We start from the raw sequence: 72,089 nt of genomic DNA, 5'->3' as shown, positions 1-72,089 counted from the left end.
TAAGGGAACATGAAGCCGTGTTTGTGGGCATGTCATAGGACTGAGCATTTTCTGAGTACCAGAATCAAAATTCTTACTGAGATGTTCAAGCATAAAATAAGTCAGGACTTTGAGAATTTTATAGGTTCTTGCTTTCTAATGCACAACACAAAGCATAGAATTATAAAACTACTGACCTTTACAAAAAGGAGATTTAAGTTCTGGAACCAGATTATTTTAAATTTTAACAAGAAACGTGGAATAATTTTTGGAAGTTTGTAGTAATGAACAGATCACAGAAACTTAAAACAGATACTAAAGCAGATATATTTTTATGAGTCTATATTAGAACACCGAACTTTCAAAATTTTGAGTGTTCTAATATCGACCTGTTTTCAGCAAATGCTGAAAATATCGAAGAAACAGAAAACCAAATTTTTTCTTAGGGAAAGAATTTGGTTGTCCATTTCTGCTGCTTCTGTATTTTCAGCGCTGTGGTGGAAAGTTACGGGTCGGGTTCAGGTAAGTGTGCAATTGTGTGGACATGAGGGTTAGGGCGGGTTAGGTGAGTTAGAGTTAGGGCGCAGGTCAGGTAATTGTGCGATTGTGTGGATTTGATGGTTAGGGTGGGGTAGGGGAGTTAGGGTTAGGGTGCGGGTGAGGTGACTGTGTGATATTGACGGACCTTAGGGTTAGGGTTTGGGTTAAGTTAAGTGGATAGTTAGTGGTGTATGTATAGTTTAGTGTAGGGTTAGGTGTAAGACTTTAGGTGTATGTGTGTCTATTGCTGTTTGGTGTACTTGTGTTGTGTGTATGTGTTTTGGAACAGCAAATTTTTTCCCTAGGAAAAAATTAGCTGTTCTGTATGTTTGATGTTTTAAATTTTCGATTAATAGGGTTCAATATTAGAACACTCGAAATTTTGAAAGTTCGGTGCTCTAATATAGACCCATTTTTTCTTCTATTCTCGGGGATAAATATGCTGTCTTACTATAAATCTTTAGGGCTGCTAATATATGTATCCATTTACAACTACAAAATATAATTTACAAAATACAAAATAATGACTTTCTGTACTAGTTTTCTACCCAATTCATTTGAGCAAATGACTATCATAAGTAAAACATAATGCACGTGTATACATGTATTAATTTCTTCAGAAAATTAAAAACATCCTACCAACCATTTGGTTTACTTTCTTTACTTCCATCATGCTACATAAAATTTACTGGGACACTATCACCCATCAAGTAAGCATTATCACTTAAGGGTTAGAAATAGGAATGCTACTTTACCTGTCAATGGAAAGTATATAATTTATACGCACAAGCACCCACCAACCCACCTAGGGTGCAGCAGGTGTTCTAGCCTCCTATAGAATTTTTTGTCCTTTAAAACATTAAAACAGGTGTAGAACTTCCTTTCAGAATCAGGATTTTAAATTTCATTCAAGCACTATCATCCAAATAATTAAGCTTAGAGTTTGGTGATTTGGATGAATTGCAGAGTCTTGTGTTGTATGAGCAAGTCCGTCCTATGAGGTACCTTGTGATGACAGCCCCTGCCCAGGTAGTCTATGGGTATATTCTTCCAAGGAAACAGCAACCTGTCAGCTACCAAAAACTCTCAGCCCCTCCCACACCTATAGCCTTAGCCATTTTGGAGATAACTATATAAAAAAACAGAATGATGAAAAACCCTCAGGACTTTCTTGTCCCTAAACAAAAAAGAATAAATTCATCTTGAATCTAACAAATATATAAAACAAAAATCCATACCTTATACCCCACACTAGAATTCTATACAATAAATGGGGATGGCGGGTAAGTACAGCTAGAGCAGCAGTCAAGAATTTGAACATCTACTGTTATGGGTAGGTGCAACTTGCACACTGCTGCAGTATCCTATGGTTAGAAAACCATAGCTTATCCAACATGGGGGAGGAATTATAAGGGTCCAAAAGTCCCCAAAAAATGGTCCTAGCAAAGCCTTCTCTGAACCTGGAAAAGGAATCCAGCTTGTAGTACTATGTAAATGGATGAATAGAGGAAAAAGTTGTTGCCAATAAAATCCTTGTAGAGTCCATCCATTTCCAGCAATCCACTGTAGAAGCTAAGGCTCTAGTAGAATGCAACTTAGCACTGTCTAGAAGCTTTGCCATGGTAAGAGTAACAAAACACAATGTCAGAGGACAACCACCTAGAAACAGTCTGTTTAGACAAGGCTTGACCTTTCTTAGCCCCAGAATATGAAATAAATAGCTGGTTAGCTTTCCATAAGGACTTAGTTCTGTCAAGATACTACCTGAATTGCCTATTCAAATCCATGTCATGAGGAATCATTTTCCTTCATTTTTAGGATCTAGATAGTAAACAGGGAAGCCAGTTATATGATTCAACATCAACTCTGAAAGAACTCAGGGCATGAATGAGGGGTTTGTGCACAGAGTGACCCTAGCCCTGTGGAATACCAGATAGGTTTCTCCCGCCATGAGAACCAGAAACTCAGATCCTCCTTTTGCATCTGTCAAAGCAATAACAGGAGCAATTTTCCAAGACAGGAACCTCAGATCAGCCAGACAGGCAAATTTAAAGGATGATATAGTCAGTTTCGCGAACACAAAATTGAGGTCCCAAGGAGGAAGAACTTGTTCAGAAGAGGTCTTGTTCAAAACTCCTTTTCAAAAACTGTTTCACTATAAGCAGAGGAAAGAAAGGGGACTCATTTGCAGACATGCTGAATGGCAGCGAGATGAGGCTTTACTGAAGAATATGAGTGACCAGAGGATAGTAACTCAAATAAATATTTGAGTGGCATAAAATCCCTGATGTGCTCCCAGATATTGTTGGCACCAACTAGAAAACCATTCTACTTTCCAATATAGGATTTTCTAGTAGCAGGCTTTCTTTCTTCCTTCATACAGTTTAATTAGGGTAAAGCACTGATCCAATTGGACCAATTTCAGTCTCAGCTCAGAGTTTCTTGCCTCCTTCAATACCTGCTGCATGCCCTCATGAAAAATGTGCCTAAGAGGTATAAAATTGAATCATCCAGGCAGTCATCTGACGTTGCTTGAGGTCAGGGTATATCAAATTCTCCTTGTCTTATGTAAGTAGATCCAGTCTGTGAGGACAATTGCGATAATTGCACTTAGCCAATTGCATAAGAAGGGAGGAAAAAGTTTACCTGAGCTAGAAGGGAGTCAACACAATGATTTGGGGAGAGTCTTTTAGAATCTTCAGAATTACCTGCAAAATCACTGAAAAGGGTGGAAATGCAAATAGGAACATCCCTAACTGCAGGAATGACAGACTATTTGTTCTCCAGACCTGCTTGCAGAGAGTCCTGGAAAATAATTTGCTTAGCTGTCTGTTTAAAAGGAGGTGAACAGAGCTACCCGAGGTATTCCCACATCTGGATCAGTCCCTGAGAGACCTCTTCATTGAGCTTCCACTCATGGAGGGTCTAATCCAGGACCTGCCTCAGCTTGTCTGCCACTGTATTTTGTTCTGATGAAATGAAAGATGCCTTGAGAGTCAACGAATTCTGAAGAGCTACCTCCCCATCTATCACTGCTAGTTGGCACCAAGAGTACAACTTCATTTCCAGCTGCTTGTTTATGGATCACATCACTGTGGCAATGTCTGTAATGATTTGTAGAGTTCCTGGGTCCCACAGATAATGCAGAGGCGTTATGGTATGAGACACAGCCAACGCTTGTTTCATACTGATGTGATTTCAGCTGTCTGAATTGTCCGACAGTCCTTGTACTTTTACTTCCTTTCAAAGTTGGTCCCGAAACAAAATCTGAGGAATCCATCATTACAGACTGTGTTGGGATGGTTGGAGGAAAAAAGGAAGATCTGGATTCTAATTCATTTGATGTCTCCATCAATGCAGTTATGACTTTATAAAGCCCAGCTGGAATCTGAAACGGCATAGGATGAGAAATATTGAGTTAACATTTTCTTTTGATACCACTGAAGATTTCCAGATACAAGTCCCAGTTCAGTTAAGGAAGGAAAGCCTTTTGCATCACAGTGTCTATCAGGCAGCCAAGAAACAGTCCTGGCTGATGCTGCGATTTTGCATATTTATATGGAATCAAGATGGCTTAGGAGAGAAGAAACCTTTGTTAATGACTCCTGACACTTCGTACAAACTATGCGCAGATAAGCAAGTTGTCTAAATAAGAACAAATAGGGATACCTTGCAATCTGTAATTGGCCACCACCTGGGCTAGGCACTTCATAAAACACTCTTGGTGCAATGGACATCCCAGTGGGTAATGTGGAGAACTGATAATGTGATCCAGACATACAAAATCTTAGAAGTCTCTTGAAATTGTTTGCTATTGGAATGCAACGGTAATACATCTTTGAGGTTGAAGGTTACCATAACACTCTGAGATGGTACAAGTGCTAACACTATTTGAAGGGTCAAGATCTTGAGTGTTGGTACTTTCACAAAAAGATTGAGGAAAGGCAGGCCTAATACTGGTCTCAAAGAGGGCATCTTCTTTAAAACCAGAAACATTTTGAAGTAAAAGCATTTACCTATTTATTTTACAGGAAGATGCTCTATTATTACTGCTATTAATGCACTGGAGGACTTAGGGAAATAACTGTTTGATTGGGAGGGTGGGAAGGGATCTTCCCAGAAAAGGATGGCAAATTTCTATCATTTGAAACTGTAACCCTCCTGGATCGCCTTTGAAACCCATTTGTTGGACATGATCCTCAGTGCTCCTTTGTGGCAACAGATTAAAATCTGAAAAAGGGAAAGAGATGATGGGGCATGTAAGGGATAGAATGTGACCAGATTGTTGGCAAAGTCAGAGACTGGTACCTGATCCTTTATCGGAGAAGCTCCTTGTTATGTGTATGTCCGTTTGTAGGTGGCACTATCTGCTTGTTTTGTCTTTTGAAGTGAGTAAAGGAAGCCCTGAAAGAACTTACCCTTCTCATCTATTGTTTGAGGACATGTATAGCAGAAGGCCCACATCAAAGACCTTTGTCAAGGGTGGACTTCAAAATTTCTAACTTTAAATCATGTGAAAACTTATGATAATAAACTGTCGCCTCACAGTAAGACATCCTGTTCAATTCTCAGCTAGAGCGTCTCCTGTCTGGAGACATGAGTGAATGGGCGTACCTTTGTTGAAGGTTGTGCATCAGGGCTGGCAACTCGGCATGTAAAAATCTACTGTCAAGTTCTGCTGTGGTGACCCCTAACCAGGAAAAGCCGAAAGACACAACAACAACAACTCAGACAGATCTTAGGACTGTAGCTGAAGCAGAATCCCTAAAAACAGTACCAGCATGATCATATACACTTTTAAGGCATGTTTAGATACTTGAAACAGGTTAAACATAATATGATTTAAATAAGTCCTTATTTTGGGATGTTGTTAAGCAGAAAACTCTCCTATTTGCACATTTCAACTTAAAATGTCCACATATAGGACATCAGGAATATGGAGCATTCTAAAGACTAAAGTAGAAAACAAAAGGGGTTTCGTACCGTCTCTCTAGAAGTTTACCCTCTATCTGCAGAAACTGGGTTAGGAGTGAAAATGAGCCTGTTTGCAGCAGGAGGAGTAGGAGAGATACCTGCAGGATCAGCTCTAAGATAAAAAAGACATCCATTAGTTTTGGAGACTTTATACAGTTCATCTGCCTTCTTAGGGCTGTTGGCTGGGACCAGGAGAATTGCAGGTAGCATTGAAACAATCCTCCAAGGTGGGCAAAATATGAGTATTGGGGTAAACTGAGGGGGTTCTTGCTCAAATAAATCACAGCATTTGCTCATTTCATTGGGTAACATCCACCTGTTTAAATGAAAAAACTTCTTTTAGCCTAGAGACAGTCTCACAGATGTAAAATCCTCTGCTTATTTTCAGGCTCACTCTCCAAAAAGTCAGAGTCCTGGGCTACACAGCCCTTATTTGATAAAACCCTACATCTGACCACATCAGAATTATCTGACACAGCATCCTCATAATTGGGAGTGGAAGAATAAGGTAGAGGAGGTGGCACTGAGTACCCAGTATTGACCACCTGCAACAAACAGATACCATTTCTCTGCTATCACAATCAATAACTTTCTGGGTTTTTCCCAGGAAAATCATTGGAGGAAGACAGACTAGGGGAAGGCATATCATCCCAAGAAAGAAGTCTCTTTCCATGACCACCATGAAAAGACCCTCCCAGAGTGTCTCCGTATCTAAGATGGATGGCTCTCCTATGCCTGCATTGGACATTGGAACAACTGAAAAGGACAGGTCTAACATTGGAACATAGTGGCTGTAAAGTGACAATACAGGGTTTTAAGGAAGCCAGTAATGGTCACTCCAGAGTCACCTATGCTGAAGGCAAGTGCTTTTGCCTTAACTGCCTTTTCTTTTAAGGTATGTTGGGGAAGAACCAGCAGGAATGCTGTAAGTATCCATGATGTAGCCAAGGAAGAAGCCTGATTTCTGGTAAGATGAGCTAGAGACAGTTGGTCAGAAGGTAAGTTGCGTCACTTAGTATACATAAGCAACACACACATAGTGAAAAAGCCCCAAATTTTCAGTAATAATAAAGTTCACATGCAACACACACACACACACACACACACACACACACACACACACACACACACACACACACACACACACACACACACACACACAACATCCTCTGTTAGAGATATTGTCCCCAAAGTGAACTGTTAAATAAAAACTCATGTCAGGAAAATTGTGGCACCGACACAACACTGAGAGTCTGCCCCTAAAATACACTTCCCAACTGCCCAAAATATAAGTAATTATAGTAAAAAATGACTAATAAAGGAAATAAGCCTACAATTTATAACCAGAATTGAAATAGCAGTCCTTCAATGAATAACTTCTGACATCATTACTAAAAAGACAGTATTCTTAAAGAACTATACCACAATTTTGTCAAAATTTAAATAAAACACTATTCAATAAAAATACAAATAAATGTGGAAGGGTTCCTCAAAGGAGACTTATCTGTCTAAAGGAATACTTAAGCCAATTGCTGTTCCTGAAAAGCCTCAGAGCTATATCTGCATGAGGTAACAAGAAAGTACTGAAGATTTTTAATCACCCTGGCTGCCTGTATAGTTCCCTCCAAAAGTGCTTAGCCTATACGCACCCAGAGTGACAATGTGGGAGAGCAGTTAAAGCTTCTGTAATCTGGCCGGTTGCTGTAACCTTGGCAGGACACATCCACAGACTACAGCAGCAGTGAGAATGATGAACATCCAGTGCTATCTGAGCCAAAATGGAGTCACCAGTAAGATTTTTGGCTTATCTTTCTTGATTTTGAGAAGGACTTTGAGAATCCGGGGAAGGAGGGAAAAGCAAAAAGAAACTTCTCCTTCCATGAGAAAGACATGTCTAGGAATCCAAGGCCCTGCTTCCATTATGTGGTATTTTGAAACTCAGAAAAATGTTAGTTGAGGTGAATAAATACCTCATTATTGGCAAATCTGCATGTCTCGGAGTCTTAGTCACTACTGCAACATGTGGATCATTGCTGATCTGCACATCGTAGTAGTAAAGTGTTGTGTGTGTAGGCATTGCCATTCTCACCCCAGTCACACAGGTACACATGCAAGCAAACACACATATACACACACACACCACAGTCCCCCATACCTGCCCTGAATTATCTGCCCTCCCGTGTTTCACTCCACCCCCAATCCTTGTAATAGTTGGAAGTGCCATAACAGCATGTGTCTAGTATTCCTAGTGGATAATGCTTCCCTCCACATCATGATCCCCATAACAGTTTAAGTGTCATTATGGCACAAAGGTAATTGTCCTGATGCCTAGTGTTTCACCCACCTGTGACCATGATCCCCATAACAGTGTAAGTGCTGATACATCACTGTTGTAGTTGCCCTGGTGCTAGTGCCCCATCCCCTGATCCCTGTACTGCTGCCATTGCCATTATGGCAGTTAGAGTAATACCTGGTGTCTAGTGTTTCTACCTCCAACCTTGATCTCCATACTGCCATCAGTGTCATTATGACACTTATGGTTAAAGTAATCTTGGTGTCTAGTATTTCATTCAACTCTAATCCCATACTGCTGTCTGTGCAATTATAGCACTCTGTTTGGAGTAAACCCTAGTGTCTAGTGGCGCCATCCACCTTGTATTTTGTTCAGTACATGACTACAAACTTCTTCTTCTTCTTTTCCTGGTTAGGGGTTGCCACAGCGGATCACCTCTCCGCTCATGATTGGCAGTGGAATTTTACGGTGTCAAGTTGCCAGCCCGGTGCCCAACCTTTCACAGAAGGCACACACACGCATACACTAGGGCCAGTTTAGAGTGTCTAATCCACCTACAGCATGTCTTTGGGATGTGGGAGGAAACCAGAGCACCTGGTGGAAACCCACATGACCACAGGGAGGACATGCAGACTCTGCACAGAAGGCACCCCAACCAAGGAACGAACCAGAGAACCTTTTGCTGTGAGGCAGCAATGCTAACCACTGCACCACTGTGGGCACCCTCAGTAGACCACTGGACTGTATTCACTACCATGATGTGGTGAGTTTGACCATGCTAATCTATACAGCTGAGCAATTTCTTGAATCATTCGGTGCGTAGATGCCTTCCTAGATGGGGTCCCGGGGGGGGTGAAGAGAGAGAGCACATGGCTAATTAGCATATGCCTGTCTCCTAGACTGCCTCATTAGCATTCAGCATAGTCATGGAGACAGCCCTATGAAATGCTGCATGTCTTCATACTACAGCACAGTGCAGCTCCATGTTAGGGCTGTTGCTGAATACCAAAACATTACCGTGACATGGGTAGAAAGGTGCATATGTTGTGGCATCTTTATAAATACCCCCAGTAGTGTCTATCTTCTGCACAGCTTGGCATGGTACTCTGGCACAAAGCAACCTGAGATGCCCATTCTACGTGGAGTCAAAAAGACCTACATGGGGAGTACTCAACTGATGGAGAATGTCCTGGAAGAATTTTCTGTTTAACCATTTGTGAGGGTCTGTTCTAAAGGGCTGCAATAGTGTTCATCTCTGAGGGGATGTACACTGTCTGAAGGAGGAGAATAAACTGCTTGGTAATGTCTAGAGCAATCATGGCTAGCCTGCAGAGGTAATAGGACTATCTGCCCCCTCTCCCCCGTTTGTTTATATACCACATAACTGTGGTGTTGTCTATAGACTAGAAGACCTGGAGTCCAAAGGTGGTTCAAGGACTGAAGCACTACTAAGAGAGCTGAACAAACACCCTGAACCTTTATATTCTTGGAACATGCACCTCATGCCTGGTTGGACACATTTGTGTATATCTCCTGGCAGGGGTAAGGGACCAAAACAAGCACTCCTGGATTGAGTGAAATCTGGTTGATTCAACATAAGAACTCTTTCCTGATGAAAGCCAAGATAGGCAGTGTGAAGTTCAGAAGATGGCAGTTCTGGGTCCCAAATGACTCGAGATACCACCGAATCTTCCTCATGTGGAGTCTGGCAAAAGGAGTCATGGGAATTGTTGATGTATTGTACCCTGCAGCCCTCAAAATCTTTCTTGCTGAGGTTGCATCCAAAAAAAGAAGGGACTGGAATTACTCTGACAGAAATTGGACATTTCCTGAAGAAAGGAAGGCCATCATAGAGTGAGTATTGAACCTATATCAAAGGAAATCAGATCCTGGGAGGGGGGGTAACAAAAACTTCTTAAGGATTAAAATGTAACCCCAGATGGTGCAGGAGGTCCAGCAGAGCCTCTTTTGAAGAAGTATCAATAAGAAGATCATCCAGATATGTACAGGCAACAGCCATTGACCTGGGGTCAAAGACAATAACTGTCACTGTGTGAGCTTACATTAAAATCAGGTTACTTTTATGTAAAGGAGATTAAAATGAATATGAATAGCAGTCAAAAACTTTTGAAATATCACCTACATTTGGGATGTTCCAGAGTCTCGATTGCAGCCTTCAAGGTGTAAGCAGTGGAAATCTTTGTCTATAAAGCCTTGTTCCTGGTGGGTTTTCCTAAAATCTTAGTTAAATCCAGTTATAGTAGGAGAAAAGCTCTCCTTTTACAGTATGTTACATTTTATCCACTCTGGAATAAACAAAAAAAAATGTAAATTAGACAAATCACCAATAGCCATGTGGTTACTTCTTCAACCAGGCAGATGAGAGCAGTGAGATTACTAAACTACTGTGCCAAGTTGGCTTACTTTTATGTACAAAAAAGTGGTCATGTTTGTGGGAGGATGTCCATCATGGGCTTTGTCAATGGTGATATGACAAACCCGGTAGGCAGATCCCTTAATTTTTCCCTGCCCATTAGAGGTAGAGTGACATTTGGGATTTATCCATACTTGTTTCAACATGATTGTGGTACAGTTCATGTTAGCCAATGTATATTTCACAAAGTTATATTATGATGCCTTAATAACTTTAATTTTAAGATCATTTTCATATCCTAAAACATTTCTTGTCCAAGGAAATACTCTAGCAAGTATGGGTACTTAAGCAGTAGGTTTATTTGTAAATATTAAATTATAGAAAGGTGTATCAGCGCTGTCGCTAAATTTCTGCTTCATCAGATCTGCCTAGAGGGAAAAAATCTGATGGGCTATTTTAGATCAAACATTTATAATGAAAATTAGTCAGGATTAAATGTTGAATTAATTCATCTTATAGAACCCTTACATGCTTTTTTAGTACAGTAGACTCTCTCTTATCCGGCCTGTCTTTAACCAATCTCATCTTTAACTGGCCATAAAATTTCTGCTGTAGCCCTAGCAAAAGGCAACAGAAAACAACAACACTTCTGCCTCCTCTGGGCTAAATAATAACAGACATTTGAGTTTTAGGCTTCATATTCATTAGAAAAAATGCATACTAACACAAATCCTGTTATTGTAGCTGATTTATAATCTATTAATGCTATTTTGTATGCATTTTCTGATTAACCAGTCATTTGTTTATCCAGCCTATGGTCTAGTCCCACTGAGACTGCATAAGAGGGAGTCTAGTAAATATGTTATATGCTAAACAGTATAAAATCATCTTTAAACATTTTTAAAAATGTTGGGGCCAATAAATGCTGGGGAAGAATGTTCGCCAGGAAAATATGAAAAATAGGAGGTGAAAAGTTAAATTATAGGAAAACCATATTGAAACTGTTGGTTATGTATTTGGAAACAGTGTCTGTGTGTCCTCTGATTTTTCTTTCAAGAAAAAACTTACAATAGTAGGGAGTGGGAAAGCCAGGAGGTGCAGGGTGTGCTGTAGAGAGGATTAGTTAATGATTTTAGAATTTAAATTTTAAAGGCGGTAGTTGATGGTTTACCATGAGGTTTAAAAAAGGTGGCACATTTGGCCAAGGGGAAAAACAACTGCTTTTGTAGAAAAAGAGACAAGTGAAATGGGAGCTAGGAGGGTACCTGTCAGAGATGAGGTGACTCAGACTGAGAATAATTGTGATTTTCTGTTAAATTATGGTTCTGATGTGTGTAGGTCAGCCATGGCATGGGATCGTGCTGCCACATAGGTGGGCAAGCATTCAATGGACTTAAGTGTTACCTTGGTTAATCTAGAGGAACAAAATGTTCTTTTGTGGTGGGGTTAAAAACCTCCATGTAGCTGTCCTGCCAGAGTGGAGGCCTGGGTATTAATCCCACAGATCAAGCCCAGGGGTTTATAAGTTCAGCTAATAACCAGCAGCAGCCCCTATGCTTTGAGCACAATTGTAGGACTAAATCCTTAAGGTGAAAAAAATCATACATAAACCATCCGTATAAGTGATTCAAGTCACCCGATGCAAATAACAACCAAACCACCCAATCCATAAAATGAAATGGTAAGATGCTTAGCCAGAGCATGCATACAGGGCCAAGGTGGGCAGGGAACAACCAGTTTTAACGGTACCCCCTAAGTCGATGCAATAAGCCCATTATTAACTGGCACCCAAAAAGGGTATCCAAGTAAAGTGAATTGTCTTCTTTTGATATTTTTGACTGCATCCTTCCTCCAACAAAAGGGCTGGTATTGTTTCACTTCTATACTCTCCTGCCTACCACTATCAAGCACCACAAAGAATTAATTCTTCCTGGATCAAAGATACTCCCTCTCCACCTAGCTTCACTAATGGACTCAGCATGGAGAATCTTGCAACAGAAACCCCAGCACCCACAGAACAATTCGAGACACACTTTATCACAACTCAAAGCCTCCAATGGGAGGAAGTCTACCTTCAAGCCTGCCTCAACCGACGACCAAGTCCCAAAGCCTTACACTATACAAAACAACTCAACTGCAGGGGGATCAATGATGAACTCAGCACAAAATGGGAGAACATTCTCTTCAAGGCAGGGCCGAACCTAATGAAAACCCTTCTTACCCACAACAGAGAATAACAAGCTAAGCACTGGGAGTTACTGTCAAACCTCAAGACTTTCATAACCCAATTCCATAGCAAAGAAAAAAAATAGACCCACCCTCAACAAAACCAAAGCAATGGACAACAAGGTGAGAGAAAAAAAAAGATCAAAAACTCCTAAGACACATGATTTGGGTTAGCAACCCACAAACTAGTTGAGCACAACCAAGAAGAAAAAAACAATTTGACAACAAGCAGTGCACTTCCCACCACAAACAGATAACCACCTCAATGACCACAACCCCATAACAATACTCCAGACCAGACCAGACCACAAAGAACTACAGCCCATCCCTCTGGCTCCACTCTAACCAGGAACTCCCACAAAGTAACTCCAATGATTTTTGAAGTGAGCCAGGATTCCCCAAGACTAGACCCTCACTACACAACACATCAGGTACCCCAGGACATATAACAACCACGGAAATACCCACAAAGACCCCACAACCTCCCCACTCAAAGGAAAGCTGGCAACCAAGACTAAACAGATCACCACAAATCAACCATCACCACAGGGATTGAACTTGGCATGGAGAGACCTGAAGCAGCTATTGTTACCACCCATGGATCCCCTAAACAGGAAGGAACAAAGGAACAAGAAAAATACCCTTTCATGAACAAGGTTTGGAACCATTCCACCACCCCCCCTTACTGAATCTGAATGGGACATTATGGCAAAAGGTTTTTACTTTATACCACAGTAGTGCAGTAACCTAGTGCAAACCATAATCAACTTAAAGATGTACACAGAAAAGATGAACCTCAAGATTTTTTCAACAATAAGGTGCCAAAAGACTCAAACATTACTAGTGTCAACAGAAAATGGAAGAAGCCCAGTAACTTTTGTACCCCACCCACCCAACCATCAGAGCTTTTGAAGCCAAATGCAAAGAGGATATGCAGATGATCCTTAAAGACACTCCCAAAGCATTATTATAACCTCAAACCACAAGAGATAAAAGCCCTCCACAAGCTCAGCAAAGACACAACAAGAAGAATAATGAAATTCAGCAAGGGAGGTGGTATTTTGGTCACTAATATCACCTCATGCAACAGAAAAATCACCAGCATGCATAACAACCCAGACTATTATGAAAAATGCAATATCAGAACCATCAAAACAACTTACGAAAAGATAATCACCAAACTCAATGATGAAGGACTGGTGAGCAATAACCTCTTTGAATTTCTTGTTATTTTACATCTTAAACTTCCTAACATCCCTTATTCACACCAAAGCATCACAGACCCACCATACTGACCAGTGATGTCTAGTGGGAGCAACATTACTGAACCCATCTCTATCTACCAAGAGGTTTACAGAAACCCCCTAGCCAAAAAGCACCCATCCTATATTTTTGATTCCTCTGAATTCCTAAGAAAAATAAAGCACATTCCATTAAATGAAAACTCCATCCTAATGACCATCGACATTGAGGTACTATACACGTTCCTACCCCATGACTACTGCATCAGATTCATAATTGAAGCTTACAAAAACATATGGTTGGCATTACCCAAAAAGGCTGAAACCCTCAGCAGGCTCCTCCATCTTTTACTGGGGAAAAACAACTTCAGATTTGGTGATGGCTCTACAGATGAAACCAAGGAATTGCTATAGGTGCAGCCATGGCACTTAACTTAGCAAATAGAGTCTTCGAGAAATGGGAAAATGAATATGTATACCAGTCAACACTTCCAACATATGAGCTGCTATCTAAGATTTATTGATGACATATTCATCATATGGAACAGAGATGAAGATAAACTTCTGGACTTTTACAACTACATAAACAATTCCAGAAAAAAATACTAATATTTACCACATCCCAAAGACGAGGATCAGTCAACTTTCTGGATCTCCTTATCAGCATGGCTGACTCAGGTAATCAACTGGCCAACGACCTTTACAGAAAACCCAATAGAGTCAAATTGTTCCTCTACCATTAAAGCATGCATCCTTTCATTACCAAAAAGAATGTCATCAAATCCCAAGGACTCAGAATGGCTACAGCTTATAAAGAAATCAAAAGACTTACAAAAATAATGGCAGACCTAGAAATATACTTTTCAGCCAGAGGATACAACCAAAAACTCATCAAGAATATCCTCAACTCCATCATCCACAATAAGATTGTGGATCTTGCCTACCCAGGCCTTACACACAAAGCCAGGAAATCCCAATTCAACAAGAACAAAATCAGCATGATTCTTACATATTCCATGGACTTCAGAGAAATCAAAAACACAATCAAGGACAACTGGATTATTATTAAAAACAACAATTCCCTGAGCAAGACCCTACCAACCATGTCACTTTTTACCATCAGAAGGAACAAAAATATCAGGGATTTCATGGAAAGATGTAAGCCTGAGCCCAACTAGAACCTCCCAGCAGGCACCTTCAGCTGTGGCACTGCAGACTATAATTACTGTCAATACAAGTAAGGACTCAAGATTCTATTGTCCAAACATCAAAAAAAAATTACCAAAAGTTATGGAAACTACTATATGGAAACAGTCATATACTAAAGAAAATGCCACCTCTGCCAGGTCTTTTACATTGGAAAGGCAAGGCAATTAAACTCAAGACAAGGATTACTATGCATCTCACTAATATCCAGTACAACATTCTCATCAGTGGTCTAGCAAAACATGCCAAAGAAAGACGTGATTACATCCTCCACTTCCACATCATTAACTGCATCCTACCTAAGAAATGCCTGGGTTCCATCAATGACCTCCTAGAAAAAAAGGGAACTTCAATGGCAAATTCTACTGAAAGCCTGCAAAACCCTGGGACTTAACAGAAGCACAGGGGTGGCTCATGCCATCGGGCTGCAGCCCCTTCAGCTCTGCAAAGAAAGAAAAAGAAATTTTAAAACAAAATATTTAGTATATTATTGTATGCTATACTGACTGCTTAGCTGTGACAGTGAGTCTAACTGACTGGTTTTAAAGTCCCAGAACTCGAACTGTGTATGCTCGGCAAGTTCAAGATTTAAAAAAAAAAAAAAAAAAAAAAAAAAAACTAGTTTCTGTAAATTTGGACTGCTGTAAAAGCAGTCCAGACTAAGAAGAGAAGGCATCAGTGTACAGATACCCAAAAGTCTATGCAGTTTGTAACCACAGTAAAGTGGAAAGGGAACAGACTGCCACATCTGCAGTCACATGCATGACATGGATGGCTGGATGGCTACTGATTGTGTCTCTTCTCACTCTCTTTCCACACTGGGAAAAAAGAGAGCAAGAATTTGAAACAGTCAGGGATTCAGCAGCAGTACTTGTTTGGAGTTTGATCGGACATCAGAGCAGACAGAGCAGTGCACATCTTTACATCACTGGACCCACATGACAAATGGAATAAAGTTATTGTGTTTAGGGATAATAAGCAGGATACAGAAGATCAGGGTAGTGTCCCGGGGCTCTTGAAGGATAGTTGAGGGTGGGAAAGGAGGTGTGGCTTTGTGGATTGGTTTGTGACAGTATAGTAATCAGGGCACATATCTCACAAGTTTAATCTAGAGAGAAGAAAGGTCACAAGGTGTTGGGAAATAAAGAAATGAGGAATAACAAGGACCTGGTGATCTGTGAATTAAAATCTTTGTCCACCTTTCCCGTTATCTTGAGTTTATTTTGTAAGGGCATGCCTTCTATGTTAATTGCTGTCATAGGTACTTTTATGCAATTGTTTCTGTTTAGTAAACAAAGAAATGTTTGCTTCGTCTAACTTGAGTCCTTTCTGTGACAATGGCATTCACTTGGCACTGAATTAGAACCTGTGGTATGCTGGTACAGTATTTGGATAAAAAGTTGACAAATGTATACTTTACACACTTTGATTTGGTGATTCTGTATATTAAAATAATTTATCACTATAGTTATTTCTATGACAATGAAGTGGAAGCTGGGGAATCGAGAAATAAGGATCAGGGAGTGTGTCCTTTAAAGAGCAATCAGTGAGCGTCTATTTGCAGTTTAATTAAACTTTCATAGCTAATTTCACATTTGAAATGCTGCCTGACAGCTGGAGTGATAATGGTAGCTTTCAGGTTCTTTTGGAGATGTTAATTAATGCTCCCTTGCAGCTGTCTTGGCTGTTGTATTTGTTAAACAAACTGTCATTTTGGGGTATAAAACCCCCGATTGGCTGGTATTAGATTGCTTCTTCCTCTTTATGGTTTTCTTTGTTATTTCAAAAATATTGTTACCCTTTTAGAGGACAGTTCCAAACAAATGTGTGTTTTTTCATGCACAGTTTGCATTTCATTCCTTTTAATTTGGTAGCTAGAATCTGCACTATACAGAACACATTATTTAAGGGTTATTCCATTTGTTTTATGTCCGAAGCTGTTTCTGTGTGGCTTCTGGTGAAAATCTCTCAGTTTCTTTCTTGTAATGATAATGCTATGTTTTTTAGGATATTTATTTTGTTTACTTAAATGCACATATACTTAAATACTGCAGGCAGTCAAATGTTAAATACTGCTCAAGAGTGTATTACTGCAAGAAACAAGAATAGTTTTGGTAATTTATTGTAGCTACAGGGGCCAGTTAAGCTTGGATATTTAATGTACTTGTCCTCAGTCCCAAAAATGATCCTTGCATCTCACACATTATGAACTGAAACTACACTTTTTCAAGTGCCTCAGATGTACCTGCACAAGAAAAACTGTTCCCATGTTTTTATCACTGCTTACTTTATTTTTGTTTGTTTAATCCAGCACTAAGTGCTACAGCAGAGAAAAAAATAGTAACATGCTGGCTTTCTGTCTGCATTTGCTGTTGCAAGATTTACACTTGTTTTGAAAATTATATATTTTATTTTTTGAAAATTATATATTTTATTGTGCGTATCAGTGTCAGTTGTATTACATACAGTCTGCAGTTGGGGCAAGTTGGTAGCAAAATTTAGACACTAATTGTAGCTATGGACTCAAACTGTTAATGTTACATTTGTATTATGTGTAGACAGAATTTTTTTATTTGCTGATAATGGTCTTCTCATACCATAGGGTTATAAGCTGTGATCTGGGTTTGGAAAAAAGTAACTTGGGTACTCTTTTTCAAGTAGAACATTTCTATAAAATACTGCTTCAGAGATGGTTGCTACTTTCCTTTTGTGTTTTGTTAATTTGAAAGTAACTGATACTTTTGCCAGTGCAGCACTCAAGTGGGAAATCACAGTAAGTGATCCCTGATCTCACCGCATTTTGTGCTGCCATGAAGTGATGCAGAAGTGAGAACTGGAGTTGCACACTATGGCCAGTGCAGCACTCCTAAAAGTGGGAAATCACAGTAAGTGATCCCTGATCTCACCGCATTTTGTGCTGCCATGAAGTGATGCAGAAGTGATAACTGGAGTTGCACACTATGGCAGTGTGATATCAGACTTTTCTGGGGTGGAGACATTGGGATGTTAGAACTCCAGTTCCAGGTTTTGGCATGCTTTCTTTAAGTGACAACTGATAAAGGTTGAAACAAAGTTTGCATCAGTAAGATGATGTTAGGCTTGTGAATTGTAAGAAGAAAGTTATTCTGGAATCTTGGAAAGTGCTACCTAATGTGTACCCTCTTTTTTCTATAATTGATATTTAGTTTTAATATTAGGCCCCCATCCTGAGTATTTATTTCATGTAAATTGGTAAGCATGGCCATCATTGATCCCACTGTACCATAGCTTCGCCCAACTCTAGCTGGCCACACCCCTTCCCATTGGCCCCACCCATTCAGCTGTCTCCTGCAGCACCGCTTTGATTTGAAGCCACCATCCGCCACTGCAGAAGCATCACTGTCAACAGCATCCTAAACCTCAGACAACTGGATCACCATGCCTATTACTAATTGAGGACCCCAATATATTTTTTTACACAGACCCTTCAACTCAAAACTTTGTCAGACTACTGGTAAAAACATTTGATTCTGATTATTCTATAATAAGAGAATGCCTGGTACCTATACCTTAAGTTTTAAGGCCTGGAATAATGATTAATATAGAATATTCCTACTCACAAAATGCTCTTATGGGATTTCATTGAACCTTGTATTATAGGCCGCGGTGGTGCAGCGGTTAGCATTGTCACCTCACAGCAAGAGGTTTTTCGGCTCAATTCACGGCTGGAGTTCCTACTGTGCAGAGTCTGTATGTCCTCCCTGTGGCTGAATGAACTTTAAAGACATGGAGGTAGGTGGGTCTAGGTGTGCCTTTTGTGAAGGCTGGGCATTGGGCTGGCAACTTGGCACCATAAAAATCCACTGCCAATCAATCTGCAGACTGCTGTGGCAACCCCTAACTGGGAAAAGCCAAAAGACATAAATAAAATCGAACCTGGTATTATATACCTCTCATTTTATCCACAAGAAGATTTAAATCCTGTCATTATTGTTTTTTTTTCCCCTAAATGCCTGTTCTGGATTTCTAAGAATAACGGTAAAGATAACATTTTACAACTGTATTTTGACTCACTGTTTATCCAAAATATCCCCCCCCCCCATGCATTTATATACATCCTAATTCACTCCCATGTCCAAAATGGCTGGGCGGGAATGAAACTGTCTTTTCAAATCAAATTTTGGCTCTTATGTTTCTAAAACATCCCCCTAATTTTACCTTATCCTTTTCAATTAGAGAGATCCCGCTCCTGAGGGTGGATACATAAATGGCTCTCGATACCCAGCCCCTGATTAAAACTGCTTTAGGGAAAAAAAAACTATGTTACAGTCTTTTACCCTGCCCAAAATGGATGGCATTCTGGACTATCCCAGGGTTTATAAACATTTTTTCCACTTATAGATAAGTTAAGGGGACTGAGTCCAAATGTGACTATTCATGCACATGAGGGGGGGGGGGTGTTCACCATGTTTAACCAGGCACACAAAGCTAATACACGTCCCCATTCACAAGTCCCTTCAGCTACTTCTAAATAAATATAAGACTATCCAGGAACCTAGCCTTTAGGTTATAATAGCAAGATTAAGCCTTCCTCTGCACCTTTTGTGATTTTAATTTTAAATTTTTAACCTTTTATAATTTAGAGATCCTGGCTAACCCAACTTTCCTACTGCCTGTCAGATTGCTACCACAGTTTGGTGACCACATACACATGTGGTAACCTGCTCAATAGGACCAGGGACATTTTCTTACTATCTGTCCCCCTTCCTTCCTTATATATGGTCACTGCCACTTGTAGGTCAAAATAGTGGAGTATAATATTAGATCTGGAGTATGGTGAAGGTAAAGCTCCAGTATTAGACCCATCTCATGCACCCGATGTGAGCTGCCCAAACTGTTATGGATCACATTTTAAGATCACGGCTTGGAACCCACATGAGAAGCTGTCTTTCCTATAAAAAGTTCACTGGGTTTAAGAACCATTCACTGCCGTCATTGGCCCTGTATGCTTGCTCTAGCTAAGCACCAAAGCATTTCACTGTATTTTATGGATTGGGTGGTTTGGTTGTTATCTGCATCAGGTGACTCAAAGTGCTTATAAGAATGGTTAATGCACACTTTTTTCACCTTAAGGATTTACACAAAGCATAGAGGCCACAGCTGTTCATTAGCTGAACTTAACGCCCTAGGCTTGGTCTATGGGATTAATACCCAGGCCCCCACTCTGGCAGGACAGCTACAAGGAAGTTTTTAACCCCACCACAAAAGAACATTTTTCCCCCCAGATTAACCAAGGTAGCACTTAACTCCATTGAATGCTACACCACCCAAGAGGCAGCACTTCCCATGCCATGGCTGACCTCCACACATTAGAACCATGGTTTAGCAGAAAATGTCAGTTACTCCTGTTCTTGCCACCTCTAATAGGTACCCTCCCAGTTCCCACTCCACTTGTCTTTTTCCACAAAAGCAGTTGCTTTTCCCCTTGGCCAAATATACCCCCCTTTTTTAAACCTTGTGGTAAACCACCAACTACTGCCTTTATAATTTACATTTTAAATCATTAACTAAACCCTTCCACAGCACACTCCACACCTCCTGACTTGCCTACTTCTTCCCTACTGATATAATCTTTTTCCTGAAAGAAAAATTGGGGAATACACAGACACTATTGCCAAAGACATACCCGACTGTTTCAATATGATTTTCCTGTAATTTAATGCTTCACCTCCTATTTTTCATATTCTCCTGGCGTACATTCTTCCCCAATGTTTTTTGGCTCTGGCATTTTAAAAGATTTTAAAATATGATATTCAGCACATAAACTATACTAAAAAGCATGTACGGGTTCCATAAGATGAACTAATTCAACATTTAATCCTGACTAATTTTCATTATAAATGTTTGACTTAAATAGCCCATCAGCTTTTTTCCCAGTAGGCAGATGTGTTGAAGAAGAAAGTTAGCAAAAGCGCTGCTACACCTTTCTATATACAACATCGAATATCACTAAAATAAGGATGGTTTACAAATGAACCTACTGCTTTGAGTAACCATAGTTGCTAGAATTTCCTTGGACATGAAAACGTTTAGAATATGTAAGTGATCTTAAAGTTATTGAGGCATAATAATATAACTTAGAAATACACCTTGGCTAACTTGGACTATGCCATAATCATTTTAAAACAACTATGGATAAATCCCCAATGTCACTCTTCCTCAAATGGGTGGTTAAAAATGTAAGGGATTCGCCTACTGGGTTTGTCACATCACCACTGACAAGGCCCACCACAACGGGCATCCTCCCACAAACATGCCCACTTTTTTTGTACATAAAGTAAGCCAGCTTGGCACAGCTATTTATTAAATCTCACAGCTCTCATCTGCCTGGCTGAAGAAGAAATAAAGATCTACTCTTTTCTGACCACACGGTTATTAGTGATTTTGTCTAATTTACACCTTTTTTTTTCAATTTATCCACTGTAGAATTTTTTAACTGTAAAAGGAGATATTTTCTCCTACTTTTGCCTACTATAACTGGATTTAACTAAGATTTTAGGAAAACCCACCAGGAACAACAAGGACAGATAGACGAAAATTTCCACTGCTTACACCTTGAAGGCTGCTATTGAGAGCCTGGAACATTCCAAGTGTAAGTGATATTCCAAACATTTCTGACTGTGATTCATATTCATCTTAATAATCTATACCTGAGTAACTCAATTTTAATGTATGTTCACATGGTTACAGTTACTACCCTTGACCCCAATGGCCTTTGTCTATTTTTATGTTTAATTGAACTTTAATGGTACCCCCCAGTCAATATCATAAGCCCGTTAATGACTAGTACACAAAATGGGTAAGTATAGTGAATTGTCTTTTTTGATCATCCAGATAAGGGAAAATGGGAATTCTTTGAAGTCTGCAAAAGGAAATGACAGGAGCCAGGCACTTTTTGAACATCCTTGGAGCAATGGAACGACCAAAGGGGAAACAGAAAACTAAAAGTGAAATGAGAGACAATCTACAATCCACAGTAATATCAACAATGGTCTCATTACAGATGGCATATATTTTGACATGACTAGGGCATTTGCAGATGTAAACCACAAACTGCTTAGTACCAGACCACTACAATTCAGATTTGGTATTAATACAATAAAAAGCTTTGTAAGCTATCCTGAAAACAGAACCCAAGTTCATTCTAAGAACCATCTTTCATAAAATGACTCAGCAGAAGTAACTCACAAGGATTCTCAATATTCATTAACGACCTCACAGCTGACTTTCCTTTGTTGAATGCTGTATTATATGCCAAAAACTCCAACAATCCTTTTCTAACCACTGCACTTGAGCATTGAACAACTACTTCTTCATTAACCATAAAAAGACCAGTGTGATGCTTTTTTTCTATCCCCTCACAGACTTTCACAACTCCTACAATTAACAATAACTGCAGTATCCCCATCATGTCAGAACACAGATTATTTGGCCTTACCCTTGACCCTTCCGCTCCTTAAACACGCATATTGACAATACAGTTAAGAAGATTCTAGCACAACTAAAACCATGCTAAAGAATTCCATACCTTTTCTATCCTGCTGATCACACTTATTGTAAAAATGCACTTCTGACAAAACTGGAATATTTTATTTTATTTATTTTACATTTGTTAACCGGGAAATTCTGACTGGACCAGGTCCATTTTCAGCGGAGGCCAGGGGAGAAAAGCTCCAACATCAAGTTATACAAATACAGTACATCCAGCATAATACACAAAACAGGTTACATCATGTATGCTGAGCATAGTAATATAACAAGAAATTAATAAAAACATTTCAGGTAAAAGAAGATATAGAACATGGGTAAAAAGACAATGTCAGTTATACACTGGTAAGAGAAGAAAATACATCAAGTAAGATTCTACCGTTAAAAGTACCTTTTCAGATGACCAAGCCTACAGGGGATCAGAGCTCCAGCATGTGATCAGAGAGGAATTTGGGGAGTTAATAGTAGTATGGATAGGGTTATGTGATACAAGGACATAACCAGGTACTAAGAAGGTGCAATTTGAGGGAGTTTTTAAATATGGATGTGGAGGGGGCAGTGAACACGGATAGGGGAAGATAGTTCCAATTTCTGGCAACGGTGTGGGAGTAGAGCGCTTTCCCTGCATTATTGTTAGCCTTGGTGATGGAGAGGAGAGATTTTTCACTGGCTGTTAGGTACCGGTTTGGAATTTAGATAGTAAGTAGGTTGGATAATGAGGGTTTTTTTCAGGATATTTGAGAATATTGTAGGCTGTGCCCAGCTGGTGATAGTTAAGTAACTGTGGTAGCTCAAGTCATTTTAGTTCTTTTAATGCAGCACAGTGATGGGTTCTATAGGTTGAGTTAGTAGCAAACTTGGCTATTTTATTGTAGCATCATTCTAGTTTGTCTAGGTCACATTGTCTGATTTGGGTAAAGATTGGTGCTGCGTATAATAGAGTTGAGAGGAGGTGGCTTTGTGCAAGAGTGACTCTTGCTTTTTGTGAGAGAAGGGACTTATGCCTGTATAGGGAGCCTAGCTTTTTGTGTACTAGTTTTATGGTATGTGACATGTGAACATCAAAGTGGAGATTATTGTGTATTTCAATGCCCAGAAGTTTGGTGTGGTTAGAAGGGGAGATGGTGGTGCTGTCCTTAGAAGTTATGGTAAAGAAGAGTTTTTTTTTTTATCTATTAGGGGTAAATAGTAGTAGTTTTGTCTTTTTGGGATTAAGAATTAGTTGGATACCCGATATCCATTTTTCTACTGAGATAAAGGTATCTTGAGTGAGTGTGTCTAGGGTGGTGCGTGATGAGGTGGATGGAGCAGATCAGGGTTGAATCATCCGCATATTGTATGAGTGTGGCATGTTGTGTAGAGCATTTGAGGTTATTTGTGAAAATAGAGAACAACAGCGGGCCCGGTATAGAGCCCTGTGGGACACCTATGGTGGTTGGAAGTTGTGTAGACAGAGTTCCTTTCCACTGGATTGATTGTTGCCTGTCAGACAAGTAGCTTCTGAACTAGGCTATAGTAGAGGAGGTGAAGGATAATGATGTTAGTGAGTCTAGTAGAATGGAGTGGGAGACCATATCAAATGCTTTTGAGAGGTCTAGGAACATGTCTGATACATATTTGTTATCATTTCTGTGAAGGTTTATATAATTAGTGAAGGATAGAAGGGCTGTGGTAGTGCTGTGATGCGGATGGAAACCATGTTGTGTGGTAGATAGTAGATTGTGTGTGTTAAGACATGCCATCACTTGCAAGTGGATGCATTTCTCAAGAATGTTGGATAAGGGGGCAAAGGATGGCAATAGGCTGGTAGTTGGAGAATTCATAAGAATTACCTCCTTTATGGAGAGGAATGATGTGAGATACTTTCCAGAGTTTGGATATGTAGGATTCTAGTATGGAGCGGTTGATAAGGATGGAGACAGGATATGATAGGTAGTCACTAGCCATTTTTAGGTATGCAGCAGGTATATTATCAGCTGCTAGTGTGGTTGGCTTTAGTTTTAGGAAGAGTTTTTTGATAGCTGAGGTGGGCACTGGTGATAGGCTGAAAGAGGGGGTGATATGGGATAGGTTAGGTTGTGATTGAGGTAGACTGTTTTTGGTTATTTGACTGGACAGGGTTAAGATGGATTTAGTAAAATGGTTATTTAATTGAGAAGCTGTCTAGAATTTTTGTGGACTATTTGAACATTTCCTTTGGGCGCTAAGAAAATTGTTTTGTTTGTTTATTTTGGATTCAGCCTTGGCCTCGTTTCTAAGCTGTTGATAGTATTGTCTAGAGCTAGGGTTTTTGTCAGTTTCCAGATTTTCCAGGCTTTATCTCTAGCTTTTAGTAAGGCTCTGGTGTCCCTATTTAGCCAGGGTGTGTAGTTGGCTTTAACTCTGATCTTTCTGCTGGGATCTAGACCTTTAAGGATGTTAGAGAAGGTAGCATTGAAGTAGTCTACTTTCTGGTCTAACCTGAGTGTCCATAGTGGTTCCCAGTTGCAGTGGCTTAGGACAGTATTTAGGTATTGTGGGGTAAGGTTACGGTCATCTCATACAAATTTGTCGACTACTGGTTTGGGGTGATTGGAGTTTTTCTGGAGTAGGAAGGTGGGGAGATGATCACTTAAGTCATCTGGGAGACAGCCTACTGTATAGTTTTGTTTGGGATAGTTGGTTAGTGTCCAGTCCAGTATGGATTCTCTCTTTGTTTTCTCATCTATTCTAGTTAGTTCTTTAATTAGTTGACAGAACCCATATAGATTGATATGAGTAGAGAGGCTGCTGGAGTTACAAGCTGCCCAGTCAGTGTTAAGGTCTCCTAGTAGGATTGTTTCCTGAGGTAGATTGTCCTTTGTCCAGCATAGGATGTCTTCTATTATGAGAGAGTTGTTGCCTGGAGGTATGCAGCAGCATATTATATTGATCTTCTTGGTGTTTCTTATGGATATGACAGAAAATAGGACTTCAGCATTTTGAAAAGTGGGTGGTGTGGTGTGCAGGAGCTGGAGGTTAAGGGTGTTTTTAAAGAGAATGGCTACTCCTCCTCCTTTCCTGTTTGTTTCCTGAGGTAGATTGTCCTTTGTCCAGCATAGGATGTCTTCTATTATGAGAGAGTTGTTGCCTGGAGGTATGCAGCAGCATATTATATTGATCTTCTTGGTGTTTCTTATGGATATGACAGAAAATAGGACTTCAGCATTTTGAAAAGTGGGTGGTGTGGTGTGCAGGAGCTGGAGGTTAAGGGTGTTTTTAAAGAGAATGGCTACTCCTCCTCCTTTCCTGTTTGTTCTATCAGATCTAAGTGTATTATACCCTGGGGGAAGAAAGTCTTCATTTTGGATACTGGGTTTAAGCCAGGTTTCTGTAATGGCGAGCATATCAGGGTTGTAGTGGGCTATGAATGCATGTAGGTCTGTTAGCTTGTTGGTAATACTTCTTATGTTGAGATTTAGGATTAGCAGGTCAGATGTTTGTCTAGCTGAGAGGGGTCCTGGATTTGGGTGAATGTCACCAGAGGTTAGCAGAGTTTGTAGAGTTTGTAGGAGTGTCAGTATGTGTTTTTTAATATTAATTGTTTGTGAGCTTGGTCTATGAGAGTTTTTCTTAGTGTGGTGAAATGGTGTAATTTTTGTTAGTGAGTAATATGTAGTTGTAAGATTTATTATTGTAGGGCAGATGTAGAAGTCTGAGTGGGCTTGAGAGGGTGGGCTAGTGTGGGTAGTGTGATAGTAGTTGTGCAGCGGTAGGTCTGTTTGTAAGGAAGTTAGGAAGGTTAGCAATAGTCGAGCTAGTGATAGGGATGTGTGTGTGGGTAACATGATACTACTTTGAGTGAGAAGTACAACTAGGATTCCTGGTTGGTTGTGTGTGAGGGTAGAGTTGTGTTGTCTGGGAATGTGTTACTGGGAGTGGGATCAGTGTGGGATGTAATTGGATTGGGGGTGGGGGGAGGTAGGATGAGCGGGTTGGGCTAGTTGTTTGTGAATTATGGGTTGGACTACTGGTCAGGTGATTAGGGGATGGAATAAAAGTAGAAGTAGTGGGGGCGGGTGGAAATAGGGGGCAGGGAGGGGAGCGGACCAAGCCCGAGCACAGCGAGGGTGAGCGAAGCAGGCTAACACTGACTCCAAGTGTTTCTTTAGGCTTTGGTAAGTATGTAGTGTTAGCTTAAATTGTTATATGTTAAACTGAAATTTTAACTGTAATTTAAACTGTATGTTTGCACTAAGTTATAGACTATGTTATGGGCACAGAGTATAATTTTTTGACATTCTTAAAAGGATATAGAATTAAAGTTGGGGTTAGTTACAGATGAAACAGGAGATGAAATGAAATATGGTTTATTACTAGACTTCCATTCCCCCTACAGTAATCACAGACCCCAAAGTGCAGAAAACAACATTTGTAGATTCACACTGCTTGCAGATTTTCTTACTCACCACTACAGCTTACTTAAGAAGTTCAATAGGCTACCTGTCATGCAAAGACCAACCTACCTCCCAGGTACACTAAAATATAAACTTTTAAATGAAGGTTAATACACAACATTGAAGAGAAAAATTCCACTCGGGCAACAGTCATACTCGCTAAGAACTATTAATAAATGTTATTTCCTTGAATGGGCTCCCTTTCAAAACAATTATAGGAGAGCAAGCCTTTTACAAGATTGGGCCCTGCCCTTGGGAACAACCTCCCACCTCAGATAAAAAAGCCAATTTCTCTTTCCCTGTTTAAGTCGCCCCTTACTGAAGGAAGATGAAAAGTCAGCAAGCAGAGGAGAGTAGTAGTGCTGAAACTGAATTCATCTTCAGCTCTTGGTGAGTACCTTCATGAGGTGGACACCATTTTCACAAAATCTCACCAAGGCAACACTGGTATATAGACTATATTTATATAGCATATATCATGGATAGAAGACAGACAAAAACAAAAAAGATAGCTGGGTGCACAAAACCCAGGATAAAAAAGTGCCCAGTCCTGGTAGGTGCACTGGTGCCAGGACTGGAAAAGATGACAGTGTAGAATCCTCAAAACATGAAAACAGTGCTACAATGGGGCCAGGCTATGCCCAGGGGGAGGATACCCCCCCCCCCCGTTGTAGAAGGAAGTAGTAGTCCACAAAAATACAAAAACTGATAGGCTAAAGAAAAGCCATAAAGATGATAAAGTGGACTATTGAGGATAAGAAAGAAAATATGTATTGTCAGTACTATGTAAAAAGCCCAGAATTTCCAGACACAAGATATACAAAATGATTAACTCCATATGAAATGCAGACTGAGTCATTACTGGGCACATTGCGGGTGCTGCAAAGAGCACTTTTGGCTGACATGTGAAACAATACTAATTTCATGAACATTAGTCATACTTTCAAAACGCACAAAACGAGCCAGCACAAAGGCTTAGGCAAGCAAAAAACTACTTTATTGTGGCATGTTGAAAAACGAAATAAAAAAACAGAGAAACTGCAAACCGGTTTCGGCCAATGTAATGGCCTTCTTCAGTGCAGAAAGAAAAAGTTAAAATGATGCATACTGATGTTCCTTATATACTGAATAATTTAAAGGGATATGTGACCAAAAAAAAAAAAAAATTTTTGTTTAGTATAAACATTTCTGCAAAACAGAAAATAATGAGAAAAATAAATGTAATAATATTACATATTATTGATCACATTAATCCCCAGCAAAATGGGAAAAATAAGCTCAGTTCAAACCCAAAGGTACAGCAATAAGTGTGTAAATATATAGTATCAACATATTGCTTTATCCATATTCATTTAACCCAGGTTTGAACAAAGCACCCAGTTTTGTAATCCATAATGCTTCCATATTATTGAGTTTATCATGCCAGCCTGCCTTGGTGAACCTCGGCAGCTGAATCCTATCAATGATAGTGAATTGAAATTGGGCAGTTTGGTGAAAGTATGCTTGTATAAGGCATTTGTTAATTTTTTAGTTCTGATAGCACTAAGGTGCTCACTTATGCGAAATCTTAATGGACGAGAGGTTTGGCCAACATAAAATGAAGTACATGTACAGGTGGCCAAATATACCACCCAATCAGAGCTGCAATTACCAAAAATCCTAATGTTGAATACTCGTGAAGTGTTGGCACTTGAAAATTCTTTCATTTTGCTGATATGCCTGCACGCACTGCAGTGACCACAGGGAAAGGAACCAATGAGTGGATCCCCAAACAAAGTCATTTCTGTGGTTGTTGTAGAGTGAAATTTTTTATAATATGTGAAATGTGAATTCAATGTTCTACCCCTACGGTATGAAAAAGAGCATGTCTCGGGTAATATATCAGATAATGACTCATGTGCTCTCAAAATACCCCAATGATTATCAACAATATTTCTAAATAAGGGGGTATTATTACCATAATAGAAAACACATAGTAGAAAACACATCTGACACAGATATCCTTCAGAAGGGTCTCACAGAAACAGATAACTGGTGCCAGAGCCATGGCCTAAAGTTAAATGCCAAAAAATGCATAGTCATACCCTTCGGGAAAAACAAGGTTACCCCTAGCTACCAAATAGGTGGCAATCCACTGAGCACAGAAGAAGTTATCAGGGACCTGGGGACCCAGGTTGATAGTAGTCTGTCATTCGACACCCATGTAGCTAAAGTAGTTAGGAAGACCTTCTACATTGCCCACCTTATCATGAAGGGATTCTCATCTAGATCAAGGGAGGTCATAGTCTCCCTATAATCATCACTCATCAGACCAATGATTGAGTACAATGCCCCATTCGGAATGTATCTGACCCGACACTTGCAGCAGCTGGAGAGGCCACAAAGTTCCTCACCAAAAGGATAAAGGGTCTCAAACATCTGTCCTATGCTGCCCGACTGAAAGAACTCCAGCTCTATTCAGTCGCCACCGCTTGCTCAGAGGTGACCTTTGCCTAACATACAAGGCCATGTCAAACCCAGATTTGATGAATATGCTTCACCTCAAAAAATCTAGATCCGTCCGAGCCACAAGGGCGGGAGACTTAAACCTCGACACGGCTATTAATAGGACGTGCTGGAGGGATAGATTCATCACCCAAAGACTCCCTATGCTGTGGAATAAAATCCCGGTATATGTGAGGCAGAGCACCTCGCTGGCCTTGTTCAAGAGAAATCTTGACCAATGGATGGGAGATCGCAGATATACCCCAGGGATTACCTCAGTGTCACTGCTCAACAGAGGCACAGCAAAATAATGGGTATAGTTCCCCATACTAAAGGGGTGGCGTAAGCCACAAAACTATGGGCTAGGCTTGTAAATGCCCTCGGGCAGATAGCCTAGTATGAACCTATGAACCTATAAGTAACTATGAATCTGATAGGTTGTGCTTTGGAATCAGTAACCACCTCATGTTCATGTTTGTATGTTAGTAATTGGGACCGTGGCATATGTCTGACCTCCAGGATGGTTTTATGAAGTCGACATCTGTTGTACCCCCTCTGAATAAATCTGTCACAAAGATCTTGTTCACATTCTACATGAGATTTAGTAGAGGAACAAATACATTTCATACGTATGAATTGTGACTTGGGAATGTTGATGATGATGTGGCGGGGGTGATTACTAGAGGCATGTAAAAGAGAATTACTGTGGAAACGTTCTGTGTACACTCATCGCCAGAGTGTGATCATGTTGTCTGATAACTTTGACATCCAAAAAAACAATTTCATGATATTGAGTCTCCAAAGTGAACTTGATACCCCATGCATTATTGTTCAAATATTGAACAAACTCTTTAGCCAGAAGTATATCTCCCCGCCACACCATCCAACAATCATCCAGGTATCTCCTCCAAATGTTTAATTCTGCCATAAATTGGTTATTACCAGTGTCGTAAATATAATTTTTTTCAAAATATCCCATAAATAGGTCAGCATATATCAGGGCAAACGAAGCCCCCATGGCTGTTCCCCTTATTTGCCAATATATCTGACCATCAAAGAAAAAGACATTTTTAGTTAGTACATATTCGGTCATATTGATAAGAAAATTATTAAATCCAGTAGAATAGAGCTTGGATTCCTCTAACCAAAATGCTATTGCTGATAAACCAGCCTGGTGTGGGATACTAGTATATAAAGAAGCAACATCTAGTGTGCAGAGCCACCAATCCGATTCCAACTGGCTATCATGAAGAATGTTCAAACATTCAGTTGTGTCCTTGAGCCTGGACCTGACCATAGACAATAATGGTTTGAGATAATATGTAAGAAAAACAGACAGAGGCTCGGTTAGAGAGCCTCTGCCAGAAACAATAGGTCAGCACGGAGGACACGTGGGATGTTTGTGTATTTTGGGCAACAAATACAAATATTGGGGAATAGGATTGGTGACCTTGAGCTGTTTACATGTGCGTTGATCTATGATCCCTTCTTCAGTGGCCATATCCAGGAAGGAGTCAATTAGTGATTTGAAATTAGGCGCCGGGTCTATAACCATATGCATATAAAACCTGGCATCAGATAACTGTTTATAGGCTTCGTCAATATACATAACCCGATCCATAACCACAATACCACCCCCTTTGTCTGCTGGCAAAATGATGATGTCATGATTGGAACTAAGTTCTTGTAACCCCTTACGCTCCAAAGGAGTCAAATTATATTTAGTAGGCTGATATCCGGGTGAGAAGTGTAAATCTTTGAGCACACACTCCCTGAATATGGCCACATGCTTATCCATGGGTGGTTGAAATGTCGATTTCCCAAAATGAAAACCAGATGAGCTTTGAGAGAGATCACAATCTGCAAAAAATATTTTCAGATTAATCAATCGACAAAATTCATTTAGTTCATTAACAAAAGTCTGTTCCGAAACAAAAGAGGAAGGCACAAAACTCAAACCCTTGTTAAGAACTTTATTTTGGTCAGAGGATAATTCAATGGAAGATATGTTGTGCACATTATCAATTATTTGACTATCTTCTGTAGTAACTGTTGCAAACTGTAAGCCCCGTCCCCTATGTTTCCTGCCCCCCCCTCCATTTCCCATGTCTAAAGGGTCTGCTGAGGGTTTGCGTTTAGCTACTGGGGACCCCTGATTGGAAGGGCATTCAGGATCGGTGGCTGAAGATGTATCCTCATCTGTAACACTACTAGTGGAAAAAGTATTTTTCTTCAATATTGATCTCGGCCTCTTTTTGTGGTTTATTCTACTGGATGTATCAAAAAATCTAACATTTCTCTGAACGATGAATGGTTTGCCCTTTTCATAATCAGTCAGATCACGCTGAAATTTCTGCGTTTTCTTTTTAAGTAACTGTGTCTCCAAATTGGCAAGTTCTTTAGCTAATTCCCTGACATGATTAGGATAAAAATCCTGATCTTCAAAAGCTTGAGCTTCCATGCAATTATTGTATACCTCAGTTGTCTGTTGCTCAACCATACATTCATAGTATGATACTAATGTATCTACAAATAACATGGATGCATCATGTTGGGTCTTGGCCCAATCTTTAGTTAGTTGTTCATCAACCACACTGACTAATGGTTGAGTTCGAATTCTGAGTCCCCGAGGGGTTATATTTTTAAGTTTATAAGCTTTGAAGAGCTTCAAGTGCCAAACACTGGCTCTTAAGGCCCTCATGTTTTTAGTTATTTTGTGGAACAAATTGCCACAAATATATTTTATGTCCCCTGCCTGTATGTTGGGGTTCCCAGAATCAACAAAATTTAAGCCAAAGGCTTCCAAATTGTCCTTGTCTGCTGCTAGCCCCTGCAATATACCTCTGAGGTCCATGTTATTGTTCATATAGCATATAGCAAAAGTTAACAAATCTAAAAAGACAGAAACAGAGGATATGTCTTAAATGTCAAAACAAGTAGCCACATGCAAATTGGATAAACACAAAGGAAATCTATATGGGCAAAAATACCCCCAAATGGATAAAAATGTTTGAATTCTATCTGTATATTATTATGACAAGAGTGCGCAAATACCTTTTATTCAGGGTCACATATGTTCATACCAAACCATAGAGTGTAAACTCAGGATAAGCCGAAACAGCTTCGGTACTGGAATATAGCAGGCTAACCATTACATTAATTTAAATAACTAATGAAATTCAGCAAAGAAAAAAACCAAACAACCAGTTGCGGTGAGCCCAGAACCTCTACGTTTGCTGACCAGAAATGTTCAAGTAGTAAAAAACCACAATAATGTGTTGGCATACACTTCCAAATTTCAATAAGACCACAATAGGAGATGATAAATCAAAAGAATAAATCCTTTAATCCACAGCTCGAAAGAACAAACACAAAATTGAGCACAAAAAATCATATGTTCTTTCCAGTGTGTAGAATGAATAAATTCCATTTCCCACTTGTGTAAAACTATATTTGCATATGCAGTAACGCAGGGAGCCCCCATGGCCACCCCACTCTTCTGTCTAAAGAACTTTTCGTTAAAATATATAAAGTTGTTGTAAAGCACTGTTCTCATAAATTCCAGTATTGTATTGATTAAATTATTATTAAGCCCCGATTCCTTGCAGATTGATTCCCCAAACCAGTCCAACCCTTGTTCATGCGGAATACTGGGGAATAATTCTACAATGTCTATTGTAACCATATAAAACAATACTGGAATTTATGAGAACAGTGCTTTACAACAACTTTATATATTTTAACGAAAAGTTCTTTAGACAGAAGAGTGGGGTGGCCATGGGGGCTCCCTGCGTTACTGCATATGCAAATATAGTTTTACACAAGTGGGAAATGGAATTTATTCATTCTACACACTGGAAAGAACATATGATTTTTTGTGCTCAATTTTGTGTTTGTTCTTTCGAGCTGTGGATTAAAGGATTTATTCTTTTGATTTATCGTCTCCTATTGTGGTCTTATTGAAATTTGGAAGTGTATGCCAACACATTATTGTGGTTTTTTACTACTTGAACATTTCTGGTCAGCAAACGTAGAGGTTCTGGGCTCACCGCAACTGGTTGTTTGGTTTTTTCTTTGCTGAATTTCATTCGTGGTTTGGTTCTATGGCGGAAGACCTATCCTCGCCTGTTTTTGCTGACACGCCTTTTTTGCTTGGGGAGGAACCGGATGACACGCCGGTAATGAGGAAAGAGTTGAATCAGGTTTTGGCTCAACGCAATTGAACAATACTTTACTTAACACCAAAAGTTCTGATGGTTCCAATAGCTCAGGATTTCCCTGCAACCAGCAGCAGGGTAAAGAAAAAGAGCGGAACAGAGAGCAGCGTAAAGACTTGAAAGCGGGTACTTCATCTAGAGAACCGGTTATTGTGGATCATCCTTTGGTTTTTCCTATTAGTAATGCACGGACTAACAGAAACGAGACTATTCACATTGACAACAGCTTTAATTTTAAAGTTTGGACAGAGCAGCAACCTTGCTTCAAAACAGGTACTTTTAATGTCCAACTTGAACAGTTGGAGAGTAAATTTGAAAACTTTAAAGACAAACTGTATGCATACAAAAACTCACAGCTAGAGATTAACTATTTAAGGGAATGCATTAAGGTTGAACGTGTTCCAAAAGGGTTGCGCTGTTTCAGATACCCTAACAGCGCATATGCAGGTTCAACTTTGCATTCCCAATTAACTGATTTGTTTAACAAAACGGGAATTGAAATGTTAAAACTGATGTCTGAAGATTATGCTAGTAAAGGAGATGTAATATTAAATGAGCTGAATGTGTTGCATGACAGTATTACTAAAGATGAAAGATTTTTAAGTTATAAGAAAAAATACAGTGACACATTTAGGGAAGTTGATGAGCACTGTTTTAAGGTCCTGGACAGAAAGGCCAAAAAATTAGAGAGGGATCTTATCGAATACAGAGAAGGCAGGGCATATCCAATGGGGGAATCAGGAAACATGTTAACTATGAGAATGCAGGTATTACAGAAATGCAAAGTGCAAATAACGTTTATGATTACTCTGATATGCCTAGAAGAAGTGAAAGACTAGCACAAAAAGGTGCTAACAATGTGCAACAGGGTTTTCAAGTTCCCTAGGGCAGACCACGGGTAAAATCAAATCAATACCAGCAGAATGCTTGGGGGAAAAGGCGCTGATTTCAGCGAAACACTCGAAAGGGGAAGATATTCAAACTTCCTTGGTTGTAAGTGAAGAAGGCCTCTGCAGTATCAATATTATGAACAATTTTTGCATTTATAACTACACAGACATAAAGATCACTGAGAGTTTTTTTTAACTTTTTACTAAAGGTCTCCAATATGTACCTAATAGGTCAACTTACCTTCCTAAACTCTTAATTGAGCTAAAATTATTCGTGAGGAACTTGAATTTGGCTATAATTTTCAAGGATCAAGGTTCACAGGATGTGTCACTTTCTAGAAGCAGCACTTTCAACCCTCCCATCCATCCTAAACTTAAAATGTTTGAGGAGTTAATAGAGAAAATTTTGAGAGACAATTTGTCAAAAAAAGAAATTATACACTCTTCTAATTTTCCTAATAGATTGCACAACATAGTTGACAATTTAAAAAAGAATGAAATAAGGGTAATGAAACCCGATAAAGGAGGGGGCATAGTTTTGATGCAGCAGCTAGAATATGAAAATTATATATACAATCTACTGCAGAACACCAGCACTTATGAGCCTATTTCATTAAACGAGTTAAACACAGCTGTGAGTAAAGTCAAGTTTTACATATACGACCTATTACTGCAGGGTTTTATAGATGAGAAAACACATAATTATTTACTTGTTCCTAAACCAAGAACACCTATTTTATTTGGTATCCCCAAGGTGCACAAGGGCCTTAACCCTCTGAAGTTTCGGCCTATTGTAGCTGGAGCGGGCAGTATCACCGAACCGCTCAGTAAATTTGTTGATTTTCATTTAAAAAATTATGTAGCAAACTTGAATCATGTCTGTAAGGATTCTTGGGAATTCTTATCTAGTGTAAATCAGGAAATTGATAATTCTGATTTATATATGGTTACAATAGACATTGTAGAATTATTCCCCAGTATTCTGCATGAACAAGGGTTGGACTGGTTTGGGGAATCAATCTGCAAGGAATCGGGGCTTAATAATAATTTAATCAATACAATACTGGAATTTATGAGAACAGTGCTTTACAACAATTTTATATATTTTAACGAAAAGTTCTTTAGACAGAAGAGTGGGGTGGCCATGGGGGCTCCCTGCGCTACTGCATATGCAAATATAGTTTTACACAAGTGGGAAATGGAATTTATTCATTCTACACACTGGAAAGAACATATGATTTTTTGTGCTCAATTTTGTGTTTGTTCTTTCGAGCTGTGGATTAAAGGATTTATTCTTTTGATTTATCGTCTCCTATTGTGGTCTTATTGAAATTTGGAAGTGTATGCCAACACATTATTGTGGTTTTTTACTACTTGAACATTTCTGGTCAGCAAACGTAGAGGTTCTGGGCTCACCGCAACTGGTTGTTTAATTTAAATAACTGTTAAATCCCACTGGCAGCCGACATTCGTCTCAGCAGCTAGGAATAGTATAGGTGCCAACTCATGTGTAAATCACGATCAGAACAATGGCCCCTAATTATCATGAACAACAAGTTCCTGCAAACTTGTCTATTAATCCAATATGTAGTCAAAATTCGTCTCTACCACTCGGTTTTGGTTGCCATAAAGTGACAAAGGTCAGTTGTGGATGAGAAAACTAGTTCAACTTAAAACAAACCTAATTGAACTTGAAGCAAAAAGAGGGCTATATTAAGAAGAGGTATTAATAATTATAAACCACATGTGGCAAGACCCATTGTTGTATTAGAAACCAGAATATGTAGTAAAAAATACAATCAGTATGCGGCTTTACCATATATCAAATAGAACTGTTATCAATGACCAAAATATCATGATAGTTAAAGAGAATGTCAAATTGTAAATGCTGTAAAAGGAGGTACCGAAACTGATAGGATAAAGCCTGGTAGTGATGTAAAATTAAAGGATAAATTCTTCAGACAAATATAGATGCCATCTATCACTCTCCTATGTCAAGTACAAACCATTTGATCCTGAACAAAAAAGTATGCAAAATAGAAAAAATTATATAAATATATATATGTTAATTCAGAATTCAAACATACCATTAGGAGGTAAAATGTCAAGCAAACCCATAAAGATTCAGAATAAGTGCAAATGTAGTATTAAATTCCCTGGAATCATTCTGACAACTGGCTGAAAACAGCCAGGATGTAATCCCCAAGTAAAATAACTGACACAGTGATGTAATCCTTGTAAACAGCTATATACTGTAGTTGTATACTGTAGAATAAATCTCAACACATTATGTAAAAAGCAGTATACAGATGATGATTACCATAGCGCAAAGATTGTAATAAAATATTGATAATAAGCATTATCCCATGCACAACCCCAGTCGGTAGATAACAAATGTGCAACCCACAAAATTAGAGTCATACATTAAATTCAAGCTCAATGTCCATTTCACTGTTCAAATCTCGAACATGAATCCAAATCCAACACCAAAATGGTCAATAAGCCTTCGGATGACTAAATTAGATGGTTTCAGTCATTTAGATGGCAAAAAAATGGTGTTTAGTAAAAATAAGTAACCAAACACGACATAGAAAAATTCAAAATGGCGTCTGGCGTTGTTGGTATATATAATATACATGCCCCAAAAGGTGTATACAGTTCAGTGAACCCAAAAAGTCCAGCCTGATATTTATACATTTGTTCTTGATATAACCAAGTCACCTATTAAGGCAAACGAGAAACCAGCTTCTCCAAAGAGAATTTAGCATAAATCCGACGAATCCAACGAAGTAACACCGTTAGCAAACAATGTTGAAAAAAGATTCACCTTCATCCATTAGGTTCAACCCCAATGTCCATTTCCCTGTTGAAATCACAAACATAGATCCAAATAACAACAAAATGGTCGATAAGCCTTCCGATAAGTAAACTAGATGGTCCCAGTCATTTAGATGGCAAAAATGGTGTTTTAATGAAGATAATTAACCCAACACGACATGAAGAGATTCAAAATGGCGTCTGGCGTTGTTCATGTATAAAATATATACCCAAAAAGAAAAATATAGCACTAGTAAAACACAAAAAAGGCCAAGCCTGATGGTCACCAATCCTATTCCCCAATATTTGTATTTGTTGCCCAAAATACACAAACATCCCACGTGTCCTCCGGGCCGACCTATTGTTTCTGGCAGAGGCTCTCTAACCGAGCCTCTGTCTGTTTTTCTTACATATTATCTCAAACCATTATTGTCTATGGTCAGGTCCAGGCTCAAGGACACAACTGAATTTTTGAACATTCTTCATGATAGCCAGTTGGAATCGATTGGTGGCTCTGCACACTAGATGTTGCTTCTTTATATACTAGTATCCCACACCAGGCTGGTTTATCAGCAATAGCTTTTTGGTTAGAGGAATCCAAGCTCTATTCTACTCGATTTAATAATTTTCTTATCAATATGACCGAATATGTACTAACTAAAAATGTCTTTTTCTTTGATGGTCAGATATATTGGCAAACCAGGGGAACAGCCATGGGGGCTTCGTTTGCCCCGATATATGCTGACCTATTTATGGGATATTTTGTAAAAATTTATATTTACGACACTAGTAATAACCAATTTATGGCAGAATTAGACATTTGGAGGAGATACCTGGATGATTGTTGGATGGTGTGGCGGGCAGATATACTTCTGGCTAAAGAGTTTGTTCAATATTTGAACAATAATGCATGGGGTACCAAGTTCACTTTGGAGACTCAATATCATGAAATTGTTTTTTTGGATGTCAAGGTTATCAGACAACATGATCACACTCTGGCGACGAGTGTACACAGAAAGTTTCCACAGTATAATTCTCTTTTACATGCCTCTAGTAATCACCCTCGCCACATCATCAACAACATTCCCAAGTCACAATTCATACGTATGAAACGTATTTGTTCCTCTACTAAATCTCATGTAGAATGTGAACAAGATCTTTGTGACAGATTTATTCAGAGGGGGTACAACAGATGACTTCATAAAACCATCCTGGAGGTCAGACATATGCCACGGTCCCAATTATTAACATACAAACATGAACATGAGGTGGTTACTGATTCCAAAGCACAACCTATCAGATTCATAGTTGCTTATGGTAATAATACCCCCTTATTTAGAAATATTGTTGATAACTATTGGGGTATTTTGAGAGCACATGAGTCATTATCTGATATATTACCCGAGACATGCTCTTTTTCATACCGTAGGGGTAGAACATTGAATTCACATTTCACATATAAAAAATTTCACTCTACAACAACCACAGAAATGACTTTGTTTGGGGATCCACTCATTGGTTCCTTTCCCTGTGGTCACTGCAGTGCGTGCAGGCATATCAGCAAAATGAAAGAATTTTCAAGTGCCAACACTTCACGAGTATTCAACATTAGGATTTTTGGTAATTGCAGCTCTGATTGGGTGGTATATTTGGCCACCTGTACATGTACTTCATTTTATGTTGGCCAAACCTCTCGTCCATTAAGATTTCACATAAGTGAGCACCTTAGTGCTATCAGAACTAAAAAATTAACAAATGCCTTATACAAGCATACTTTGATTCACCAAACTGCCCAATTTCAATTCACTATCATTGATAGGATTCAGCTGCCGAGGTTCACCAAGGCAGGCTGGCATGATAAACTCAATAATATGGAAGCATTATGGATTACAAAACTGGGTGCTTTGTTCAAACCTGGGTTAAATGAATATGGATAAAGCAATATGTTGATACTATATATTTACACACTTATTGCTGTACCTTTGGGTTTGAACTGAGCTTATTTTTCCCATTTTGCTGGGGATTAATGTGATCAATAATATGTAATATTATTACATTTATTTTTCTCATTATTTTCTGTTTTGCAGAAATGTTTATACTAAACAAAATTTTTTTTCTTTTTTTGGTCACATATCCCTTTAAATTATTCAGTATATAAGGAACATCAGTATGCATCATTTTAACTTTTTCTTTCTGCACTAAAGAAGGCCATTACATTGGCCGAAACCGGTTTGCAGTTTCTCTGTTTTTTTATTTCGTTTTTCAACATGCCACAATAAAGTAGTTTTTTGCTTGCCTAAGCCTTTGTGCTGGCTCGTTTTGTGCGTTTTGACATTTTGGTTTGAGCCTTGCACTGGATCCACCTTGAGTGTCTTTTTTGGTTTGCTCCATTAGTCATACTTTGACTTAAGTATTGGGTCCATTCCCAATATGGTATTAAAAACTCAAAAGACTTGGAGAAATTAAAAAAAACATATCCACAACAAAACACCATATTATTAGTACAAGGATAATGTTAACAAGATCAAACTGCAGAGACTCTATATACAGACTCTCTAATGCATACGCAGGTGTAGCCAATGGTTTAACAGATGAGTAATGAATATTTTAAACTAACGGATGCATTGTATATAATTTGCAATTATAAATAAAGCAAGCATCACATTCTTGGATTAACAATTTGCTTACTCTGTATAACAGCATGTCAATATGTGCTTTCTTTTTCCTTAGTCTCATGCCAATGTCATTACCTCAAATTAAGATAGGTTTTTAAATTTTACTTTTTACTTCATTAAGCTTATCATACTTAATTTGTCTCATGCCAATGTCATTACCTCAAATTAAGATATGTTTTTAAATTTTACTTTTTATTTCATTAAGCTTATCATACTCAATTTGTACTACGGTGTTTCTTCAAATTATATAATTGTAAACAAAAGTATATCTTGTAATCTAATTCTATTTGGGCCAGCTCACTCATGTGGTTAACAAACAGAAAATAAATAAAAATGGTAATGTGAAAGGAGGCATCCTTTAAATCCAGTGTCACCAACTAAGCTTCAGGAATGATCATTAAGATTAATGACTGAAGTCTCAACATTATGAAAATTGGAATTTTCAAAAAAAGAGATGTCCAGAACGGGTCTCCAATTGGACTACTTTCTAGGAATCAGAACAATTCTGGAATAAAAGCCTGTTCCCAATTGATGAGGATGAACAAACTCAACTGTTCCCCGAGCTAAGAGGTCCCGAACAGAGGGAATATAAGAGGAGCCTGGTTTTGAGCAGGCTGGGAAAATTGAGTAAATGGATTTTGTTGTCAGTTACTGCCTCTTTGGTGAATTTATTGTTGTTTTTGTGCCGGTGTATTTCGATATTTTGGAGCTGGATATTATATCCTTGGAGGGAGCTTCTGCCGTTCATGGTATATTTCTTACTGAGTAAATGGATTTTGTTCCCATTTGCTGCCTCTTTGGTGAATTGTTTGTTGAAAAATTGAGTGACACAGAGGGGCAATCCAAGACATTTTGCTGCCTTTTTCAATGATGGAAAGACCCACTTGTCTGTTATGGATTCCCACAATGGGGGAGATGGAAAAATCTTTTGGGAAATGAGAACCTAAGACTAGCTGAGGTGGGGGGGGGGGCAAAAGAGGTTGATTAGATCCCTTGGAATGCTATCAGGATTTATCTTGGAACTTCTTTTTATTGGGTCTTTTCCAAAAAAAAGGGGGGTCATTTATTGAAGGGTAGTTTATTTGACATTTTGGTACAGGAGATAGAAAAATTTTCCTGAAATCCTGCATTATCTTACCTTTCTCCGGTAAACGTTTACAGAGGTCCACAGCAGTAGAATCAAAAAGCTGTTCTTTATGCAGGAATGTAGCGTTGACATCTTCAGGGTAGGACTGAAGTGTTAACCAAGAGAATCTTCTTAGTTCAGAGCCAGTAGTACCTGCACTGGGTTAGGTATCAACTGCATCATAACTGCACTTAACAGAGTGTCTAACTTGAGAGATGACAAGGCAGAGGACTTACTTTTGGACTCTGGAAAATCTGAGAAGACCTTGTTTAGGTCCTTTGAAATGGACAGAAGATATCTGGTAATTCAAGTTTGATCATTTATGGCACAAAAGATAAGGTGAAAGAATTATATATTTGCCACATTCATCAATAAGGCAGCTGTCTTTGTCACTTGGCAGAACATTGGAAGAGGGAAGCAGCTTAGCAGTTCAAGTGGAAAGGAAAATTACAACAGGATCAGAGGATGTGTTCTTATATAAACATGTATGGAGTCTGGAAGCTTGCAAAATCTTCCATGTTTTTGGAGGGGGGGCAGGGAGGCTGGGATTCAGGACAGAGAGGCAATAGAAAATCAAATCAACTTGGCCTCCCAATTCAATACATACTTAGTCAGCTTGATAACATCTCTGCTAAATCTTTCAACCTCCACTACTCCACAACATTTTCCTCCACTACTCCACAACATTTCCCCATCTCAATCTCCACCATAAAAAAAATCTTCTAAAATTGAAGTCTACCAATGCTACCCCAGATAATTTATCAGAATACATTAAAATGGCAGCAGATGCTCTGGCCTACTCAGTTTCAATATTAAATTAACCAATCTATTAAAGAAAGCTATGTGCCGAACCTATGAAAGAAATCTTACACAAGACCAGTACTTCTACAAATCTTACCAACTACAGACCAACAGGCATTCTTTCACAACTCACAAAGGTCCTTAAGAAATATATCCATACACAGCTACTCACCTTAACTTCAGATAATAATTTGTCATCTCCAACACAGTTTTGTCATAGCATAACTACAGCCCTCCTTAACTTCATAGCCACTATAAATCAAAACATATATGAGCAATCTAGTCATTGCTGTCTTCCATGACTTATCAAAGGATTTTTGACATTACTGCACACTCAAAACGGCTACAAAAATTGTTCTACCTACGTCTAGATACACCTACACTCACTCAGTTTAACAGTTACTTGTCCTGCAGACAACAGGCTGTTAAATGGCAAAGTAACATCTCCCCATTTCTTTCCACAGTAGATCGGAGTCCCCCCCCCCTTCTTACTCAGTAGTTTTGAATGACTTCCACTCGGCAAACAACCATGCAAAAGTAATTCAATATGCCAATTACTTCACTCTGATATGTGCTTACAAAACAGGGATACACTGAAACAACAAACCCAGATTTCCTTCTAATTTCAAACATTTATTTATTATTTATTTACATTTGTTTACCAGGAAAGTCCACTGGGCCAGAATGACCCCATTTTCAGTGGGGGCCTGGGAAGAAAAGCTCCAATAAACATGACATTACAGAACTGAATTAATTACAGAAATAGAATTAGCAAAATGAAATAATTAAGGAGTTTTTACAGACATTATAACATATTCAAGCACTTGTGTAAGTGTCAATAGCAATATACAGTGACTAGATATTATGCTGCAGACTCCGTCTATCAAAAATGAAATATACACAGTGGGCTGTATTTGTGTAGATAAAAGAGAAAAAGAATGAAACAGACAGAGTTGAGAATCTGAGGCTGATAGTGAAACAGTTACTGAGGTGTGCGTGAAGTGTTAGTATGAGAAAGGTCAGGTTATGTGAGGTTGGGATCTACAGCACAGTGCCATTGACTAGATAGATATAAAGGGCCTCTTTGAAGGAGCTAGCATCCTTGAATCTGAGGTTATAGGTTCATAGGTTCATACTAGGCTAACTGCCCTAGGGCATTTATAAGCCTAGCCAGAGTGTGTTTGGCTTTCGCCACCCATTTTAAGTTAATTTTTCTATGCCCTTTTTCGAGGTTAGTATACTGTGCCTCTGTCTAACAGTGATACAGAAGTGATACCCGGGGTAAACCTATGATCTCCCATCCACTCATCAAGATTCCTCTTGAAGAGAGTCAATGATGGACTCTGCCTAACCTGGACTGGGATTTTATTCCAGAGTGAAGGGAGCCTCTGGGTTATGAATCTGTCCCTCCAGCATGTCCTATTTATTTCAGTGCTGAGGTGGATCTAAGTGGTGATGGGAGTGAGTTCCAAAGGTTGGCTATGCAGAAGGAGTAAAGCATTTGACCAGCAGAGAGTTTGGGTTTTTGAACAAGCAGTAAAGTTGGATTTTCAGATCGAAGGGGTCTACTTGGATGGTATATTGTTAGAATGGAGCAGAGTGATGAACAGTCAAAAGGTTTATAGATTATTTTGTGAGCTGTAGTTAGTTGGTGGTAAGTAAGGTACTGTGGTAGTTTGAGACATTTGAGTGTGTCTAGTGAGGAATAGTGATGGGAGGAATATGTAGCATTAGTTGCACATTTGGCGATTTTATTACAACAGGTTTTAATTTTAGTTTTTAGGGAGGACTGTATATTGGTGAGGAGTGGGGCACCATATAATAGAGGTGGTAGTAGGAAAGCAGAAGTGAGATTTTTCCTTAGTGGAAAGGTTTAGGAAGTGTTTATGTGTATAGAGGGTGCCAAGTTTCTGGTAGGTCTTTTTGACATTATTGTGAATGTGTTGGTTAAAAGGTTAAGTTTTCATCTTTGGTAACACCTAGTAATTTTGTGTATGGGACTACTTCAGGACAGTTTTGTTTAGTGAATAGATGGTAAAATCTGGTTTGTTTATTGGGGTGGTTTTCCTATGAGTGAAGAGAAGAAGTTTAGTTTTGTTGGGACATACACATACACACACACACATAAATGAGGATGTAGTCCTTAATTTTAAATGGTGGCATATCACTATACAAAACATCAACAGCAAAATGGCAATACTCTTCTGTGCATGCTCTGAGGATTAAGCTCAGAGGAAAAAAAGTAAAAAATGTTTTCACAGAGGGGAAAACCCCCTTACCTCTAACATCTCACACCCCCTGCTAGTTATACAAACCAACCCTGAGATTGCACAATCCCCAAAGAAGGGACATATCCCCCAACCTGGGGATTGTTCATTTCAAACATCTGCCAACCAAACCGTGGTGGAAAACAGGTTTCGACACTGAGCTGTTCGCTATTTAGTTCTGCGCACACACAGACAGACACACAGACACACAGACAAATTATGTCATGAAATATCTAAATTTAAAAATATTGAACCTCAGAAACTCTAAAAAAAAATACTGAAAGCACAAAAAAATGAAAAATAGTAATATCAATTTAAAAAGTATGTAAAATTTCAGTAAAACTACCATATACCATGTACCCAAACAACAAAACTGAGTTCAAGTGTTGTCTCGGTAGTGGCACTGTAGGTAAAGTTTTTTAGTAAAGTAGTGTGTATGGTTAGGTTTAAGGGCAAGGGTAGGAGTTAGATAGCTTATGAATATTTCAATCCCCTGGCACCACCTTACTCATGTGCGCCATGGGGTTACACACACACACACACACACACACACACACACACACACACACACACACACACACACACATATGGGTTCACTTCATAAATTTGAATTCCTAAAACCTCAAATTCTACATGGTCAGGACCATAGGATTGAAATTTTAGAACTTAAATTCTGAATGGAGATCTGTATAGAGCGTGGAATGGGAGATTTCCCTTTCCTTGTAGTGTGATCTCGGAGTTGGTATATTTAAGTAGCAGGGATGTGGGGGGTGCAGGGGGCCTTGCCCCCTGCATAAACATGGTTTTTTTTTTTTTGATTTCAGAATGTCGAGATTCAGAAACTTCAATCATATGGTCTCAACCATATGAAATTCAAAGTAAACTTCAATCATATGGTCTCAACCATATGAAATTCGAAGTTTTGGTAATTTGACATTCAGAAGTAAAATAAATATATATATATATATATATATATATATATGCATGTGCGTGTGCGTGTGCGTGTGTGTATGTATATATATATATATATATATATATATATATATATATATATATTAATGAGACTGCAGTGGTGGTGCTGCGGTAGTGTTGTCACCTCACAGTAAGACATTGTCCTGTTCGATTCTCAGCTAGAGCATCTTCTGTGTGAAGACATGCATGAATGGGCGTACCTTTGTTGAAGGTTGTGCATCAGGGCTGGCATCTCGGCACATAAAAATCTACTGACAGTCATTAGCGGACCAGATTTCTACTGTGGCGACCCCTAACCGGGAAATGCTGAAAGACACTAATAATATATATAGATATATATATATATATATATATATATATATATATATATATATATATATATATATATATATATATATGTATATTGATAAAGCAACAAAATAAGGAGGTATCAAAACACGGCTATATAAAATATAGTAATTTTAATAGAAAAAGACAAATGGTGAGCGTTTTTGTGGCTCCAACCACTTCATCAGACATTTAACAAATATACTGCAGCATTTATACTCAATTCATAAATTATGACAATCATCCAATCAGTATTTAAAGTCATACATCTCAGTAAAAGCTATTAAAAACTATTAAAAACTTAATTAAAAGTGACATATGGAAAAGCATAGCATACTGTAGAGCTTTTTAAGTCAGTTCTCATAAACAAATAGGGCTGCCTACATTCCTGCTTCTTTAAATCCCTACTCACTAAAATGGGTTTAATGTTGATTTTATCATTCAGGCCTTTCCCAGTATTCACCCGTAATCTTATGATCCACTCCAATTCTCTAGTTTCAATCCTAATTTTCACATTCCCACCTCTAATAGTGTTATACACCTTATCTATTACTAGAAATTTGAACTTAGGAGCCTCACCATACTCCCTAACGTGTTTTGCTAATGCATTTCTCTCTGCTTCTCTTGTAATATCATACAAGTGTTCCCTCATCCGGTCTCTTAATCTTCGCGTTGTCATGCCGACATAGCTCTCTCTCTCTATAGATATATATATATATATATATATATACACATATATATACATATATATATACATATATATATTACACACACATACATATATAAATACATATATATGTATATGTACATACATATATATAACACACAAACACACGTATGGGTGAGGCTATCTAATATGAATTTCCATTACTCTATTTCAGTTGTACACTACTCCCACTGGTGTCAGGTTCTTGCTCATACTGTGATGTCAGGCATAGGTAGCAGCCCTGATCTTAGCGTCAGCTCAGTGTATAGAGCTGGGTAAGGTATGTGTTGCAGTAGTTTCTGAATCACTCTCTAGCTTGTTATTATTTGCTGTGCATTTGCTACCATGAACAACACAGCCAATGGCTATACTTGAACTATTGATTTTAATAAGCTGAAAATAGGCCATCTTTGAAGCCTGAATAGATGTTCCACTTGCTTATCTCCTTGCATTAGTCATGTGCAATAAACATTATGTCTCTGAATCTCATTTATTTATTTATTTTGCATTTGTTAACAGAATTGGTCCAGCTGGGTAAGAATTTTCCCTTTTTCAGTGGAGACCCGAGGGGAAAAGGCCCGAACAGACATACAAGTAGAAACAAGTTTACAGTAATACAGAGCAAAACAATGTCATGAATACTATGGATAAGAAAAAATAATGTTCTCCATGGAATTATACATAGCTTTATAGATAAAAAAGGTATAATAAGGTTGTAAGAAGAAAAAGACAATAATAAATCCAGGAGGTATGCAGTAAGGGAAGTAAGGTTATAGGTATTATTTTGAAAAGAAACATGGTATTATTGAATTAGTGGCTAAAAGGAGAATTTTGTATGTGCAGGGAGCCTCAGATCTGAGGATGAAACTATTGGAGAAGTAAAACAGTAGAGAATAGTGTACGTACAAGAGATCTCAAATCAGAAGAAGAAATAGTGCAGAAGAAAAAAGTAGTAGAGGAGGGATGTAGAGATCTAGAGGGAAGGTGTAGAAGGGAGAGCAGTTAGATGTAGTAAGTTATAGAAACAGGAAAGGTCTTATAGTTCAGACTTAGTAGTGAAGTGGGTATAGGGAGAGGGAGGGGTTAAGTAGGGTGGTTACAGGTACATATAGTTATGGAGATGCAGTATCTGGTCATGTTTGAAGTTAGGAAGGGAGGTATGGCTTCTGATTGGGAGTGGAAGATTGTTCCAGATAAGGGAGATGAAGTGTTTATAGAGTATTTTACCTATGTTCCTGTTGGGTCTATAAACTTGTAGTAAGTGTTTATTGCTATATTCACATAGTTGTTGTCAATCAATTACTACTGAGTTAGGAAATGCTAATCAGAGATTTTGTCTCCCATCCTTACAGCTTACCATCAGCTGCCACCATCTCCTTTCATCATTCACAGGGTCTACCAGACCTTCCTCAGTCTTCCCTGGAATCATTCTGACCATTGTCTCTGGCCAGTGAGAAGGCTGAGGACACTGGTGCAGCATCACACTGCTGCCAGGGAATGTGCTCTAACCCCCCTCCCACACCACAGCATCCTTGTGAGCTCTGGAATGTCTACCTTCAGGAGGTGCATACTCATTTCCATTCATGGCCAACCTCTCCCGTAAGCTGCATAACATTCCTAGTGCGGAGCTCACCGGGTTCTTCATGCAGTTACTGCAGTAATCCTAAGCATCCTCCCTCTCCCCCAGGATGAGGGAGCCAGCACTGACTGCTCATTCCTGTCCTCCTCATCTAGTACCTCCAGCACCCATGTTACTAGTTGAAAATCGGTCAATGGGGGCACAGTAAGGGCTTCATATCTCTATGTCACACGGCCAGATATATGTAATGCAAATCAGATTTTCTTTTATTAGATTCAGGTTTATGTTAGACAAGCAGCTTTCAGTTCAGAAACACAGAATCATTTTCTTATAACATATGCACAATAATTACAAAAAGTATCATTATGACAAGATTAAGAGATGCCATAAAAGCAAATAAAGTGCATCTGTATCATGTTATGAGCAGTGGGAACACCTGAGAAACTTATTTCTGAAGGGAGAGTGTTATCTGGGTACACAGAGAAAGTACGTTCAGAGACTATAAATACATACAAAATCCACAGAGGGAGTTAACAGTTGCAAGGATCATATTCTAAGCAATGGAGTTATGATGTAGAATCAGTGACCACTGATTTGATGAGCCACCAAAAAGGAATATGATTTCTTGTATTATGGCAATAATTTTTCCCATTATAACCCAGCATGAAAAATATAAGTATGAACAGTACCGCAGACACAGTGAGCTTGCACTAATACTACCAGATACTCAGTGACATTTTATTTGGTTTAGTAAATGGATCATACACCAGAACACCACATACAAGGGCATTACTGCCACAAGGTCTGAACTCCCAAAACATCGCATCTTCACATAAGCAACACTCAGATTGTCGCAAAACATACAAAAGTCTTCATTTCTGTTAAGCGGCAGGCTGCTTTGCACCCTGAACATAGGGAACACGCCCTGTTCATAGGTAGGTACTAGGCCATCAGCCCACAGGCCTAAGTAAGCCTAGCCAGCAAGGTTCCCTGTCTTATGCCACCCAATGGTTATTTTCCTGTGCCCCTGTCGAGCAGAGCCACAGAAGTGATCCCCAGGGTACATTTCCTATTTCCCATCCACTCAAGATTTTTCTTGAAGACCGCTAATGAGGAACTTTGCTTGACATAGATGGATAACTTGTTCCAGAGTATGGGAAGTCTCTGGGACAGGAATCTATCCCTCCAGCATGTCCTGTTTATTGTGGTGACAAGGTTTAGGTTCCTAGAGCATGTAGCTCAGAGGGTAGGTGTAGCATGTCCAACAGCTCTGGGTTTCACATAGCTTTATAAGTTAAGCAGAGATCACATCAGAGTACGTGAGATGCTATGGAGTAAAGCTGGAATTTTTTGAGATGGTCAGTGTAGGGCATCTGTTTGAGGCCAGTAATCCTCTTTGTGAAATACTTCTGTGGCCTTTCCAGCTGCTGCAGATGTCTTGTGAGGTACACTCCAAAAGGGGAATTGCACTCTATAATGGGTCTAATGAGTGTCTATTAAAGGGGAACAATGACCTATTTTTTCCTGGATGAGAACCCTTTTCTGATGAGGTGTGCCACGTAGAAGGATTTCCTGAGTACTGTGGTGACGTGATTATCAAAGGAGAGACTACTGTACACCTGGGTCCCAAGGTTTCCTATCCCACATTCAACATTTAGTAGACTGTTGCCCATGTGGTAGTTCATGGGGACAGAGTTTTTACCAAAGGGGATGACAATGCACTTTTTGGCACTGAGCTTGAGGCCATGGCTCTGGCACCAGGCACCTGTCTAAGTGTGGCTCTTCTGTAGGATGTCCCCATCATATGGGGACTTGACTATGGCTCCTAGTTTGCAGTCATTTGTGAACTTCATTAGCCAAAGGCCTTCTGTGTTAGCCTATACTTCAGAGAAGTAGATACCAAACAGGAGAGGAGCCAGGACTGAACCTTGTGGTATTCCACTTGTCACTGGTTTGAAGTCAGATTTGGAGTCTGCAACTTTTACAGTGTGGGTTCTGTCTGTGAACCAGTTGGCAACCCATCTTGTGGCGTAGGGATTTATACCTAGTTCAGTGAGTTTAGCTGTAATTCCAGAATGGGGAATGGTGTCGAAAGCCTTGGCAAGGTCAAGATAGGCTGTGTGAACCACCTTACCCTCATCTACGGCTTTAGTGACTGCCTCAAAGAAGTCAGTCAGGTTCAGGATGCATGATCTACCATTCACAAATCCGAACTGGGTGGGGTCCAGAGTTTGGAGGTTACCAATGTCTTTGTTTATGAGTTCCATGGCCTCACAGACCAGGCTCATCAGACTAATAGGGCGATAGTTCCTGGGATCAGTAGTGGCTGCCCCTTTGTGGAGTGGGATAACTGTTGGTGTGTGCCATTCAGTAGGCACAAAGCCTGATGTGAGGTTATGATTGAACATGGTGCTTAGATGGGGAGCCAGGTCGTTCTGAAGTTCATGTAAAATGCAGCCTGGGATGTTGTCCAGTCCCATGGATGCTGTTTTTTGACTTTAGAAAGTGCAACTTTTACCTGCGTAGTTGTGATTATAGTGACTCTGCATTCTTCATGTATAGATATGGGCCCTTTAGTGGGTGAGAGGGGGTAAAGTTAGCACTGAACCTATCTGCCAGGATGTTGGCAATATCAGTTGCTTCTGTAATTTTCATGCCGTTGTGCTGTAACTAAGAGCAGACCCGGGTGTTGCCATTGAGATTCTTGACATAGCTATAGAATGCTATAGAATGCTTTGTGGTTGTCCCTAGAATCAGTGGCGATGTTGTTTTCATAGCTAGCTTTGGAGGATCTTATAAGGGATCTCAGCTTCGTACTGAGGCTGACCAGGGAGCTCCTCCACTCATGGGATTTTACTCTCTTTTGCAATAGTTTCTTCCTTCTGTTGTAGACTTTGTTTATGGCATGGGACTGCCAGATTGGCTTCGTTTTTTTGGAGGATAGCATCTTGGTTCTGTATGGGATAGCATCCATGCACTCATTAAGTGCTTATAGAATGAATTTGTGGAGGATTCAGCAGTCGTAACTGTATTGTCCATCTGCATGGGTGTCATGAAGTTCACCACTTCTGTCTTAATAAGCATGAAGTTGGGTTTGGAGAAATTTTTTACCGTGGTTTCCTTAATGTAGGGTGGGGGTGGGATGTGGATATCTAGGGTGATTAGCTTATGGTCGGATCTGACCAATGAGGAGTTGACTTCAGGTGTGGAACACTGGTCACTCATGTTGGTAATGACTAGGTCTAGGATATTGTTGCCTCTGGTGGGGGTGTGGATAAGCTGATCCAGGGCATTGGAATTCATGAATTCCAGAAAGTGTTGAGCGAAGGAGTTGGTACAGGAGTAGTTTTCTCAGTTAATGGTGGGATCGTTGAAATCGCCCATTATTAGTGTGTTTGGGTGAACCCTAATATTTTCCATTATATCAGGAAAAGAGGAGTGAGAATCCTCGGGCATGGTGGGGGATATGTAGCAAGCTATAATTTGGATTGCAGTTTTGCCCAGAGTTAGTTGCACTTGGATATCCTTGGATGCATTATGCTGAGCAACTAGCTTGGAGGTGTGAATATCCTTAATGAATATGGGACACACCTCCACCTTTGGTGCTCCAGTCCAGATTAGGTGGCCAAAAAGTGTGGTATGAGTTATAGCCTGGTAATGCAGGGGTGCTCTCTGGAGCCTTGAACCAGGTCTCAGTCACTGTACAGATATCAATGTTCTCCATTTTAAGGAGTGCCTTGAGGGAGTGCATTTTGAGATTTAGACTTCTAGATTTGAAAAGCATTACCCTCAGTTTTTGCTTGCCTGTTCCTGTTATGGTGGTGAATTTGTCATTTGAACCTTGCCTAAAAAGGCACTACAGTGGCAGCAAGAGCCTTAGCCAGTATCCAGAATCCCAGGTGACAGGTGCAGGCCATCTCTGGCAAAGTATCGTGGTCTGTCGACCACGTCGTCCCAAGGAGACAGATACTGCATCCCCTAAGACTGACATCAGAAGCTTAGCCAATTGTTGAAGTCAATCATTTTGTCCTTGTACTGCCATATCATTCTGGGTGATGGCAGGATGCTACTCAGGGCTAGGGTCATACCTGCCTGGGCTACAAGATCGGAGAGCTCTTCCATGTCTCTTTTGATGTAGTCCAGGGAGGTACTTCTCAGGTCATTCACACCAACATGGACAATGACAGAGTCATATTTGTACTTGTTGTGGAGTGACCTGAGTGAGTGGGTTATGTGGCGAATCTTGGCACCCGGCAGGCAGCTGACAGTAACTTTCTCCTTGTTTAGCCTGGTGAGTGGGACATCAGTGTGCCTGACTATAGAGTCACCTATGACTAGTGTGTAGGGTACGTTATTTTTCCTTATGGGCTGTTTGAGTGGCACACTGAGTCTGTGGGCTATGTGTCATTTGGGTTATGTTGAGAGGTGGCGGTTGCTTGCATTTCTGCTTTGGAGGTCTCTGTTGCTTGAGCAGATTATTATTGAGAGCCTCCATGAATGTTTTTGTGTTTCAATGTGTGATTTTGTTGGTGTAGGTTTAGTGGGACTATGTGATGAGTGCGGTGTGGTGCAAGTGTTTACCTTTTCCTCTTGACTGCCAAGTTCAGTCTTGGTTGGAGCGAGCTTTACCTCCAATTTCGCTAGATAAGTGCATCTCTCACAGGTTGTAGTGTTGGGTGGTAGGAGGAGAGGGTTGTCTGTGTACATGAGACAATTGCTACATTGCCCCAAGATGCCCAGATTCATCAGATAGACAGGAGAGAACACTGGGAGCTGATCCTTGGACAGGCCTGAATAAAAAACTATTTTCCTCTAGACAAATGAGGAAAGTGAGTACAAGAGCTATTTTTCTCTAGACAAGTGAGGAAAGTAAGTACAAAAACTGTTTTCCTCTAGGTAGTGAGGAAGGTTGAGTGCTGTAGTAATTTGTAGCATATTTAGTGCTTACAACAACTTGTGAACAAGTGCTGAGCATGAATAAGCAAATTCAAGTGCTAAAACTAAGAATCTGTATCTGAACTAGACTAGTTACAGGAAAGAAACAAGTGCAAATGTGGGCTTTTAAATCAGAAAGTTGAAAGAGATGGACAAAATTGCCCAAATGGCCAATAACTACAATTTCTTGGTCAGAAACCACTCCTTATGTGATAGATAGGTTACCTAATGCTTACCACTCCCACTGATAAGCTAGCAGGTTTCCCTCCAACACAGAAAGGCTTGGGGGCCTCATGAGCTTACAAACAGTCCTGGATACAGCAAATCTGTATCTGGACTAGACTTGTTACAGGAAAGGGGGGAAACAAGTCCAAATGTGGGCTTTTAAATCAGAAAGTTGAGAGATATGGAAAAACTGCCCAAATGGCCAATAACTACAATTTCTGGGCCGGAACCACTCCTTTTGCGGTAGATAGGTTACCTATTGCTTATCATTCCCATTGATAAGCTAGAAGGCTTCCCTCCAACACAGAAAAGCTGTTACCCCCATCTTTGTGTATACAAAATATGAGGCTACTCTAACTCGAACAAGAGGGAAAAATGTATTATAGAAATGCAAATGAACCTCACCTTCTTCATCACCTCTGAGTGAAACATACTCTGGAGTAAGCCTGCCCAGTACATTGACATTCATTCACAAATGAGCTTCCCAGTATAAAGTTCACAGTATCACTATAATGGACCTCACCAAAAAAAAGTGAGGTTTACCCAATTTTTGCAAAGTTTTTACTCAAAAAAATCCACTGTTGCGGATGTTTTTCATGTCTGACAACTATAATACATTTATCTACTTTTACTTCATTTGACTTCTGGTTAACATTAAGCTCAGCTTTGAAATAAGTAATAAAGTGCAGTCATTTTTGTAGTCTAAAATTGGTTATTCCAGTTTAGTATAAAACATTTATATGTTAACTTTGGTCTTCTGTTTGTCAGTTCTTCTGCATGTTTATGTCATGTTAATGCATGAGTAAATGGATACAAAAGATGCTGTCTATGGAAAAGCAGCATCCCAGCTGCTAAGACAAATATCTATACTGCAGATGAAAAATGCCAGTTGAGTAATGGATCACTATTTATTATGCTGTGTTTAATGAATCTCAAGGGATTATTCAGTGATTCAGCACTGCCATTTAATTTTAATGGGAACTATATTACCATAGTAACGTCCTTGATTCACTGAAACAAAATCTAAAACCAGCACATACAGGTATGTTAACTGAAAAGCAAATAAAGAGAGTGTATTGTCGTGTTTCTTTATTCATGAAAATCACGATTATACTTTACACAGAACTACTACACAGTACAGAATTTACAAGCATGTATTTGTGTGAAATAATGCATAGTATGACAGATGTGGTATAATAAGAAATTCACAGCAATAAGAGAAAGCTGGGCAAGGACTAACACAGTCAAGCAAAGGCAGCTACAATGTTTTAAAATCCTATACATCATCTTTCTAGATTTATACATTCCTAGGCAAGTAACAGGCTAGCTACCCTTGTGAAATATTTTAAACCTAGGCAATTTCCCTTTCAAAGGTGAAAAATCAAACCCTGTACCTTGTGAATATGAGGTAAATACTTTAACCATTATGCCAACCCTCAATCCCTTAACCATTATACCAACTCCCAATCCTTTTAGGACTGGGTCTTGTGTTAGAAATTATGCAATAATTAATTCTGGGGTATGAGTTTCTCAATATTTATACATATGTGAAGACGTTAAACCATGAGTGTGAATTCCAAGTGGATTAACAAATGCAGAAGTAGATAAACAGTAAACAACTCTGATCTCAACATTAATTATTGCTACTGTCTGTCCTACTACTCAGTTAAAACAGAAATACTTTTTTTTTTTTTTTTTAGATAAAATGAGGGCAACAGTATTCCTAGATGAGCAAGGTCCTTAGCCATAGTCCTTATCTTCATCTACCACTCTCCTCCCTTCTGTAGCCTTTGGCAGCAGTAAGGACTGTATATCAACTCTTAAATCCTTCTTCATAATAGCATTTTGACTATCTCCAACGCTTTACTGTAGTCTTTATTGAAAGCAAAGGGTACACCTCTTCTTTCAAACAACATTCTGAATCATGAGCATGGAGTACTGGAAATGATCATTTAGTGGATGCCCCTAATATCAGGGTAGAGACTTGTGTAGTATTTCTTTTTTGAGGAGGATAGGGATTTGCAGTTTTCTGTTGAGAGAAGTTGTTCTAAACATTTATTTGCTGTTACTGTGTTAGTACTCCCACTTCTTACTTGCTGTTTTCTTCCTTTTCCCTGCTTTAAATTCTGTTGCGCATGGCAGCTTTGTCTTTATCTGTGCTGAGCTGCACCATGCTACATTCCTGAGCTACATGTTACTGAAGGTGATCACTTACCTGATCCCTCTAAAACCAGGGAAGTTAGGTTTTCTAGCTAGTGTTGACATTCATTTTGCCACTAGTAATATTCTTTTCATTTAGGACTGTTTTTTTGCAGTTTTTCACGTGAGAAAAGGGGAACTTGCTTGTTAACCATGCCTGTTTCCACTTAATGCTGGGATGTCTGCCTTCTGGGAGGGGGTTAGAGGCATAGAAAAATGTCCCCACTACAAAGCTGCAGTATGACAACCCCCTCATTTGTCATGTTCTGCTCTGTTGTGCCTGGTGGTAGAGCTCATAATCTGGAGTAGAAGCATCCAAGTGCAGATGCTCCCCTGGTACAGGACTCCCTTTGGTTCCCTTGTGTGGGTCACACCAGAGCATCAGGAGCTGCAGACATAGGATTCTTTAAATCAGAAATTTAGGGGAGTCAGGAGCCAGCAGCTGTATTTGGGAATACAATATCTTTAGGCAGTATAGCAGCTAACTCCAATGCAATGACACGTTTTTATTTTAATCTAAATCTGAGTATACATGTAAAAGGTAAAAATACCAATTTAAACTAGAGGCAATCCTTTCATGTCACCCAGCTGTCAAAGCAAATCATAGCGCCACATCACCATGACACAGCAACAACACTAAGCTCACATATGCTGACACTAGCAGAATCTATTCCTGACCCTCCTAGGCCTTCTGGGCAATGCGCAAGAACAATAAAACCTCAGCAAAATACTTACACCTTACCCTTTACATTCACAGAAGCACTTCCATATAATGCAGCACATACAACGGCACCTACCTGCTACAACTAAGGGTGGCCTAAGTTGTATGTCTAAGCCATTAAGGTTGGCTTTGCATGTTGTCACACATTATTAGTGATGACAGTGGATAATAATCTTACATTTGACCTTCATATACAAAAATGCATATAAAAATCACCAAAAATTGGGGATGCTTCACAGAGCCAAAAACTGTTTTACCAACACAAGTAAAACTACACTTACCATTAATTACTTTCTCCCCTTTCTGCTAGATGGTGCTTCCATCTTTACTAACCTCCAACTATTACAAAAAAGAAAACATGAACAATGCTTTAATAAAGTGTTTAAACATGTTGAAAAATACCCCATTCAGAACCAAAGACTGTATAGCACTGAAAAGCCTAAACTGGATAGAACTACCCATAAACTAAAATATATACAGCCATGACACTTCCAAGATAGCTGCACATTGAATAACAACGTAATTCTAGCTCTCCCAGTGTGAAAAAAGAAACTCAGAGAAGACCAGTAGACTTTTGGTATTTATGAGTAAATTTCAGTAACTGGCTGTTAAGTATACTGCCTACATGCCAGAAAAAAAGAAATACAGAGCACCTGGAAAATTCAGATACAAAAAGTAAGAAAGAAACACTGCCTGTGGAAAGTTCTGGAGCTGTTCAGCAAAAAGCAATGCAACCTCCAGATGTGGCTTCCAGTAACCTACAAGAAGCTACAACACAACTGCACACAAAACTGGTTAAAATAAATGAAACATTGATGGAGTATATCAACACAAACAGTAAATGGAAGACGTTTTAAACAAATATTCAAATGAGGTGGATAAACTGCAAGATCAGTGGCTGAAATGAAGAAAAGGATGGCTGCATAGGTGACTATTCAGGAAGGGATGTTTCAAAAAGTAATAGAATTAGAGGACAGAGCATGTAGGGAAGACCTGTCATTTTCAGCTACACCAGAGAAGCTGGAAAGAACAGACTGCATTAATTCTATGAAAGCACACATAAGCAACTACACTGATATTGCACAGAAGGGGTAGTTAGTTGAAAGGGCACATTGTGTGTATGCTCCAAACCTGGCTATAAGAATGCAACCTAGACCTTTAATACTAAAGATGCAATCCTGCCAGCAGAAGGAGGCGATTCTGACAAAACTGTGGCAGAAGGACAAAATACTAAAAGTGTGAGACAGCGGAGTGTTTGTAGATCATGATTACTCATTGTACATCAGGCAGAAAAGGAGTAAATTCATACCACTCTTCAGAGAATATCAAGGCACAAGTATGATATTCAAACTGCTGTATCCAGTTATCATCAAGATATTCTTCCCTGGGGGGACAACATTTTTTGATGAAGTACAAGCTAATGAGGAAATACAAAAGTCTGTCCAACAAAAAGTGAACTGCGCACCAGAAGGATATTCTGCTTTTTGTTTTTCTGGTACTAAAGACCACAGAGAGACTGAACCTTTGAAATTTTTTCCATTGTTTCAACTGAAAATGTTGGAGAGAAGTAAGGGAACATGACAGTTAACTACAAGAATCAAGATTACGTTAGAAATGAAGCAAAGGCAGGATTTTGGAGCTGAGAGAAGAACAGTAATAAAACCAGTAACGTAATGTGGGATTACAATGTAATAATTATATTTGTGAAATATGACAGAAGAAAATCTGGAAATACTGGACTTTTTCAGAATTTTTTTGGACTTATGAGGAATAGGCCTTACTTCATGTCTATTTTTCAGTGTAATGGGGATTGTATATAGGTGCTGCTGTTTTTTTTAACTTTCTTTCTCCCTTCTCTTTCTTCTTCTTCAATTTTAAGAAATGTAGACACTGCAATATAAAAAAAAGCCTGGCTAAAACACCATGACAAAAGAACAAATAATGTACTTTTTTCTAATTTTTGCACTGGGGAATGAGTAGACTAAGGGCCTTAGACTGACTTAATAACAAGTTTTAAGAGATAGCAAGTAAATGAAAGAATTTTGAATATTGTCACAAAATGAGTTACTTCCAGCCCAGCTATCTGGAATTTTGCAAATAATTATGCCAGTTGTGAATATCAACAGGTTCCATATGCTTGTGTTACAAATGTATTAGAACTGTATGTTATGTGTATATCAAACTGCTGGTACAGAAGTCTGTGTTGAAAAGGGTTGTAAAGTACTGAGCTTTAAAATGTATCCGAAGTGTACCCTACTGGAACAGAACAGTAATGTACATACACTATTGCAACTATTTAGATGTACATATTTTAACAGAAACTGGAACACAGGAAGTAAATTTCAGAAAAAATAGCTGAAAATTTAAATTACTTTATGAACACATAATAAATGGATATTATCTTTCAGATTCAGTGCAGTAACAGACACAATGTTTACAACTAGAGGTTTTGTGCATTGTCTTGCAAGTGTTTTATTGTTTTATGACTTAAAGCAAGTACCAAGATTTGAGGAAAAGCCCTTGTGTATGGATTTTCACAAGTAGATGCTAAATGCTACCAGCTGTATCAATGGTTGGTTTCACCTGGGATAGAATCAGAAGACAAGAAGTGATATCATCCTGGAAGCTATCCCATGAGTAATATTTGGGATATTAATTTAAGAACTCTCTGAAAGAGATTGAGTATTCTGTATTTTGTCTTTGACCTGACAGCATCAAGACCCACTCATCACATCTGCCTCATTGCTCTGTAATTAAGCTAACTAGGATATAGTAATTATCTTAGACTGAGTCAGGAATATAGTGATGTATAGTTTAGATGTTTTCCTTGTTTATTTGAGACTGTCCTGCAAGGTTGCTTTAAATATTTCTTGTGATTTTGAACTCTGATGTTACTGTGATCATATCCTGAGTATTTTTTGTTCATTTATTATTTATTATTAAATACATCTAAACCTTTCATTGTGGCTGATATATGTAAGAAGTTTAAGTTTTGGTAGTACTCATATATTTATTTGGTGACACTGTGGGCCACTCCTAATAGCCTTGCTCTTGGTCAAACAACCGTTTGTATTGATAGTAACATTACACAGTAAGATTGGAACCCTTTGTTAGAGGCATTAAAGTAGCTGATAAGGACATGGCTGGTGGCAGTGATAACTACCTTATAGTCTAGACAGAAGGGTGCATAGCTAGTAATCCTGTGCCAGCCTTTCCAGTGTGTGTGTGTGTGTGTGTGTGTGTGTGTGAGAGAGCAACTTGGGCAGGGACACAAAGCACTGGTTGGACAGAGAGGGTGCTGGAGGACTTGCCTTGGCCACTCAGCTGAGATCTCAACCCTATAGCTGTGCCAGTGGGGAGTCTTATTGGGGATCTAAAGAAAGAGGGAGAAACAGCCCTTGATTGACTGTGGTCTCTGTGTGCTCTTAAAAGAAATTGCACTTGATGCAGAGAGCTGCATCTGGAAATACTGTGTGTACTTGTCATCCTCCCAATGTACGTCCCCCACTGTTGCCAGTGGTGAGGATAGAGTCTCCTTGATTATTGGGCCAGAGGTGGGTTGACACAAATATTAGCAGGCTTTTTTTCTAGCACATGAATGTTTAGTAGCGATTTTATATCTGACCCTCATGTCTTCATGGAAATAATCTGAGAAAGAGAAACTGACCATCTGGTTCTCATGTTTGCATGGAGATAATCTGAAAATGAGAAATTGGCTCTCTGGTTCTCATATCTCCATGGAGACAATTTGGTAAAGAAAAAGTGATTACAGTCTGGTGAAGAGTGCTTGGATAGGGGAAAAAACTGCACCATGTGTCTTAGCATGGAGAACCTTTCTTTTAGGTTAATTCAAGTATCAGAGTGTGGCTGCCAGTTTGAAATATTGGTTTCTATCAGGAGGGTAAAACTTTAGTATTTGAAGATGTACATAGTTTTGTGTGCTAGTATTAAATTAATAGGTTTTAGGGGGTTATTGGGCGTTTTTGTTTGAGGGCTTTCAATAAAACAAAATGTTTTGTAAGATATGACATAGGCTTAAACGGATATGACAAGAAACAACTATATAAAAGTTCAACCTACAAAACAGTTTATGTATGTTACACAAAAGTTAGAACTAGACATTTTAGAAAAAAAAATGTGTTCTAACAACTTTTAAATACTATTATGCTTTCTGTAATGACTTTAAATATCAATGGTCTCACAGATAAATACAAAAAAGAAAGAACAGTGCCCTATATTTAAAATGTAAAGTGCAAATAGTTATGTTACAGCAGATGCCCTTTAAACAAACTGAACATGTGAATTTGATAAAGAAAGGTTTTCAGGAGTGTTATTCAGTGGAATATCTGGGACAAAGAAAAAGAGGAATACTTGTATTAATTAAAAGAGGAGCTCCAATAGTGATAGAAGAGGATAAACAAAGATAATAATGGCAGATTTGTAATGCCAAGAGGCTACCAGCAAAGGAGGAGGATTATACTGGCATGTATTTATATTGCACCTAAAACTGCTATAATGGAACTTAAGAAAATTCTGGAAGAAATAATCAGCTTTCAGCAAGGAATATTACTTATAGGTGTGGACTGGAATTTGATTTGCAGCAGTGAAGATGTGTTGGGGGGAGCCCAGAAGGGGAAGTATAACAAAGAAGAGTTGATTTTTGAAGACATTTATTAAAATATTTGGCATGCAAGATGTGAATTCAGTAATAAGTGTTTGGAGTGAATGTACATATTATTCCCCAAGATATAAAAGCTGGGCTAGGCTACATAGAATTTACATTTCACAGGAACATGTGCATTTAATTGAAGGTCTTGATACACACCCAATAACTATTTCAGATCATGTGCCAATAATAACAAAAATAAAAACATGGGATAATAAAATGAAAATGTGACACTGTTACTTTCCCACCTATCTGTTGAAAAGAAAGGAATTTAAGGAATAGGTAGTGTAGATTTAGGAGCTATTTGATAGGATAAAAGCTACTTGTGAAAATATAGCTAGGGAGTGAGATAAAATTAAGGTGGACTTTAAAAATAGGGTGTAATGTAAGAAAGGGAGCTATGGTTAAGAAGTAAAAGATTGTAAAATTATTTTTCTTAAAATGTTTTTGTAATACTTAGGACATTTTCTCCCCAGGCCTCTGCTGAGAATGGGCACGCACCCAAATTGACTTTCCTGGTAAATCAAATGTCAATAAATAAAACAATAACCAAATAAATACATTTACAAACATATACCTAAAACAACAATATGTACAGTGGTTCCTAAACATTATTAATACTAACCATCTTAACTAGAGAGTACCTCTTCTAGTACTGGCTAACGTCTACTTTATTTTGTACTTACATACAAAACACCGCACCCACAGCTGTCCTGTCACTGGTGAAATCAGGCCACTGTGCTGTCCTTTTTCCATCAAGACCCTGCAATCTTTATAGATTTCTCCAGGACAAATTTTCTAAACCTCTCTTAATAGCCAAAGGAGATTTAAAAGCTCTCCACTCCACAAGGACCCCATAGAAAAAGTAGACAATTATACCACTAATTTCTATTCAGACTTAAAATGCCTCTCTCTATCAGAAGTAAAATGTGAAACTTAAGAGGTGGGCCCTGTAGCTGAATCTTAGTGCTGACCTCATAAAGGAAGTAGAGAACTTAAGATCAAAGACAAGTACAAATTAAATACTGGCCACCTTACTGAACTATAACAACAAAATATAAACCAAATATTGCCACCTCAATGAATCAATGTGTGAAGATAATTATCAAGTATTTTTGGCACTATCAAGAATTTTAGAAACGATACTCAACTCTGCATGGAGTTGATATCCAACAGTACCACCTGCTCTGACCTGGAGTACATCACCAACATGCTAGTAGATAAATTTAATTCAGAACTCTCCCCCATCTCTGCCTATTCTTCCCCTTGCTCATCAGCCACATTAACCCCTGTAATGATCTCAGAACAAGTCTTAAAGCCCTCTCCAGAACAAAAATCATTAGGTCTGTGGGTTCATACAAAATGCCATATTGTCTCTTTGTGAGCCTAAAATACTGTCTCAATTAACTTTACTAGCATTTTAAACTAATGGAACATATTAGTGTGGAACTCATATATAGTTATAATGCCAGCTTACAATCCCTCAAACCAAAGCAAATCAAACCAATTTGGCTTTACGAAAGCTAAGTTCTGCCTACAAAATTTGATACACTTCGTTTGAGATAGTCACAGAAAACCAGGATTTATCTGAGGCCTTTGACACTGTTCCATACTCTGCCATTAACAAATATGCATCCTGATAAAGGATGGGGCCTTGTTCTGATGGAAAATGAAAAATTTGTCCAGAAAATCAGTTTCCCGTTGGGTAACTCAATCTTTTATAGGATAAGAGGGAAATTTAAAGTTAATATGGAATATAATTCTGGAGATGTATTATTAGAGACAAATATTAAATTATTAGAGAACATATTAAATGAGGGAGAATTAGATGTTAGAGCACATGTTTTGACAGTTAACCAACTTAGATTACCACTACTGTTTGAGATCCTGAAGAGCCTCTGTGACCCAGCTTTTATGCAAACTGTATCTGCCACAGATCTCTGGGTAGCTTACTTGGGGAATACAGTGAAGCCAGTGGTGAACCAGGTACTCAATGTGCTGTTCTACACTAATGGTTTTAGTAATAAAAGCAGACAGGTGGTGCTTGACAGTGTTACTATTTTGGTTAACATGAATGTTTGCTATATGTACAGCTTAGTACCAATTCATGTAGGTAATGAGATGGTTAGGAGTTATTTATCAAGAGATGTTAACATTTCTAACAAAGAATAATATTACAAAGAATATTACATTGTTCTGTACTGGGGACTGTACTGAATAATGACATTTTTGCCTGAAACACCCTGATATATCAATAAATTTTTGTGATGACTATGGTGGCCATCATGGTGCTTACTCTTGCCAACTTTATCATGGTTGAATAGGAATACCATTTTTATATGGATCTTTATGGGCATTTTATTGGCAGTCATTAAATTTCATTTGGAAAGGCTCCATCTAGGCACTGCAGGACATTTAACAATACTTCAATCACATGACAAACTTTTGAGGTACGAGATCAAGCGTGGCTCATAACAATTATTTAGATGTAACGCTATATAAAAATAAGGGCAACCACAGTGGTGCAGTGGTTAGCATTGCCACCTCACAGCAAGAGGTTCTCCAGTTTGATCCTCAGCTGGGGTTCCTTCTGTGCAGAGTCCCTGTGGTCGCGTGGGTTTCCTCCGGGTGCTCCAGTTTCCTCCCACATCCCAAAGACATGCTGCAGGTAGATTGGACACTCTAAATTGGCCCTAGGTGTGAGTGTGTGCCTTCTGTGGAAGGTTAGGCGCCAGGCTGGCAACTCAACACCATAAAACTTTACTGCCAATCATGAGAGGACAAAGTGATCCACTTTGGTGACCCCTAACCGGGGAAAGAAGAATGCTATATAAAAATAAAGTTGTCAAACTTTATTAATACAGACATTTTGTGAAGAGATTACTGAGAACCATTACCTCAGTTATAGAAGCATGCATCCAAATGACATGAAATAAATAGTGGCAAAGGGACAGCTTATGAAATAGTGGCAAAGGGACAGCTTATGAAATAAATAGTGGCAAAGGGACAGCTTATGAGAATTTATGGGTTGATTTGTAAGGATTTAATTTTTCAGAGGAAAGTGGAGGAATTACTACAGTCCTTTACAGAGTGGTAATTCGCACCACAAATTTTATAGAGAATATTGGATACTATAGTTGAAGAGAAGAGAAGGAAATATGTTCACATTACAAGCTGTGTTGGCAAAAACAAACAAGAGTTTAACACCAGTGAGAAATTGATTATTAGAATAGGGCTGATGTATGATCTGGATACAAAGGTCATGAGGCAAGTTATTCAAAGAAGTCACTGTAGCACTATGGGAAATGAGAATCTGGTACAGGTAGCTGGTAACCAGCCCACGTTTATATACAAGTTATCTTGACGGTATTATTGACTATTAAAAGATTGTAACACATAAAGAAGTAGATAGTACATCAGTAAGAAAAAAATTGCACTTTTTTCAGTTGGCATATAAAACTCTTGTAATAAATGTATGTAAGGTGTATATATATATATATATATATATATATATATATATATATATATATATATATGTATATATATTAATACACACATTTATTTCACACATACATACAGAGAGAAAGAGAGAGAGAGAGAGAGAGAGAGAGGGAGACCAACCACAGGGAAAACTGGTACTTATGAGCAAATAAGCTGTTGGCTGAGAATCCTAAAATAAATCAGATAAAAAAGAACCGTGTAATGTAGACAAGCTCAGTTGAGACTTCAGAGTAATAAAGCAGTTATAACTTGTTTGTAAATCAGAACTTCTTTACTGAAAGAGCTCCATCAGATCTAAATCTAGTTTACATGACATGCAGTACTTATCTGCTTTAACACAGAGATCATTGTTAATTAACATGAGCTGGGGTCATAAATGTATGTTATAGTCTGTTTATCCAAGCTAAAATAGGATAATTCTTACCTTTGAAACTTGCTCTGCATATCTACTCCTGTTGGTAGCTAGCAGGTTATAGTTTATAATGTTGGACTTATTCTGAAGAAGGATTTCTGGGAGTTTAACTGGCAACAAGCCATCACAGAAGCAACTTTAATACAACTGGAAGAAAAACACTCACATCAGGAGGTTTTACTTCAAATGAACTTAAACAAATTAAAGAGAGAGTCTCCAGATTTGACACTTACATTAAGACAAAAAAAAAAAACTTAAGAAACTTACAAGAGGCAAAAAAAAAAAAAAAAAAAAAAAAAAAAGACTATGGTAGGAATGGCAAAAATGGAAAAAAGACAGAAACAGACCGTTACGACCAACCTGCTAGACTTAGAAATCACATTACCTTTGGAATATCCAAAGACTATAGTGACAGAGCATTAAAACAGCATTGATGCTACTGGGACTGATAACCAAGCTACTGGTACTACTCGACAGAAATGCTAACTCCCAGAAAACAACTGACCTAACAACATTCCACACTGAGCAGGATTTTCCTTGGACTTCCTGAGCAGTCACTCCAGACAAAACTACACAAAAGAGAGAAGAAAGGAGATCATCACAGGTCCATTTCACACAACAGACACCCAGGAAACAAGAGGAGATGGTGAAATCCTACACAGGAGCACCATGCATCAAGGAGATTAAAAAAAAAAAAAAAAAAAAAAAACTGGGCAAGACATCAAAGGGATACACAGATTACCACGCTTGAGTAAAACACCATCCCCTCAGGGAACTAGATCCAGCCCCCTGTAACCAGCAGAAAATTAAAATATGTAACCATGCCAAGATTCCATTTACTGAAAATGAAACAAAAGTGCTGAAAAAGTGGCTAACATTTAGAGCAACTTGGTAAACACCATTGTTGACCTTAAGCTGTTTTGCAAGAAGTTGAACTTGAAATTTTTTCATGAAAGAAGAATGAAATGTGGAGTTGTCGGACAGGATGGAGACCATGAAATCATCAACCATGAGTCTAAATGGAAGCAACCAAGTACATTTTGTTCACCTCTCCACCCAACCATATGGGCATATGAGGAGAAATGTGAAGAGGACATTTGCAGAGGTCTTACCAGGCTCTGCAAGATAAAGTTTTATAACTTGTCTCAGAATGAATTAGTAGTACTAAAAAGTCTTAGCACTTATGAAAGGAGGAGAGTGATGAAGGCAGACAAAAGTGAAGGGTTCTTCCTCACAGATACTGATTCCTACAATCAGAAAACTGCGACAGTATTGGGAAATCAGAACTTCTACCAAAAGGTGGACACAGAACATATCATCCAAGCCTACAGACTGGTGAACACAAGAAGTGCTGCTCTGACCTCAGGTAATCTACTTGATGATGATTTACTTAATTTTCTCACAGCCAGTTGCCAGAGGATACTCAAGCTTTTTGGCATCCCTAAACCACACAAATGTTTTGAGCCCCCCCCCATATTGTCCAGCAGTAGCAGGAGGAGGCTCTGCCACTGAGTTCCTATTGTTTCATTTTGGAATTTAATATAATCAAAATTGCCAGAAATGCTCCATCATACATCTTGGACACTACTGGCTTTCTGAAAAAAGTTAGAGAAATTAGGTTCAAGCCAGACAATGTACTTGTCACCACTGATGTGGAAGCACTTTACATAGTACTTCTACATTAGTACTGCTTTCAGGCATTTATAGAATTCATAGACACTAGAACTTTCATCATTCTCAGGAAAATAAATATAATAGGCAAGCTTCTGGACACAGTATTTAAAATGACTAATTTCATTATAACTAGAAATGAAAACAAGCAAGAGGAATAACCATGGGAGCAGCAATGGCCTCAAGCTTGGCAAGCTTAGCCTTAGCCATGTGGGAAGAAAATATCCCCTACACCTCTGAATATTATTTTCCATATATGAACTGTTATCATTGCTTTATTGATGATATTTTCATCTCATGGACATACCTCTAACTGTACCCAATTCCTCAATGTTTCCCAGTTTTGGGCTCAAAATAATAGGGGCTACAAATTCATGATTGGCACCTTTAAATCCTGATTTCCTTTTCATTTTATTTTTTTTTATGCTCATGCTTATGCCACCGCTGCAGTGTAGCCTGCATGTAGGATGTTTGTAAACAAATGGGATTCCCAAGTCACAAGTGTAGTATCTTGCTATTAACTTAAAGTTCAATTTCTCTTGTGCCCTGTTGGTCTGTGTTGCCTCTGAAAAGGATCCACATGCCAATCCTTTAATCAGAATGGGATCTCATCACTTATTAAAAATGAGTTGTCAATCCTGGAAATTGTCTCACAGGGGACAAACTACATCTACCTTTTTTGACAGGAATGATTTCAAGGCAATCAAAAACTCAGAAGTATATTAGATGTTATTTCTCGACTCTATATATAGTTGAGAGGTTTGTTAGAAGTTAAAGTTGCTGTTGTGTTAAAATTACTTTTTCAACATTAAAATAAAAGTTTGTAGCAAAACTATATTATCCTGTAGTATTTCCACAGACCATGCAGATAACAGTTAATTTTACTTTTGAGTTTTGCCCTGTCAGAAAATGCTGGTAAGTATTATGCAGTTATATTTTGACAAGTTTTTCCCTGACTTCTCATCAAATAAACACACATGCTTGTCAGTGGACACAATATGGGACGTCCTTCTATACTCTGTGGAACTGAAGCTATCAGGCCAGTGTTACTGATGTCTCTATATTTAATTGCTGGTTATTCCTCCACTATCCTGTATTACCCATCCCCTTCTCTTGTTTTAAATTGAGTCAAGAGGACCGTTTGGTTTCTGTCATGTTGAGACAGAACAGTACTTGCCAGCCAGGACTGGGTGTCACATTTCTGAACCAGTGTGTAAATCAGTAAGCATCAGACTGTGAGCAGGTAGGTTCATGTACTGGGGGGAAAAAACTGAAGGAGATCAAAAGGTTGAGGAGGACAGGATATTTTTTACCCATTTGCTAACGAAGTTCGCAGATGACTGCAAACTAGGAGCCATTGTCAAGTCCCCAAATGATGTGGACATCCTACAGAAGGGCCTCGTTGAGACAGATGCCTGGTGTCAGAGCCATGGCCTCAAGCTCAATGCCAAAAAGTGCAGTGTCATCCCCTTTGGTAAAAACTCTGTACCCATGAGCTACCACATAGGCAGCAATTTACTTAACACTGAATGTGTGATAATAGACCTTGGGACCCAGGTGGACAGTAGTCTCTCCTTTGATAGTCACATCACCACAGTAGTCAGGAAGTCCTTCTATGTGGCACACCTCATCATAAAAGGGTTCTCATCCAGGAAAAAAAGAGGTAATTGTTCCCCTCTACTCGACACTCATTAGACCCATTATAGAGTACAACACCCCTTTTATAATGTACCTCACAAGACATCTGCAGCAGCTGGAAAGGCCACAGAAGTCCCTCACAAAGAGGATTACTGGCCTCAAATAAATGCCCTACATGGACCGCCTCAAAAAACTCCAGCTTTACTCCATAGCATATCGCCTACTCCGAGGTGAGCTCTGCTCAACATATAAAGCTATGTCAAACCCAGAGCTGTTGGACATGCTACACCTAAAGAAATCCAATTCCTCTGAGCTACATGCTCTAGGGACCTAAACCTTGTCACCACAATAAACAGGACATGCTGGAGGGATAGATTCCTGTCCCAGAGACTTCCCATACTCTGGAACAGGCTACCAATCTATGTCAAGCAAAGTTCTTCATTAGCACTCTTCAAGAAAAAGTCTTGATGAGTGGATGGGAAATAGGAAATACACCCTGGGGATCACTTCTGTGTCTCTGCTTGACAGTGGCACAGGAAAATAACTTTTTTGGGTGGCGTAAGCCAGGGAACCTTATTGGCTAGGCTTACATAGGCCCTTGTGCCGATAGCCTAGTACCTACCTATGAACCTATGAACCTAATAGCACTCTTCAAGAAAAATCTTGATGAGTGGATGGGAAATAGGAAATACACCCCTGGGATCACTTCTTTGGCTCTGCTTGACAGGGGCACAGGAAAATAACTTTTTCGGGTGGCGTAAGCCAGGGAACCTTGTTGGCTAGGCTTACTTAGGCCCTTGGGCTGATAGCCTATTACCTACCTATGAACCTATGAACCAATTTGGGAACAGCCAGCCTCTTGTGAATGGAGGTAAATCAATCATATCTGAACTTATTTTTGTAATTTTTTTATAGTTAATAGTTTGTTACATTTTTAAAAGGCTCCATTCCCTCACTGTAGTGCCTTCTTTTTAGCCATGTAACCATTGTACTTAAGTTTGAATCACCTTGCTGTGGTTTCACCTAATAGCTGGGTGTCCTGCAGAGGTACAGTTGTAGAAATTGCTTCTTTTGTTATACTAGACGAAGATGTGAAATATAGATCAAAATACCAAGTTTAGTCTTTAGCATTCTCTGTCTTCCACACGGTTCTCTTCTGGCAGATGGGGTGTGGATTGGAGAGGAGGACAGCAGCTTTTCTGATGCTGCATCACTTGTGTCTATGTTGCAGAGGTAGTGATCATCTTTACAGTTTTATCAAGGTGGCTTTCTGTCCATTAGATGGCGGGAGTGGTACAGTACCCTACTACTATAGTAATAACAGAAAGCAGGATTCTCCTTATGTTTGTGTACTGGACATGTCTATATGTATGGCCTGCTTGTGTGTGTGCATGTGTATATGCTGTAGAGGAAGCATGGACATTTCTTACTTTATAGACTCTTTCTTACAGAATTGTTGCTTTATCTGACAGGCTGATAGAACACAATTAGTTGTGCATCCATTACACTTGTGTCTTTAGTATTTACATTCCTGAATGAAGACGTGAGAGAAGCACTAAATGAGTGTAATGTGGTAGGCTCCAAGTTCATCCCTTTACCTTATGTAACTATGCTGTAGTTCATTGTGTTAAGAGGCACTTTTGTTTTTTTTATCTACAAAGGTCAGCTTCTTTTGCAGTGTTTCCGCCAGTGAGTGTCTGGTGCATGCTTAAAGTTCCAGTGATCTACTTATTGCTCCTAATCAGTCCCAACCATCGGCATTCCATCAGGACTTTCTGCCATTGTGGCAGTTAGCTGGAAAATGTATGTTTAAATATGCAAATGTTCTGTTTTTTCTTCCTTTTTTGCTGGCTATTCTGTAGGTTTTATATTTTTCTCAGTTTTACAATTTATTTATGAGACAGATTCATTCTGATGCATGAATTCAGACAGGCATTAATTTATGTGTGGGAACCAAGATCCAACAAATCTGTAACCTTGACCAGAAGGAGCATGTGCATTTGTAGAAACATAAGAAGCTAACAACAGGACAAGACTGCAAAATATTACTGGTTTCATGCAAACAACACTATAATCAGCCGTGCAGGTAATATTAAGAGAGCAGCAGGTAATTTTAGAGCATGAACTATTATCTGGCTGGCAGTGCAAGCAACTAGATAAAGTAATGATATGAAAATAAGTAATAGCTTACATACTCAGATATAAATTCTTCAAATGAAAGTCAGTTAGCCATACAATGGTTTCTGGGTCATGTGGGTCATGCCTAGAAAAATAAATACCCTCTCTAGCAGACGTTAATCAGTCTTTTCATTAAGGCAAGAGTAAATGCCGCGCAGATCTGTACTCTTTCTCTTGCATGTGCATGCACTCACACACAAAGCTCAGAGTTTCAGATACCCAGCTTTTTGGAACAGCTCAGTGGAAAACCTTAAGGAAGTCTTTGACTACATTGTAAGGTCAACAGTATTCCTACATTTTACACACCACTAATGCTTTGAAAAGGTAACATTTTTGGATCTTACTATTTACAAAAAAGAAAGTGATACAATGTTAAATGACCAGTTCAGAAAACCCACATAGGTCAACCTGTTGGCTAAATGCAAACAATATGCACCCCCAAAATTACAAAGAAAAGGTTATAAAGTCAAAAGGGATAAGGATAGTTCGTGTATATGGAGAAATTATATGATTTCTACATAACCTGGGCAAACTTGAAATGTGGTGCAGTGAGAACCTGATAAAAGTCATACTTAGTCCCATTTCAACAATGAAACAGAACAATGATCCAACTCTATTCAATCCACCACAAAAAGAACAAATTACTATAGTAAGCTCACATAATGATACTCGTGACACTGCCAGCCCAGCTGTCTGGAATTTTTGTGGATAGTTGTGTGTTATTTGTGAATATTAATATGATTCATATGCTTTTCTTACAAAAGTAAGAGAGCTATATGTTAAGTGGATATTAAACTACTGGTGCAGAAGTGTGTGTGTTGAACAGTATGTTATATACTGAGCTTCAATAATGTAACCACAGTGTACCCTACTGGAAAATAATTGAAATTAATATAAATATATACCTGTGCAAATGTACATTTTAATAGTAGAAGCTGGAACATACAGAGTACTTGCAAAACTTCAAGAAAATAAGTTGAAATTAAAAGTGCTTTACAATGTGCTATAAAAAGTAGTTTCAGTGCAGCAAGCAGACACAATGTCTTGAGCTAGAAGTTTTTCTCTATTGTCTTGGAGAGAAGTAATTATTAGGTCTAAAATGGAGTAGTATTTAATTGTTTTACAACTTCCAGTTCTGAGCAAACATCTGAGAGATGTGTATTTTTCACAGAGAAATGTAAAATTTTGTTAAGTTTCTGTTAGCCTGGGAATTGAAGACAGGTGACAAAAAGTGATGTCATCCAGGTTAACCCAGCAGTCTTCTTCTTCTTCTTTCCGCTTTTCCCAGTTAAGGGTCACCACAGCAGATCACCTGTCCGCTTATGATTGGCAGTGGAGTTTTACGGTGTCGAGTTGCCAGCCAGGAACCCAACCTTCCACAGAAGGCACACACATGCACAGACACCTAGGACCAAATTAGAGTGTCCAATCTTCCTACAGCATGTCTTTGAGATGTGGGAGGAAACTGGACCACCCGGAGGAAACCCATGCGACCACAGGGAGGACATGCAGATTCTGCACAGAAGGCTAACCCAGCAGTAGTGTCTTGATATTAATTTGGGAACTCTCTGAGGCTTTGCATTTTGTATCTTATCTTGGACCTAGCAAGAACATTCACTCATCTGCATTTGTGTTGCTCTGTAAGTAAGTCTAGGGTACAATAATTTCTTTTAGATATAGATAGGAATATAGTAAAGATTAATTTAGATGTTTTCTGTATTTATTTGAGACTGTCTTGCAATGTCATTTTAAAATATTTCATGTGATTCTGACATCTGTAGTTGCTGTGTTGTTTGAATATTATCTTGTTCTTTTATTATTAAATATATTTAAACATTTCAATTGTGGCTGGTTTAATTAGATAAGAGGATTTGCATATGTATTTGGTGACACTGTACAGGCCACTCCAATAGCCTTGAAAGTCTTGGTCCCACTTATCATTTGGATAATAGTAACATTACACAGTAAGATTGGACACCCTTTGGTATGGGCCTTAAAAGTAGTGACTGGTGGCAGGTGGTACTACCTTATAGTCTGGGCAGAAGGGGGCATAGCTAGTACACCTGTGCCAGCCTTTCCCAAGTGTGTGTTTGTGTATAAATTATATCTCAAATTGTGTGTGTGAAAGCTACTTAGGCAGGGACATGAAGCAGTGGTTAGACAGTGAGGGTGCTGGAGGTCTTAGCGTGGGCACTTGGCTGAGATTCTAACCCTATAGCTGTACCAATGGGGTGTCTTACTTAGAATCTGGAGAAAGAGGCAGAAACCAGCCCCAGACTGACTGTGATCACTGTGTGCTCTTAAGGG

The sequence above is a fragment of the Protopterus annectens genome, chromosome 6.part0, assembly GCF_019279795.1.
Source record: "Protopterus annectens isolate FY-2018-M chromosome 6.part0, PAN1.0, whole genome shotgun sequence".
Lineage (NCBI taxonomy): Eukaryota > Metazoa > Chordata > Ceratodontiformes > Protopteridae > Protopterus > Protopterus annectens.
The sequence above is the reverse complement of the archived record's forward strand: the minus strand, read 5'-3'. Positions refer to the sequence as shown.